Below are 72,089 nucleotides of genomic sequence, written 5' to 3'. Positions count from 1 at the left end.
CACTGGAGCTTTAAACTCTCAGACTCATCCACACTGAGCCTTCAGTCCACGGAGGGTTCTGCTCACCGGGGTCATGATTTCCTGGGTTTGTCTGCCGGTGTCTCCCCTCTCTGATTTCAGGGGCAGCAGGTTGCCCGTGACCTCCTCTACCAAGTCTAAAAGGAGCTGTTGATTCTCAGTTTCTTCGGCTTACCTCTAGTTGTCAGGGTGGAGAGGGCTCTTCTAGGTTGCTTTCATGCCTCCAGAAACCAGGAGTCCCAATTCATTATGTACATCATTGATGGAAAATGTCTGACTTCCAACCAAAGAATTAGATACTTTGCTGGCAATAGCGGTTCAAATAGGAATGTAGGGTAACTTCTGGTCTTTCAGTTGCATTAGTTTAATGACTGTTTGAAGAGTATAGTGAGGGGCATTTGTGATATGTTTTCCCCTAGTGAGAATATTCCAAATATATCATAAAAGTGGACATTCAATTGGAAGAGAAAATAAAACAAATTTAATTTCTGTACTGATTCATGTTGGCACACTCATTTCTGTTATTTCATAAAGCTGATGTCTGAGTCTTTCTCTTTGATGTTCGGGTATATGGAAAAAGTGCTCTTGATGCTTTAAGTCCAACATGGGGAATATCCCCATGGGTGCTTGTCTTTTTTTCCACTGGAAAAAGAATGTGCTATCTTTTGGGGCAAATCTGACTTTTCCTTTAAGTCTCTGTGGCTGGTATTGAATCCTTGAGAGTGGGCAGTGTGAGGCCCAGTGTGGCCTTTCCGATCAGGCAGCTTGAGAACGTTGTCCTTTCTACCCCATCGATGCAGGGCGTATGGCTAATGATTACTTAGGGCATAAATCCCACAGCTGATTTTCTGTCACTTGGCAATGATCAGGGCCCATGTCCAGCCAAATCTGGCAGTGACATTTTTGGCAAGCTCTTGTAACAACAGATGGTCTCAGAAAAGAGAGGGAGCAAGCCAGAACTGGGGGTGGAGACATCCCATATTTCAGGGGAAATTTATTTTGGTTGTACTTCAACTATGTGCCCACATTCTTTCCAAGTGACGTGCTGCTGTTGGAGATTTCCACATGGTGATACATCACACGTCACTGCGAGGATGGAGTAGTGTTTTCGACTTGCTTGTTCCAGCGGTACTGCTGTGAATTCTATTTCCACAACATTGTCACAAGTACCCGGAAATAATTTCAACCACAGGTGGTAGATTTTCCTTACTATTCATCAGGAAAAGGTTCTTAGGTCACTAAAAGAGGGAATTTGAAAGCTGCCCTTTATGAAACATAGAGAAGAGGACACACAGGAACAAAAGCAAGGTGAGGAGTCACATGGGTATGGGGGTGTGAAGTCCCCTCCAGCAGCAGATCCCTGGTGGGTATTTCCTCCTTCTGGTCACTGTTTTCGTTGTTACTTCTGCTCTTTTCCTGTCTCCTTCATCCTCTTTACAGTCACAGGGGACGGGGTGATAGGGAGGGCACAACACCGTCCGTCTGCTAGACGAAGAGCTAGGCGGGCTCTAGCAAGGCTTCCAGTCGGCCAAGTCTTCCTCATGGCTGTCACCAGGCCCTGGCGATCTATATTGCCCTACACGTGAGATGTGTTCCCAGAATGCAATGCACACAAGTAGCTCACCGGTCAAAACCACGAGGCAGCCAAAAGCAGCTTTTGATCCTGCTCGTTTTGCTTTTCCTGGACACTTGCTTTGCTGCCTGTCAGTCACACGGACCCCTGAGAGGGGTCTATTGTTAACTGTCTAAGTCTACCAACTCCAACCAAGGCCACTCTGATCCCCAAAACATAATGCCTGGTGCTCATCCAACTCACCTGCAATCTAAATCCGCGTCATTCTCTGGGCCCTGCTCATGTCGAGACTGTATTAACTTGGGTCTATGGTTATATTCATAGGCATCGAGCTGTGAGTGACTGATGGGCAGCTCTTTGTGAAGCACCCACACGTAAAGCAAGTGCTTATGAGCATACATTACTCTTGAGTAATAAATGATGAGATCGGAATATGAAGAAAGAGTACATCTATAGGAGATCTGATCAAATGTCTCCCTCTTTTGTTATATGGATTTGTTAAGCAGCTGTATTAAAGTGACCTGAAAGTATAATAACAGGTGATAATGCTGATCAGAAAATACCGCCGTCAGTGATAGGTGGGTCCCAACGCATCCAACTCAACGGTTCCACTTGTTGCCATCCCTCAGTAAGTGACGACAAAGAGGAAGATACAGATTGTTTTCACTCCCATTTCATGGACAGGAACATGGTCAGAGGGCCCCATACATTGCACAGAAGGCCAGGAAATAGACTCCCTGGCTAAGGAAACGCATTCTTAGATAAAACTGCCATGCTTTACCTATCAAAGAAAAGGAAGGCAGTTAGTGTTAGATAGATGCGGGTGCTGCCACACTATGTTTGTAACTGGATGGGGAGTTTGGTCCGGAAGCCAGTACCGTTAGGTGGAGTTGATGTTGATTAAAGCCTATGACCCAGAGTTTTGATTCCTATATTGATTGCAACCGGCTATGGCTATTTCTTGGGTTGGCCAAGAACTACTTCCCTTGGGCATCATGAAACACACAAAAAAAGCAAAGAAAGAGAATGTGTTCTCATCCGTTTTGAAGAGGATATAGACGTGAGTAGAACGGCTAGTTCACAAGAGGACAGAATGCAAATCCCATAAACTCTGGGCACACCGGGATAATGAGCGGAAATGTAAAAGGTGGGGATTACTGAGCACTCCATGAAAAGTGACTTTAAGCTCAGAGCAGCTGTACAAGTATAGAATGACTTTGCAGTTCATGTTTGAAAGATACAAAAGTTCCCTCAAGCAGAATCCAGTTAATACTAGTGTCGAGGCACAGCTGCCCCAAGAGCCGAATCCATTTCTAAGAGGCAAGTAATGAGTCTCCCGAATGCAGCATCAAGTTGAGCACATTTGTATCATTGTCACTGAGATAAATGCCCCATTGGAAAGGGGCTTCAACAACATGGAACCCCTATGTAAGGACAATTATTTCATGTTTGCAGTGATGACAGTGACTATGGATATTTTCCTTGAAGAAGACAAGGCTTCTGAGAGACAGTGAATGATAACAATCTATACGAATTTAAGAGCTGTCAGCAGAGAATGTCCCCTAGAGCCAAACTGGAACAGGGATGGATTTTTAACTCGACATAGAAAAGACATTTCCAATAATAAAAGTTTAAGAATGGTATACCTTCAGAGGGAGCAGGGTTTCTAATCTGTATTCTTTCACAGCCTCTAAGGTTTCTTCCAATTCAGAGATCCTATAAAATCATTAGATATCTGTGAGCAGAGTGATGCGCGCAGCTTCGCATACGCATGGATACACAGGCATATGTACAGAGGGGCATGCGGGCAGTCCATCAAAACTAAGATTAAGTGGCACTCATATTGGTCTCCTGGTAGAGCGCCCCACCTACCACCGGGCTTTTACCTTTGCCATTACATTACTTTCTGTCAGGGCTTAGTTAAAACATGTTAATGGCGATTAGAATACGGACTAGCACAGCATAGAGTATTCAAAGCCTAGGTATAGAGAACTTTTCTACTTACGGGGTTTGGGGCATGTTAACTGTTTAACAGTCCTTAGCTGACTTAATTTTATACAGCATTGGGAGTAGCTGGTAGGCAGCTATGAAAACTAAAGTAATTACTGTGAATTATTAGGAAACCAGAGGGCATCTTCACTCCAGTTCCAAGGCTGTAGATATGATCACACGTTGCTTGTTTCATCACGGGGGTGTAGTGGGATAAGCATGTTCTTGAAGTCACATGGCCTAAATTTAAGTTATTGTCCTTGGATATTTTTAGTCTGTGGATTTTGTCAAGTACTTAGTCTGTCTTATTCTTGGTGTCCTCATAATTAAATGACAATAATAACTGCCTTACAGTATTATCCTGAATGTCAAATGAGATAATTATGTAAAATTCTTTGTAAATTCTATACCAGTAAAATAATATTAATATATTTCCCAGACACTGAAATATTTTGAAAGACTAATTTTTCTCTTATTCTGAATTTCTTATTTATCCTCGTGGATTATCTGTACCTGCTTTTCAGTTTTAGCCTGGCTTTGCCCTGCCACCTGCCATACACCTGGGCCATTTTTCCATCCCCTCACCCATTCCTATCAATTACTAATTTCTCAAATTTAAATTGATTTTTAACATTAAGCTAAGAAGGAATGGGGTAGAAGTGTCTTTAGCATAGAAGCAGAAAGTCAGATGTAAGTGCTCTTTATTTAGTTAAAGGGGGAGGGGGGCACTGAACAAACTGAAATAGCGAAAAGTTAGCTAGAGCCCCAAACCTTGGAGGGGCCTGGAGGAGTCCAAAGATTGTAGCCTTGTTAGTATCTCCAATAGCTGGCGGCTGCCACCCAGTGAGGGAGTCCACGGTCACTCTCACGCCCCACTCACAATTCCTCGTCATCTGCCCTCGCTGCAGTCTCAGTGTCTCAGGGCTTGTCTGCGCGGTCTCTCTTCTCCCGGGAACAGAAGCAGATGGACAAGGAGAGAGCTGAGGGGAAGAGGGTGTCAGCGGTGACCATCAAGGTGACCAGGTGACGAGGAGCAGTCAGACTCCAGCACACAGAGGTGGATGGAGGACTAACTCTGATATCCGTAAGGAGTGGAAACTACCCCTGGCAGGTGGAGAAGGAAAACCCAGGAGAAAGATGTTCAGTCCTCCCGAGGTGCAGGCCTAGCCGGTGAGGAGGAAAGCTCCGGGTCGCCTCCTTGGTGGCTGGTCATGGCCTTGCCAGGCTGCCGCACAGAGGAGGTACCTGAGGGAACCATGAACATTCCAGGCATTCTCTCCTCAAAATGAGAATTAAGATCAATAGGGTTTTGCACTTTTGCCCATAGAAATGCACAGCAGGGTGGGGGCAGGGCAGGGGAGAGCAACGGGAGGAAATGGGACAACTGTAAATTTAAAAAAAAAAGAATTTTGCCTTTTAATTGCTGGCCCAGCAGCTCAGCTATTTACAAAGGGACTCTTCTTCCACAGATAATCTACAAACATGCTTAGAAAGGTCCCTGGAAACCTGATGTCGACTCTGGGGCCTTCAAGCTTATTGTGAAGATAAAATGGTGGTCAAAAGTGACCAGCCCTGCCAGGCAGCATGTTCTTCACACTGGGATGGAGGTCATGGTCCTTTCAATGCAAATGGAAAATTTCGAAATGTGGATGTATAAGTTGAGATTGGCAAAGAAAATTAATATGTGAAACATTCTCTAAGCAGCAGATCTTCTCTGTGTTGTTAACCCCAGAAGTCATAGTTGAAACATGAACAACATTTATATTCATTGAAGCAGGACGGAAATTCTGGGGTTATATTATACATCTCATTTGTATGGGCAGCCTTTTATTATACTCGTCAGAACAGAACTTCAGAAACATCTTAAGTCTCCCTCCCTTGACTTCTCTAGTCAAAGTTAATTATGCATACCTCTGTGTTTCTATATGTTATCATGTGCCTATGTTAATTATAGCACTTATCACATTGAATTTAATCATATAAAATTTAAGCCCGTAGCTTCTCCATCTCAGGTAGTATGGCATACTGAGGATAAAGGAATCCCATTTCTTGAACAGAACCCACATTCAAATACTCTTTTTATCCTTCATTCACTCATTACTCAATAAATTGTGCCAAGCATTGTTCTGGGCATTAAGTGTGATTCATGGGAGGTATTTTAGAAATGAATATTAAAATTCATCTGCACAATATGTCTTTTCTGGGGGACACAAATCAGCCCATAACACTCACATACATAACCAAAATATTTATCGGAAAGCCTACCAAGTTCCAAGCACCCACATACATGCTAGCTAAATAAATGCTCTTTTCTACATTCTACTGAAACCCTCACACTCTCACTTAAATTCGTATAATTTATTCCTGATTCAGGAAAAGAAATAAGTGATTAGTGGCATCTGGAAATAGTCAACCTATTTGAAAGCTGTTGTCCCACTTAGCCATGTCTTTCTCGAATTAAACTTTCAAATACTTTTCCCTATAAATCCTACTTACTGGTTCGCCAGTGATCTTTGTTACCACCCTCCCTATCCTGATATTGACTGTGCAATTGATCCTTTTGGAAATATGCTGTAGTCTACTTTGGATCCCAAAAGACTGAATGATTAGTATCATTTTTCCTGAACTCCGGTTCTCTTTCTTTTGTAACAACATAGTCTCTCCACATAGTTCTCGTGGAGACATTTAATGCTTTATAATAACTTCGGGGTTTTCATTTAATACTTTTTTCATGAAGAATGATAAAAAATATGACCAGAAAGTTCATCTGTGAGCTTGACGAATTTTTTTTTTTACCTTAAAATGAGAAGTCACATCGAAAACTGTCGAGGTTAAATTCGCATGTTTCACCTCACCCCCCACGGTAACAGGAAGTGGGTTTTATTAAGCTCAGGGAGTCAGTGTTCTCTCTCGGCTTGGGGCTCTCTGCTACCTATGGGTTTTATTTCACATCAGGAGCAGCTGAATTTCACACCTATGTTTGCCGCCCTTCCGGGGCCTTCCTCCTGAGCTTATTAGCACTGTCCGGCAGCTACCTTGAAGATCTGCTGCCAGGAAAAATAAATGTTTTCTGCGAGGAGTGAAAAGGTTTTCTATTCCCATGTGTCAGGGCTTCAGTTCAGGCCTGTTGCCAAAAACTAATAGCATTTCAACAATGGTTCATTCAGGTGGGAGCTTGGAAAATGTTTCTCTTCCGAGATGATTCACCAGATATTATTATTCAAAAGTGAGAAGAAAATTGGTTGATTTTGCATCTAAAAACTACATTTCCAGCACTCTGAAAATGGAGCTACAGACCTGAGTTCCTCTGTAAGTTTCACACATAACTTGCTACTTGACAGTAAATTTTCCCATGACCTTTCAACATTTCCATTTTCTAATATGTAAAAGGAAGAGAATTTTTACCATTTTTTTTTTTTTTACCTACTCATGAGGAGGCTGAAGATATACTGCATGCAGAATCACTCTAAAATGTGAAGGCATTGAGCATATCTCAAATATTATCATTCCAACTTAAATATTAAAAGATTAAAGTCTATAAATTGAGAAAGCTGACAAAAGAGAGTCATTACTGATTAATGGTTTACTCACCTGCTTTTTCATTCTGTGACTGCATTTTAGAAAATTAGCTACTTATGTTCCTTTTGCGTGTGGACTGTTATTACTGCCTCATATTCTTTTTCTGCTAAATCTTACAGTGTGCTGGGTAGAGACAGTAGCTTGCCAACACGTTGAGTTCAGGGTCGCAGAAGGTCACGCGCTTGAGCTCTTTGGCTGAGGGGTTAATACACTCAGTACAACACTCACTTCTGGCTTGAGATTTACGTCTAGAAATGAAAATGCAACCTTGTGTATAGCATCCAAGCGCATATGGGACCAGTTATGATCACAATAAGGAAAAGTAAAAATGCTGTATCTCTGAATCAAGTTGGTGAAGCTCACCTGATTTGAGTAAACATTTAACATAATTTTGACAGATAAGCATAGATCAAATAAAACAGTCAACAAAATATGAATCCTGGGATTATGCATACTTTTTATTTATTATCATTTTAGCTTTTCCGTATTTCCTAATTTTGTTACAATGAACATCATTTACTTGTATACTTTAAATACACGAATAAAGAAATACATAAGTAAATAAACCACCATCCCATCTCGAAGGCCAAAAATCAACACTATCTCCTCCATGAAGCCCTTACCAATCCCTCAGTCAACAGTGATAGCGGTCTCATATGAATGACTGCTGTTTGATACATATCTTATTTCTCTTACGAACTCAGCAATTACTTTCATGAATTCAATTCACTAAACACCCAGGGCCTATACCATGTTTATATTTGCATACCATATATGCCTAGCACAGAGTCTTGTAATAAGTAAATATTTATTGAACTTGCACTGAGGTCATGATAAAACATGATAAATCAATTGCACCAACTATAACCATGTGGTTTACTTAATTACAGATTGAGAAGCCTAATAAATGAGGTTTGAGGGTTTTTTTCAAGTATTCGAAAATACACTCTGAAAGAGATATTAAAACGAGTGAACAGGCGGTGGAATTTCTGAGTACAGGGCTGATATTCTCTATGCATGAATTCAGCTTCAGATAAACACACTTAATTGTCTGACAGAAAAATGTCACCATAAACTATGAGAATTCAGGGATTTGAATTATTGAGAAATCAACGTGATGAGCATCCTTGAGAAGGTTAAGGCACTCACAAAGCTATTTAAAATTGTTATTAACAATGGTATTCTGGAGGGAGAAATGTCTCGCGGTGATAAGTTGTCTTATCTGGGGTCTCTTAGGGCAAATGTAAATTCATAAGGAAAATACACTTCTTATTTTTGCCCCTAAACTCTGTCGAGTTTGTTTTGGCATTTAAATAAATGCTAAGATACATGGCTCCTGAACAGAAGGTCTTTGTCATTCCTTGGTAACCTTGCGGCTTCCTCGACCAGTCCCGAGACACAAAGAGGGTCGTTCTCCAGAAGAAAACTCGCTTTCTGGTCATGCTTCCTCATGCAGATGGCCCGCAGCTGGGGCGCTCTGTTCTCCCGCATGGAACACAGACCCCGTCCTTGAAGTCGTAGAGGCCACAAAGGGCACGCTGTTCAGCTCCGTTAGCTGGTTTGGTTTGTTGGGTATGTAATGTACAAGGGGAAACACCATCAAGATCCTCCTTCGATAAAGAATTTGTTGTCCCAGCTACTGAGCGTATTGCCAAGCTTCACCTGTCTGTCCTTTCATGCACTGTCTCAGCTACAGAAAACCACAGCGGCCAACTCCATCCCTCTCAGAGGCAGGACTGCATGAACTGAGAGATCAAAGCGGGATGTTAAAGGCCAGACCTCTTCCACCTCACTTAGGACTACGGGAATGGGTCATTTTCACTTCAGGGCTCCCAGTGAGGCTCGCTGAAGTTTGTGGTTGGGCCTGCGAGTGCCTCAGTTCTTCCCTGGGCCCAGTCCTGCTTCTTTGTCTCTATTCTACAGGTTTTGGTCCCAAGGAGCCTCCTTGCTGTACATGCTGCATCTCCAACCCCATGTCAGAGTTGGCTTTGGAGAACGCAACCTGTAACAGTGAGGAACAGACAAACTTCTCTTAATTAAGTAATAACACAGCAGGAGTTCAGAAGAAATAATAATTATGGAACTCGAGAGAACATTCTAGGCAGTATGAATAGTTTATAGGAATGCACTGTGCAAGACAGAGTGTAGTATAATGAAGTTAAAAGAAAGGTAAGCTTTGTGAGAGTGTCAGAATGTTGAGAAATGGGTGACTCTGAAGTCACAAGGACTACAGCTGACTGTCGGTGGCCACTGGCAATAGGAGGGTGTGACTGTATCATCAGAAAACGGGAAGACAGTGCAAGGTAGGTTTCATGTAGTCCTCAATGAGAAGTGAGTTTTTAAACTAGGAGATGGGAATTGTGTGTTTGGAATCTGAAGAAATCAGCATAGAAGTGGATTTGAGAGAGAGGGGACTATGGGAAGGCAGAGGGTGACAGGAGGCTCTACAGCTATCCCACCATGATGACAGCCAGGTGCAAATGAAAACTTACAAAGGGGTGTGTGTGTGTGTGTGTCAAGAGGCAGACAGAGAGAGAGAGAGAGAAAGAAAGGGACTTATAAATAATTTAAGAGAAGGATAACAGGAAGAATTATTAGAGGTTGCCATATGTGAATGAAATTGAGTAGCAGTCTTCCCAAAACTTTTTCTAGATGCCAAAGGTCATTTAATAAGTGCCATCTATTCAACATCTAACTATACTCAGGATTTTAGATATATTACATTATTTTTTAACCCTCACGCTCCTGTGAGATAGGCATTTCTCTTTCTGGTTTGCAGATAAGGAAACTGAATTTAGAAAGGTTATAGATGCTGTCCAATGTCATCAAACTAACAAATGTTAAAACCAAACTATTAACACAAGCCTGTCATCAGTCTCTTTGATCGCTGCACAACCACGTATCTAAAAGGTGAAAGTTTTCAATACTTTAAAGAAGTTCATTATTTACTTACTTATTTATTACTATGGGGCAGAAACTTCAAATCTTTCATCCAGGACCACTTCCTGCTGCCAACATATTTTTGGACCGGTCTAACCCCCGGCTGTTGTGTCATGTGGACATGGGAATCCAAGAGGAATAAACGATCCAACAGTAAGCCCGCCAGGCGAACACGAGCTCCCCCTTCTACTGGCGCGGCCTATTAGCACAGCCGGGTGTGTTTGCTCATATGCCCATCTTCGTGGTTTCTTAGCAGGTGTGGGAGTTCACCCTCTGCTTCCACATTTGATTCTTCAGAGACTCGTTGTCCTCCTCACACAGAAGTTCTAGTGCCACTAGAGGAAGTCCAGCCTGTTCCCAAATGCTTTGTGTCATTTTTTCTGCTGTGCCATTCCCAGTGGAAAAGCAACTTTGCGGCAGGTACGTCATGAGAATTGACAAAAACCACGCCTCCTGGAAACTGCAGTTGACTGTGGGTTAGCAACAGCGGCATTAGGGTTTGTCATGAAGATTTACTGCAGGAACATATGGAGCGGCGTATTCACATGACATCCTTCTTTGCATTACACGTCCTTTATGATGTCTAGAAGGAGGTACTGAAGTGTCTCTTGGAATATTACCTCATTCAGGAAAACATTGCATCTTAGAGAACGGAGTAAGTTATCAGTGATGATAAACCCACTCAACTTGTCGGCCAGTTACCTGTCAGCAGCCCTATTCAGGACAAGCTTTGCTGTCTGTACTATGCTTATAATCTGACCATTTACTTACGGTCATAGGGGGACTTCTTCACAAGTTTCTTAAACTCTATTGATTGTGTTGATTGTGCATTTAAGTAGTCAACAGATTTCATTATTGCAAAAAGGGTAAGAGACTCCTTAACATGGGTTAATAAAAAGGCTGTTGATCATCTCCCATGGAAATGCAGCTGCCTCATCAGGATACGATGTGTATCTTGGCACATTCACATCCTTTTCCTTCTCTTAACCAGCCCCCGCCTCCATCCAAACCATTTCAAGGCCACGGACAGGACTGGTATTTCCAGGCAGCATCCCATACAAATGATTTGTTGTCGGACTGCAGGAAAGTACAACTGCTGGAGGAAGGACACCATGAATAGTTACGGGACTCTGTCCACTCCTGCATTATGGCCAGGCCACCTTCACGCAAAGTGCTACCAACTGTTGAGAATGAAAAGATCATGTGAGTTGATAGAGCTTAGCACTCTGTAGAGTGTCATCACGATGGCAGGTCAGTTGAATGGAATAATTGTTTCAAGTAGAAACTCAAGCAGGTTAGCAACAACTGCGTTTCATAAAACACACACCCAGTATATCCTCACACACACGCCTGAGAAAAACGAGACTCCCCAAGGAAGCATTAGGCTTGGGCTTGGGTTTTTTGAGATCATGGGATGCATTTTTATTTTGAGGAAGTCACTATCAGGGGTCTTGAAGAAGCATTTGGATAACTAATGTACGCTCCTTAGCAACTCCAAGAAAGCTTTAAATTTGTCCTTTGATGGTCCCATGATAGGAACGTAGTTGGTTCCTTATCTTCTCCTTCAGCCTCCAGCTTTAATTTGAGTCCTTTGGGAGGTGATCCTTGATCATCCAATCTAAAATAACTCCTTTTCTTTAATACATTACTTTCTTTTTTATTGTCTGTTAGCATACCATTGTTTGACATTTTCTTGTATGTTTATGTAATTATGTTCTTTCTTTACCAGCTAGAATGCAAGCTTTATGAAAGTGGAACCCACTTTGCTTTTACTCACCAATGTATCCTCACTACCTGGTACATGATAGGATCTTCCCATCAATGAGTGGAAAAAATGTTTTTAAATTACTCCAAGCCAGGGTGGTATTTTAAGTGACACACACAAAGAACATATAATGTGCCTGACTCTTTATCTTTATGACAACCCTGTGAAGGGAGCATTAATATCCACCTTTTATACATGAGAAGCCTGAGGTTCAGACATCTTTTCTTTTTACTCCAGTGTCCACGTGGTACATTTCCACACAGTCTCTTGCATGATTGCACCCTGTTATTTTAGTTTCTGGTTGTTTGCTATCTATAGATGTTACCAACTACACTTTAAGCTCCACAGTGACAAGGAGAATGGCCTCTGTTGGTTTTGTCTTCACATTAGTACCCACCACAGTGGAGGGCATACGAAGGCTGACAAATAGAACGGAAACAGTGGCTACATGGGAAGATGGACCATGCATCCCCATAACTGGGAGCAGAATGAGATCCTTGGCAGAGGTCATGTAGTCTTCCCTCAAGTCCTCCAGGAAGTGGATCCCTAGCCAGGCACTCAAGACCAACTGACATGTCTGATACTACTGAAAGCTAATAATGGGCATCATGCAACCCCCTATGTTTTGGGATTCTTGGCAGGAAGAAAAGCATGGATCCTCACCCCTATGTTTTTATATACTTTACAAGTTGCTCAGTTCCATAACTGTTCTCATTCTCGACTTCCACCGATCTCAACATCTTCGGAAAATAGCAAGGTGGCGCCACTTCTCATAAAGATGGTTGGTTATTGCTGGTGCAGAGTATCTCCTGGTAGCAAAATGTGGGTTATGTTTCTTGGTTTTTTAAATAAAATCTGCAAATAATAACAGAATCCTGGTCTTTGGTCAGTAGCATGAAGAATATTAGTAATTTTAAGCCTGTGCTGATTATTCTAGCTCCCGTCCAGGGAAGGAGAAAGAGAGTTCGTTCTACATCTAGGAGACCGCGGAGCACAAGGCGCGGGCAAGGCTGCGATGTTAATAGCAAACAGTTGCCATTGATTCTGCGCTAAATATGCACCAAGCACTTTACCACAATTTCCTCTTGTAATACTCGCAAGTGTGAGTATCTCTCTGTTTACAGATTAGGAAACTGAGGTCCAAAGAAGCTGAGTAACTTGCCCAAGATAATACAGTGAGCCGCTGACTCAGAATTTTGGCAGAAGATGTGACTTTCCAACACCTAACAGTCGAGGTCAGGGCTGGTTCTCCTGAATGCATCTCCTCTGTCCCTAGTCAACTCAGAATATGTGGATCCCACCATGCAATAAATCTCTTCCCGTTGGGTTTGCTCTGAGTGTGCTTTTTAAAAAGAGTACCTGGCTTAAAGTGCCTTAAAATCATAGCTTTTAAACCATATTAAATAAAGCTTAAAATATGTAGCCAGGTTATATACATTTAAAAAATATTGTATAATTTGTCACAAATGGCATTTGGAGTAGCCAAAATTCTTAGCAACTGAATTTTTTCCTAAATAATTTTAAATTAACATAGAAGTTCAGATGAGATCTTTTGCCATCTACTCGTACTTCTGTTAAAAACTACTTTATAGTTCTTGTCTGTGACATTTCCTTTTATTAATTAACAAACACAATGAATTAAACATGCACTGCATGTACTTCTGGCAAGACTCAAAATTGAGGTAATTGAATACAGTTGTTATTTCCAGTTCTATAGTTCTAGAACTAGGTGACATTCAAATAATATTAGGGATAACTAAAATAAGCATTAGAGTTTGAATAATACTGTCCTTTATGATTTCTAACAATAATTTAGACTCATTATTTCAGGTAATTATATTGTTCTATGTAGTCATGACATATTCCATTTACATTGTAAGTGGTATAACATATGTATAAACTACTAAAAATACACTTTATCTCCATGAGGTAGTTATGATATATGTATGCATTTCCTAAGTTAGGGTTCCTACTCAGGATAAATTCCCTTCTTTCTTGCTTTCCAAAAATACAGCTATAGATAGCTAATAATAATAATAATAATAATAAAACTAAAAAAAGTTATTGAATTACCTAGTTTAGTAAAATACTTGATCAAACACCACCTTTTTGATAAATAATTACTTCCTTATTCATAATTCATTATTCATTTTTAATATTTCCAGTTTAATTGGTTTTGCTTTCTAACAAAGGAATTTTGCCTATTCCAAGAAGTAATTATAAAAGTATTTCATTGTATTTTTTCCAAAGAATTTTGAATATGTTACAAGAATATGAAAGACTTGATTCAAAGAAGAGTAATAGATTCTCTTGACACAAAAACACGGTACTTGTATATAGATTGTTTATTTGAATTTCAAAACCCATAAACATAGGTTGGGTAACATATTTGCACACCAACCAAAATATAACCTGCAATCATATTATCATACTTTAATTACTTTATTTAGAACTCACCTTTTAAATATTAGCTGTAAAATATCCCACTAAAATTTTTTGTATGTAGTAAAATGTATGTATTTTTATTCATTAGACCATATTAAATAGAAGTCCTACTTGATAACATGAATTAAGCAGAATTCATTATTAAAATATGGAAAAAATAGGAAAATCTGGCAAAGGAGTCAGCTGTCGAGCCGTGAGTCATTTTGAATCGCTACCAGTTTTCCTTTGTTTACATGACAATGGTACTCCTTCCGCAATAATACAGGACAATTTTCCCATTTTCAGAATTCTTATTTGAGACTTCAGCTCCAAAATTACCATGCACCCTGTAGCTCATTAAATCTACATCTTCCAGTTTACAAAGAAAGTGTGCTGTTAAGATCTGTATTTTCAAATCAAATTCTTTTAGCAATGTTTTCTGGTGTATGTTCTCAAGTGCTCAGGATGTGCTTAATATTTATATCTTGGGGCAGATTATTTTATTTACACACAAGCACAGCACATTCACTGAGCAAGCAAAGCAATAGGGTGAATGTGCCATTCCCCATTTGGATGTGATCAATTATTAAATCTTATCAATTTGTCCTGTATTCTACTTATCTAGGAATATAGAAAACCCAGATTTCAAAGATATGCTTTTAATACATTTATTTTCCACCCAGAAAATTGTATTATTTGGTGCTAAACAGAAGAGACTTTTATTTTAGGAAAACCTAATTTCTAGCTTAGAAATAACTAGGAAAGTGTCTCACAATTTATAAAGGGACATTAACCGGAGTGTTAATATAGATAAATCAATCAATTGATCAATCTACTCTCCGTAATATGAAGTGAATGATCTCAGATTAACTTAGAAGGATTTGGTATTCTCTTAGAAATTTCTGCACAGCTTTCAATTAATACCACCTTACTGTGTATGTTCTGACCTGTTCCCCGGTGTGGCTCCCCGGGAATTTCACGCAAGCAGGTTTCCCCTCTCTCTCTCATTGATCCTAGCCCTTCAACCGAATGAACTCATTTCTTCACGTCAGGGTGTCTCAGTCAGGGCTCTAAACACAGTAGGGAATGAAGTCTCGTTAGCTAAGGTAAACCGTATGTTAACTTCTGACACTGTGAAGATTCTGAATTTCTGCAGAGTTCAAGCATTTTCAAGCAATCCTTTCCACTCAATGTTTGCAGAAATCTGACATTTAGGTTTTCCACGATGTAGGAAGGATGGTTTGAATCTGATCTTGACCTGGATTATAAGGTAACAATACTTGTGTACCATCGTTTCGGAAAGATGCATTATAAATGATGCTAACTCAACAAAGAGTGGAGCTCACACAGGGAGGGGCAGTGCAGGGATATGGAGCAGCTCATGGTGCAATGGTGGGAACACAATTCCAAAACCCAATTAGTTCAGTATAATATGGTGTCTTAGCCGAGCTTTCTCTAAAAATTATAACCCTTGCGGAGGCCCTGCATATAAGTGGTTTGTGTAGAAATATGGTCCCAGGTAGCAGGGGCACGGAATGGGGTGAGTGATCATGCTGGGATTATTTGAGAAGCCTTATGAAATGCATTTCCTAACTGTCAGCCCCACGGGCCAAAACGGGGGAACCTTTATCGATCAGTTCCAGCCACTCATCGGTCAACCCTGACTCCACGCATTTCAGGAAAACCCAGGCTGCACGTGCATAAGGGCTGGCAGGTTGTCAGAGCACCCCCTGCTGAACCCCAGAGAAGCCTGGGGCGGTCACTGAGAGGTAAGAAGCACAGGCCTCAGGCAGACTCCTGCCCAGGTGCCTCTGCATCAAGCCAGCCAGAGATTACTTGGGCTCTCTTATCTCTGCTGAGCCCCAGCTGAAGTTCAAGATGGAGCAGAGAGCATACTGAAATGTCCGACGTTCTGCAGGTGCCGAGATCACGGGTGATGTGAAAGCAAGGAGGAGAGACCTTTCTAATCCAACTTGGGCTTTAGGGAAGACATCAGAGACAGTACTCTGCCCAGGAAAAGAAAAATAAAATTGTAAGAAGATGATACTAGATTCTCAAAATGGACATGGGCCTTAAGGATCACGATTAAGGACCGCGGGCTTCAGTTACTCGGAGCTACAAATTCAGAAGAGCCACCAGCTCTCAAAGGAGTCACTGAGCTGGCGTCATTTCACAAGCCCAGATTCACGCCAACCACGGTCCACGGAGGTGAAAGTGTTGCCTCTCCATGTGTCACAGTGTTCCCGGAGAGGGGCGCTCTTCTCCTCCAAACGCCCTGTAAAAGGGTGGTGCCCTCCTCTTTTTTTAAAAAAAATAATTTGTTTGTTTGTTTGTTTGTTTATTTAATTATTTATTTGTTTTTAGAAGGGAAAGGAGAAAGAGAGGGAGAGAAACATCACTGTGTGGTTGCCTCTCACTCACTTGCGCCCCCAACTGGGGACCTGACGTGCAACCTAGTCATGTGCCCTGACTGGGAATCGAACCAGCGACACTTGGTTCACAGGCCGACGCTCAAGGTGCCCTCCTCTTTGAAGCCCCAGGGTGAAGGGCCCGAGAGCATCGCTTGGTTGCACGCGTACTGAGGCCCTGGATCTGAACAGAGGGCTGGGAGAGAAGTCGTGGTGGACACTTCTGGAAGTCCAGTCCAGTACCCCTTCACTCTTGAGTTCCCACCTGCACTGTAAGTAAGATAATGAGTGCGGAAGGCTGTAGTAAACCCGGGACTGCAGGGAGGGCAGAGGGGTGGCGGGGGCCGGGGGTGTCAGGGGAGTGTGTGTGCTGTGGTCCAAGTGGCAGAGCCACAGTGGGCAGGAGAGAGGTGGGGCGTGCGCCCGGAGACGTGTGGCTAGCTGGCAGGGGAGGGGACAGTCACAGAATGCTGGGGGTTGCTCCCGGAGGCCTCTCCTCGGGGGGTCCCGTGGGAAACAACCTCTGCCTGCACCAAGCCCACGCACACGCTAGCAGCGCAGGGCCCCGACCTGCCTTCTTCAGCCCGGAGGACCGGTGCGTCAGTGTGGCGCGTGTGCATGCGTGCACACGAGGAAGGGTGCATCACTAGCATGTGTTCACACGTGCACGTGGGGAAGGGTGCATCACTGTAGCATGTGTTCACGCGTGCTCACAGGGAAGTGTGCATCAGTGTGGCATGAGCGCACGCGTGCCCGCGAGGAGAGAGCACACAGGCGAACTCCCCTTCAGCCCCCGGGAAGTAGCCTGTACTCCGGGCCAGAATCAATTTTGAAATGAAGGTTTTAAACAAACAGTGCTGACCTTTAAGAACTTCAATTAGACTGTGGAAATAAACAAAGGTCAATGAAAGCTACAGACCCGGACTCAGGCGGCGCATTAAGGGGACCCATCCCAGACGCGGACAGGACGCACTGCGCACAGTTAGCGGCGGGTGCTGAAATTCAAACTGTAGTGTATCCGAGGCGCGCCTTCGTGCGTACCGGGACCTTGTGGGGTGTTCAGCCCTTCCTAATCCCTTCGCGTTTGGAATTTCGTCTAAAGGTAAGAACTACTTTCGAATTCGCTTTGCGGACAAGGCAAGTGAGGCCCAGAGAGGTGAAGGAACTTCTCTAGGAACTCGGGGGCGAGATTCAGAACCCAGCTGCAGGCCCGACTCCTCCGTGAACTCTCTGCTCTGCTACGACGTGGCTCTCGGGCAGGGGTGGGGTGGGCACTGCAGGGGCACAAAACCCGGTCACATCCACATGCATTGCCTCCAGTGGGCCATGGCTGTAGGATTAACAGCGGGGTGTGGGGGGAAGGGAGACCGGGGCACGGAGGGGGGTCAAATCGCAGGCAGGGGCCATGGGGAAATTCGGAAGGGTTTTCAGGCAGGGGTGTAGTGTGGTCAGACCTGTGATTCCTGCCAAGGCGAAGTCTCTCGTAGAGCTATTATCTCGGCTTTGGCCAGACGTTGAGTGTTTCCATTTCCCCTACCAACCTAAAATTCCTCTTGGTAACAAGGAAAACCAAGCAAGACACAGCAGAAGCCTGCGGTTCATGGCCCCGACCACTCCTGGAAAATCACCATACGGGACTAACCCAGCCCACATTTGAGAAGGAAGAGCCAGAACATTCGATTCGCTCCCCTTCATTCAAAACGTCACAATTCATTTCTGGGACCACTTTCCACGTGCGTACACGGGTAACGAGGTCTAGTTCTTCAGAAAGCTCCCTAATGGATCAGCTTTTGAAATTTGACTACGGCATTGACTTTTTCCAAGAAACGGTTGGTCATGAACTAATTGTCATGTTTATGCCTAGAATTTCATGTGACAAATTTCAAGCTCATACTTCTGAACTGCTATGAACATTTTTTTCCTATGACTCTTTTGACATTATAAAATGAAATATAATCTTACAACGTTCTGAAATTCCCTTGCCCTGGGGACTTTTCTCATACATTAGGCAGTTTCATATCTTGAGTGAATGGAATTTCAAACCCAGTTCTTAGAAGAAAATTAGCAAATATTCTGAAATTGATTCTAATGTCACCCAACATGTGTAGCATGTAAACTCTCAGAGGTGCCATACAAGGCAAAGATGACCAAATTTAAATCATTGGAAAAAAGCCAAAATGCAATCATCTCTGAATCTTAATCAGAATTCTTATTTTCAAGAAGACATATTTAATCATAAGAAATACACCTTAAATGAGACATATTTAATTATAAAAAGTAAAGCAGACATTTTATGTTTAGTATTCAAATAAAATTCAATATAATTTTAAGTTGCTAAATATATGCCACCACATTTTTCTAGTGTTTTAATGTATAGAGTTAAAAAAATGGCAGACAGAAATGAAAAAAACCTCTCTTAAATACACAGAGATATTTGTAATTTTCTAGGCACCGCAAAAAATGCATGGCATTCTGGCCATCGCATTGAAGTCACAAAGTAATATCTTTTAGATGACATGTTAAATCAAAGTTTTCCAGAGATTAAAGATTACATGGCAAATCTGGCAAAGAGAAGCGGTAATAAATCTAGGATCCTGAAAAATGTCTTCAAGACTCTTCTTATCCCATCCCTAAAGCGAAGGGCTGAATGTAACATTTACTTACAAAAAATATTTTCTGTCTTGAAAAAGCTGCCAAGGGGTTATTGGATATTTAGTGTTGTAATACACATTGATAATTTGCAATGCGTGGAATGCTACAGCTTCCTAGTCACATTAAAGCTCAACTGGGTTCCTTTTCACAGCACACGAAGTGGACACGGGCTGGCTTTGCTCTGCAGGATCTGGAGATGGCGTGGGAGAGGAAGGGAACGAGGAAGACCGACGGAGAGAGAGGGGATCTGTGGAACTGCTGGAGGAATCTTCACAGGGAAATTGTTTTCTTCTTTTACCTTGGAAGACAAGGTGAAAGTCAGGACACACATGATTTATGTGCAGGTGACATAAAAGAACGCTCGAAACAGTAAAATATTTAGAACTCACGGTTAATTTTTTCATCTAGTACTACTAGTTTAGCTACATGCTATTTCCAATAAAAAAAAAATGTAATAATACTAGTCCCCAACCTAGAGAAATGAATTCTGATATCATAAGGAAGTCTGTGCTGAACATTAGCGGCTGCTTCATAATGATTGTTTATGCTAAAAGAGATTTGTTTCTGAGTCAGTAAAAACAGTCAATGATTTATTGTGAACTATTTGTCTCGGTCTTCCCATTTTTAGCAAAAGGTAGACAGTACAAAATTTTACGTTATTTGTAAAGTATTGCCGAGGTGATAGGAAAATTAGGACTGTCTTCCGAGATCAGAGCAATGCAAAGGGCCAAGGCAGCTTTGGAGCCAGGACATCTGGGGGCATGTGGGGATCCCTGGAGTCCCTGCATTCCCGTCTTTAATAGACACCACAGTGGTCAGAAGACAAACCCAGGACTCAGTCGTGGAGCGAGACCAATACAGAAACCTCTGCTCAAAGTCAGGACTCCTGGAAGCGGTGCCTTCAGTGGGAAAACAAATAAAACACCTGCCTCGGGGGAACGGAGGAAACTCCTGCCTGATTTTGGCTCTAGGTAGAAGAAAAGTAACAACATTTCCTCCCAGAGAATGCCTTCCAACAACGTTTTTATTTAGGCCTGGCACCAGAATTGTTATAGTCTCAAAATCTGAAAACTCCAAACCCAAAATTCAGAAGACCACAATCCTCCCATGCCCCACCTCCTCCCTACCTAGCTACTACCTACCTACCTACCTACCTACTACCTACCTACCTACTACCTACCTACTACCTACCTACCTACTACCTACCTACTACCTACCTACTACCTACCTACTACCTACCTACCTACCTACTACCTACCTACTACCTACCTACCTACTACCTACCTACTACCTACCTACCTACCTACTACCTACCTACCTACCTACTACCTACCTACTACCTATCTACCTACCTACTACCTACCTACCTATTACCTACCTACCTCTCTCTCCCTACTTCCCTTCCTTTCTCTCCTGTATATTGAGAGAAACCTGGTGGTATGACCCAAATCCTCTTTCTTGAGGGGCTGAGCTTTCGGCAATTACATAGTTCTCAGGCCAAGGCTGCTCCACATGTCCACCTTGAAGATTTACTGAACATACCAGTCCTTTCATTCATATGTTCACTGATACAGATTTTTCATGGATTTTCACATCTGTGTGGTCTTCAGAATGGAATCAGTGCCTGGGCAGAAGAGAGGAGAAGGTCAGGCTGGTAGGTGTCGCTCACTAGGGATCCTGGGAGATGAGAAAGAAGCTCTTGAAAATGAGCCTTAATGTAGAGTGTTTAAAAGTGAAGATATGAGGAAAGAATAAATATACTTTTCAAGTTCCTAGAAAAGAGTAAATAGTGATAATGAGTGTCTTATTTGTTTTATAATATCTTTAACACGAACTAAAGTGAAACAATGTAATGGAAGGTAAAAAAAAAAACCCGAAGTTTTTTAAGTTTTCAGAGCAAATGCCAACATCAAAACAATATAAAGTATATATAAATGGGGGTGCTTTGGCCCAGACAGGCTGGCAAGTATAACATTTAAGTGAAAAAGGCACTAAAATGCTTCCTCCTCTATTAAAACCCTGAAGAATTTTAATTTAAACTTAATTAGAGTTTTAAGTAAAACATTACACATTAATTATCCAGTCCCCAAGGACATGCAAAACGATGTCCTTGTGCAGGAGGCTGGTGCGGCATTCACTAGTTGCCAACTGTTAAACCGAGGGGTTTTTAAAGGGACTTGTATGCAGAGGTTTTAAAAGGTAAGAGGTATTAAGATAATACATATGTGCAAATAATTAGTACAACTTATTATAACTCTCTGTGAAACTCTACCTTTATAATGAAAGAGAAGCGCATTGCAAATGGGAGAGTGTGCATTTCAATCTGTTAAAGATGAGAAAAATGTTATTCTTTTCAATAAATTATCACTTGTTTTTCTGTTTTAAGGGAAATAGCTTCAATTAAGAAAATATTCAAGTTTAGAGATTCATGTGCTTTCAACCCATAAATCTTTTAAAATTCACTCTTTAATGCCGATTTGTTTATTCAGGTAACTAAATGATGAATCTATAAATTAAATCCATAAGAGATAAATAATGGCATCTAAATGAATATATAGGTTAAAAGCAGGCATTTCTCACATGCAAAATGTCATTTACATTTATTATCTTCAAATTTTACATGTACACAATGCAAGTAATTGAACTCAAAACACAGAAAATCATTGCTACTAAGGGTTTAATGCTGATTATGAACTTAGATGGTGTCCACCTTCAACAAATAAGAAACTTTAATCAAGGGCCATTTGCAAAAGCTCCGGACCACCAATTACCCGTCTGAATAGAAATTTAAGTACAGCTTTCATTGGGAGAACTTCATGTTGCTTGAAACTCTTGCTCCTATGAAAGTAAGAATGTTGTAATCTACCTCCAAATCCCAATAGTGTTTTGCATGTTACCCTATAGACATAGCTTTGAAATGTGAATTTTTACATGTAAATGGAAAACTACACTTAAGCATGTTAAGGATAATAAAATACATTTTGTTTTTAAACTTTTCATTACCATTCCCCATCATCATTCTGCTTCCCTTTCCATAACCAGCCATTCTAAAATGTTTCATACATAACTTTTCATTTGTATGCATTCTTATAAGATGTATATTGTGGTTTTATGTATTTTAAACTTATAAAAATATTTTGCTTGAGGGTTATTTCTGCTTCTTACTTTGTTTTAACACAATATTTTCAAGATGTAGAAATGTTTCTGTTACATTTAGACTGAGGCAGCCAGCTCCCAAGATGACCCCAGTGACTCACACTTCTTGGTAATAATGGTCACACGTGATTGTATCCCAACAGAATGCAGTAGATAGAATGGTGTGTGACTTCTGAGACCAGGTCAAAAAAGGCAATATGGCTTTGGCCAGGCACTTCCTCTCTTGGACCTTGGAGCCCAGGAATTGTGGGGCGGAGATGCCACATGTATACATTCCAGTGACCATCGCCAGCCAGGGTCTTAGCCAGGAGCCACCTTCACATCTCAGAACGTGAACCGGTCTTCCAATAATTCTAGTCCCCATTTTTTAAGTAGCTCCAGCTGTGGCCATTACATTCCTGATCTGAGGGTGTCCGGTAGGTACATGCCAAGAAGAGATCAGCTGTCGGAAATGCCTATGGAGGATGAAGGCAGAGAGAGCAGATGGAAGCAGGGAGTCTTCAGACTGTGATGAGTATGTCACTCCTTAAAAGAGAAAAGGAAGGAGAATTGAGGAAGAAGAACTTCAGACTACACTGCATTTCTGGAAAAAACAAAACCCTAGCTAAGCTGATGGAAAGCCCCTAAGCAAAGGCTGGCTATACAGGCGTCCCACACCGGGCAAAAATGAGCTGGCTCTGATCCCTTACCTTGCCCAGTCACTGGCTGTGAGGAACCCGGGGAGAGGGTGACCTTGGCCGTGAACACCACACGTCGATTCAATAGCGTGGCACAGGAAGACTATGTTCCACACTGAAGGGTCTCCTTTCGGCTACAACAATCTCCCTTCAGTGCACAGGTTTACTCCTCCATGCATCTTTGGGAGGCCTCCTCTGCATACTGCCCATGGACTTCACCTGCGGAGGACTTTCTTTCCTAAAATGTTGTTGTACTAGTTCTGATGGTGCTACACACCACTGATTTTCTCTGGTCACTCCCTAAGTCTCCTTGGATGATTCATCTTTCTCTGCATAACCTTTTAAATAAGCGTTCTCCCCACAAATTGGCCATAGGTCTGCCTCTTAAAAGATGGAGATTAGTAAGACAAACTATAGCTCCCATCAAAGCAGTTGTTGTCAGGATCACAATTGCTATCCATTCTGTCCCTCCTTGACTAGCCATTGCATCTATTCAGCTCTCACCTCTGCAGGTCTTGATGATTGTGTGTGTGTGTGTGTGTGTGTGTGTGTGTGTGTGTGTGTGTGTGTCTACAGAAAATGAGAGACAGGAATCATGGGGCTGGGGAGTGAAAGAGAGAGAGATTTTGACAAGGAATTGACTAACAGGGTTACAAAGACTGAGAAATCTGAGATTTGCATTTGGCAAGCTGGAGACCCAGGAGAAGCAATATGTAATTCTGGTCCAAGTTCAAATATGTAATTCTGGACCAGTCTGAAGTCCAGGAGGCTCAAGCCCCAAGAGAAGCTGATGTTCCAGTCTGAGTCAAAAGGCTGGAAAAGACCAATGTCGCAGTTCAAATAGTCAGGGAGGAGAAGTTCTTTCCTAATCCAGGCAGGGCAGCCTTTTTGTTAGATCCAGCCCTCCCGCTGATCATCAGGGAGGGCAATCTGCCTCACTGAGTCCGCTGATTCAGCTGTCAATCTCACCCAGAAACACCTTCACAGACACGCCCACAATGATGTTTCTGCAAATATCAAAGTACCTGTGCCCCAGTCACGTTGACACAGAAAATTAACCACTACCGTGACTAACCTGGGGGCGCAACCCAAACTTTCTTTCCTGATGGGGCTGAGCTCTTGGTAATCGGATCATTCTCTGGCCAAGGTGGCTGAACATGTCCACTCAGTTATAACTGGAAAAGATAGTATCTCAGGGTACCAAAATGATGCCCTGATTTGTACACATATTACTCCAAGTCAGGCTCACCTGTGAGAGAGACTCTGGGTCCCTCGGAGTGGATGAAGAAACTACTCAGACACTCTCCATCTGAGGAAGGAAGGGAGGGGGTTTTCTCTAGTGGAAAATCGTCCTTGTTTCTTTATTGGCCAGGGTTTTTATCCACTTTCCACATGCGGAAGTACTTAAGGAAAATATGCAGCCCTTCCCCAGATGGTAGGGAGTGAAAGGAAAATGCAGATCAATACAGGATTGAAACATCCAGGCATTATACACAAGGTCAAAAGCACTTCCTCTTACTTAATCGTTCTGTTCTTCACATTTTACTGACAAGGATTTGAGGCTTTACAGAGAAAAACAGAGCAGGTTCCCTTTTCCTTAAAAGTCACTTTGGATTTCTATTGTATCTTTAAAACCCCCGGGAGGGTGGGACTCAGAGCAGGCCTGGGAGACAACCTGCCGGCTAAGGGCCCAGCGTGGGGCAGCTCCCCACAGAGGTCAGAGCCTCTTAAACCAAGCCTGTCTCTTCCCACATCTCCCCATGCCTGTCTGTCCCCTACAACCTGCAACTGTAATCATGTTGTCCACACGGTGTTAAATTTATTTTAAAAATGAGGTATTGAGTATGTGTGGGTCTTCTTTGTTGCCTAATATTGAACATCAAGTGAAATAAATTCTTCAGTGATAAGATTCTTTGCTAGTTGACCCTAACACTTCGTCAACGTTTTCACTGTTTACTTCAATAAATCTAATGTCCTCTGCTAGCTCTAAGGCATCTTGCTTTATAGCAATTGTTTCCTGAAACTTTGGAAAAGAGTAACAAAGTGCGAAACAAGTGTCTTCCGTACTTTGTCCTTTATATGCTGTGATCTGTTTTGTGAAAGCCTGATTGACAAGTTGGAGAGACTTTCTTTTAACATTAAAACTATTCCATAAGTCTTTTAATAGAGTCATGCCAGATACTACACATACTACTTGAGAGACAAAAATGACCAGTTAGCTGGGGTCTTTCTAATCAATAACACTGCAGACAAAAACCTCGAACAAAAACCAGCTACTGGGACAGGGTGTGCCTACCCAGTAACAACAGAGAAATGCTTGGGAGTATTATCTGGTTATCAAAAGAGGCTTGTTTACAAGGTTTTCCTCCTTCATATCGTCTGTTATGAATGATCGTGAAGATAACTCTATAATCATTAAACACTTGCTTGGTAAAGCATGCTTCGATGGTCCCGTAAGGGCCATGTGGTATGGAATGAAATGATAAATCAACAAATGCTTAGCTTAACAGTATTTCATAATTTCCACCCAAAAGCAGTGTAATCTTATCTCTGGATGCTTCTCATGGGGAGCACTGTTGTCTCCTAGTTATCGGAAGTAAACCTCCATGATACATTCACCTCTGAAGAGGCCCAATTTCATTGACGTTAAAATGTGCTTTGCAGAATAATCATGGTCATCGATGATTTTCTGTAAGTTACCGGGGAGACTCACCAGTGTCAGGGTCAGCAGCTGCTGCTTCACCTATGACCTTCAGATGACACTGTCAGGTGTAGCTTCTGAAGCTTCCTGGACCCTCTCAAACTTAGGTCTTTGCGTGAATATTTCCTTCTTCCATTTCTTTTTTCTTCAGGTCTTTTTATACGCTCAGTGCTTTCTGCTGTAACAATGTGATCTTTTTTTTTTAATTTTAATTTTTTTAAGTATATTTTATTGATTATGTTGTTACTGTGGTTCCCATTTTTTCCCATTTGATCCCCTCTGCCAAGTACCCTCTTCCCTCCAGTAACCCCATCCCCGTTAGTTCGTGTCCATGGGTCGTGCATTTAAGTTCTTTGGCTTCACCCTTTCCTATATTATTCTTAACCTCCCCCCTGTCTGTTTTGTACCAACCGATTATGCTTCTTAGTCCCTGCACCATTTCCCCATTTCTCCCCCTTCCCCTCCCAGCTGATAACCCTCCAAATGATCCCTATACCTATGACTCTGTTCCTATTCTGGTTTGCTTAGTTGGGTTTTGTTTTAATTTTTTTTAGATTCAGTTGTTGATAGTTGTGAGTTGGTTGTCATTTCAGTGTTCATAGTGTTGATCTTCTTTTTCTTAAGTAAGTGCCTTTGACATTTCATATAATAATGGCTTGGTGATGATGAACTCCTTTAGCTTTACTTTGTCCGGGAAGCACTTTATCTGCCCTTCCATTCCAAATGATAGCTTTGCTGGATAGAGTAATCTTGGTTTTATGTTGCTTTTCATCACATTGAATACTGCTTGCCTGTCCCTTCTTGCCTGCAAAGTGTCTTTTGAGAAATCAGCTGATAGTCTTATAGGCACCCCTTTGTAGGCAACTCTTCACTTCTCTCTTGCTGTTTTTAAGATTCTCTCTTTATCTTTCACCTTTGTCATTTTAATCATGATGTGTTTTGGTGTAGTCCCCTCTGGGTCCAGCTCACCTGGGACTCTCTGTGCTTCCTGGACTTGTATGTTTATTTCCTTTGCCAAATTTGGGAAATTTTCCTCCATTAGTTTTTCACATAAGTTTTCAATTTCTTGCTCTTCCTCTTCTCTTTCTGACACCCCCATGATTTGGATGTTGGCATGTTTAAAGTTGTCCCAGAGGTTCCTAAGCCTCTCCTCATTTTTTTCAATTCTTCTTTCCGCATTCTGCACTGGTTGACTGTATTTTCTTCCTTATGTTCCAAATCATTGATTTGAACCCATTTTCTTCCCTTCACCATTGGTTTTGTGTGGATTTTCCTTCGTTTCACTTAGCATAGCCTTCACTTCTTCCCTTATGCGTCTGCCATACTTAAACATATCTGTCAAGCCTGTGAGCATCTTTATCAACAGTGTTTCAAACTCTGCATCTCTTAGGTTGGCTATCTCCTCATCTGTTAATTTGGTTATCTCCTCGTCACTTAGTTCTCCCACTGGAACCTTGATCTCTTCCCCCTTTTGGGCCATACTTCTCTGTCTCCTCATCTCAACAGGCTCCTGTGTTTGTTTGCCTCTGTGTCTTAGGTAGAGCTGTCGCTCCTGTTATGTTGTAAGGGGCAGAGCCTTAGGGATTCATCAGTACAGGGTTACCTGTTTCACCATGTTGTGGCTCTGTATGTGGGGGAGGGGTCTGAGAGGGAACAATGCTGCTTGTTTAGCACTTGCCCCTTTTCCAGGCACCTCTCCCATTCCATATGGGACTGGCACCCCTCTACCTGTTGCTCTGGTCTTTGTGCCCAGAGTGGGTATTCTCTGGGTGTTCTAGGACCACGGGGGCCCTTTAAACAAGCAGACTCTGCTGAGAGACCAGCAGTTTCTGCCCCCATCCCAACCCCCACTGGTTTGCACAGTCAGAAGCAATGAAGCTTGATTTTCCCTGGTGCTGGGACAGTGAGCTGTGAGGTCCGGTGAGGAGCTGGGAACACTCCCCAGGTGTCCCTCCTGACTTTTTAAAACATGTGACTGTGCTTTCTGCTGGCCTGCCGCTGCCGCCGCTGCTGCTACCAGCACACTGTGTCCTCTCCACCCCTCCTGCCTGTCTGGGTGAGTATTTCTTCTTTATATCTTTGTTTGCTGGACTTCCATGCACTTTGATTTTCTGGAAATTTTGGTTATTTCTCATTTTGAGGTAGTTGTGTTCCTTCTTAGTTGTGGAGGAAGACACAGTGACACAATGTGGTTCTTGATGGCATTTCACAATGACTGACGTTTTGATACAAGGTACATGGTTATTTCTCTAGTGTTTCAATACAAACAACTCTTTTATTTTCTCTTCTTTTTCCTCCCTTTCTTACATGTAAAAAATTGTTGTATGTCTGGTAAATTAAGACAAGTGCATAGATGCTTTGCTACACTTGTCTTTTATGAATTTTCCTCTCTCAACTCAATTTAATACTTACAAGTTTTCTTCCAATGGATCAGTTTTCCTAAACTCGAGGCTCGCCTCATTTCTTAAAAGACATTTTCACTTAATAATGTGTCGACCACAATAGATAACGCACAATACTTTTAAACAAAGATCTTATTAGGAGAAGAGCTAGGCTATGACTGAAACACACTCAAAATGCTTTCATCCAAACTCTGAGAACATTTTAGATGTTTTTAAAATTTTTTTAATTAAATTTATTGGAGTGACATTGGTTAACAAAATTATATAGGTTTTAAGAGTACAAGTCTACAATACATCATCTGTATATTGTAGATGTTTTTGCTTGACTGTTTTCAGTAATGTATGTGGGGGCAATTTGGTATTTACAGTGATTATGTGGCTAAGAGTGCAGATAATGAGAGATACACTTATATTTGCAATATGATGGGTTTCATCGAGGATTCATTCATGAGAAGAGAACATGTCTCAGTCTGAACCTACAAGCCGGGATGAGTGGGACACGGCTGCCAAGTAGGTCTGAGTCTGAGAGTGCCGGCAGAACAGCGCTTTGAAAGCCGGAAAGGAAATGCTATTTACATTGAAAAATATGAAATTGGTAGAAGGCAAAAAACGAATGACCTAAAAAATATGAAAACTAAATCAGTGTTCTGTTATAACAGCAGACGGAAGAGAGATTATATAACAAATTATGCCAAAATTTTGGAGAAAATATTTGATTTTCACATGGAAAGTTTGGACAGCCCTAAATGACCCTAGATTTTTATGACTGGTTTAATTAGCACTCCAAATAACCTTGACGCTTTTGATATATCTTAGAAAATAATAAGATAAATTTTATAGTTATATTTCATTGCTAAAGAACATCTTTATGTAACATGTCAAGTAGTAGCTTCAGGAAAGTACCAAAGACGGAGCAAAAAAATAGTTGTCTTTGGCTACCTATTGATATTTACTTTGAACTTTCGAGTCTATGTACCTAATAAGAATGCATCACCACCTTGTGGAAATTCCTTCAAACTACAGACACATGGTCCCAAGATCCAGATGGATTCAAGGAACAGAGGTGGGGTCGGTCAGTTTCATTTTCATTTAAGTGAGATTGACTGTTACGTCTAGCTCACAACCTAATAACCCAGCCTCTCTCTTCAACACCAGTCTGATCTTCCCAACTGCTTTGTTCACTTTGTCACCTGGTGCTTTGCTGCTACTGACAACACCAAAGCTTCCAAACCAAGTTCTGTTTAAATCAGTGGGCGCTCACCTCGTGTTCAGTCATCCAGGTGACTTATTTTCCCATGAAAATATACTCCACCTAAACATGAGTCCCCAAGTTCTGTTAGATCTAATTCCTAAATGTCTTTCTCACTTACCCTCTTCTGATCTCTACTGACAACATCCTAGATTGTGCCTTCAAAATGTCATACCCGGGTCCTTACAACCAGATCTCCTCCTCCCCCACTGTGGAGCTGATATTGCATCTCTCCCCTTGTTAACCAGTTTACTTGGCATACAATTTTCTTGTCATTATGGCCTCCGGTGCTTTTATCATGGTCTACACATTTCTTGTGTTTTCTCTCACCAGTGTGCTGAACATCTGATGTTCTAAATGTACTTACTGTGCCCCAAATATGCTCAGATGCTCTCCCACATCTGCTCCTGTCCTCACGCTCCCTCTCTCTGGCACCCTCACACCACACCTGGATGTCAAAATCCTTGTGAGTAATTGAAGATTTTGCAGGAGACTTGAAAACCTTTGACAGAGAAACAGCTCTCCCCCATGTGAAAAGATATTCTAATCCGGACCTTAAAGGGCTAGACAAAGAGTAATAATGACGTGCTAGGTAGCTATATCCATATTGGTGATGAGTGGCATTGAGAGAAGTTGACATGTGAAGAAAGAGTCTCCTAACATATTTTAATTTTGATGCACTTGGTTTGCTATGTGGCTTTTGTTCCTTCTGTGTGAAATGCTGAACAATTACTTAACTTACAGAGCATTTAGATCTTTAGTTTTATTTGATAGCCCAAATCTCCATACTGACTAACTTTGTATTTTAACCAAATGAACATTATGTTCTTCTAAAGAATAATTCATATAACTTTAGTTTGCAATCAATGATTTCTTTGTGCTGGGTGGTAGGTCTGGGTAATGATTAAAATTTGGCTTATGTTAAAATCAGATCAGGCCACAGCTGCAACAGGGTTTTTCAAGAGATCTGATGGGGGTGGGAAGAAACAAGTAGATCACCTTTTAAATAAGATATACTCGACACAGATCCCATGAGCAGTTACCTGAAGGAAGACTGAACAGAGGAGGTAGTCTCTGGCCAAGCTTTTAAGCAGCACCAGGGCTGTTAGTCTCCACTTGCAGGAAGCAATGGGGTCTGTTCTACAGCGGATGGACCTGGTTCCCAAAGGTAGTCTACCTGGCAACGTAGGTCTTGGGCAAGTCAGGTTCCTGTCCTCAGTGTGGGAGGCTCCGTTCTCCTTTACCTAAAAATTACTGCGATACATGATCCAGCTTGATTTGGGGTTTGGGTTAGAAGATTAATTTTGGTGGAAAGAGTCTCCTAAAGTCATTTACTATTTAGGTGACTCTGAAAATAATCTCATAGTTTTTTTTTAATGATTCAAAAGTCATCTTAGGGTCTTGTTACATCATAGGTTTATCAATATATAGATTGTTACTTATACTTATAGGGACACATGTTAAGGAAGACCTCTGATCGATCTGCTGTTGGATCCCAGAATTATGATGTCATAACACATTTTGAACTACACGTTCTAGGTACGAAGACCTTGATAGACCATCATGTCCTCCCTTAACTGCATCACACAATTGAAAAGGAAAAAGATTAAGTATTTGTTTAGCTTTCAAATGATAAACTTGTTGGTCAGTACATGACTTAAGAATAACTGGGGGAAAATGTGCACAGTACTTGTGAACAAATGCAAAAACGCGACAGGCCAGTGTTGAGTATCACGTGGGCCTATCCCCTTGGCTCCGCAGAAATCACTGGCAACGGGAGGCTCCTTCATTAGCGTCTTTGCTCACCAAGGAAGGCAAGGTTGCTCTGATGCTGTTCATTTCCTCTGAACAGTTACAACTCCCCTGAATAACTCCGACACACACTTGCCATCGGTTCAGGGATCACCCTACCTCGCTGTCAAGGAAACAGACCTCAGCATCACTTAGGATGCGGTGAGAGAAATCTGTAAAGGACAGAAGTATATTGTGTGTTGTGGGAGCAAGAGTTCCCGCCTCTGTGGGAGAACGTGATGGGTTTCCAATGGTAAGGAATCAAACTCAAACTCACTGCAAAGCATGAAATCTGAGCATGACATAAGATGTTATAAACACTGGTTGCAGATGGCAGAATAATAACAGTGGAAAATTGGCCTTATATTTATAGATAGATTCCTTACATAATACACTCGTATACCCAACCTAAGGTATGCTGTGTCCACATCTGAAAATTAATAATCTGGCTCAATTTAGTCATTTTTTAAAACTTAGTGAACCAAGTCTATAAGCAGTTGACTAAATTGAACTAACTTATTTCAAGTTGTAAATTCATTTGCTTGGGGGATGTGTTTTTGTTAAAGTCCGTGTATGGAAATGATGAAGGGTTCAGCTTCTAAGGTAGATAACCTTGTAACCAAAGTGCAGCTACCTTCCAAAGGGAGAAAATAAAATGGCACATTCAGAGGAGTTTAAATGAAAATCAGTTACATTAAATCAAATGTAATGAAGAGGTTACTTGTGGAGGTAGACAAGTTGAAAGACACAAGAAGGCATGGTGAAGAACCCAGGGACTAACAAAAGTTGGAAAGCCATTACTGCCTGCTAAGAACTCAAGAAATAATGTCACCAGAACTTGGTGACACAGAGAGAGCACCCAACAGGAAGGGCAGTGGCTGGAGAGGAGGGCAGCAGACTGCCAGGCAGCAAGGCAGGGAGAGAACAGGGAGTGACAGGAAAGTGGGAAAATAATGCCACGTCTCTCTTCTTTCACCCTGAAAACTCCTGCTGATCTTCCTTTAGTTGGAGCCAATCAGAAGCCAGGGAATAAGGGAGCCTCGATGAAGCAGTTTAAATCATTCAGCCTCCCACAGCAGGGCAGAGTGGAAAATTGATCTAGGGAGGCAAATGGAAACTGATATCCATCATATCCACTTATTAGTTATATTATCTGTGACATATTACTCAACCTGTGTTTCTGTCTCATCACTAAAATACAGTTAATAAAGGTCTCTTCCTTATAAAGATCATGTGGAAATAATGTATGAAAATAGCTTTGGAAATCATAACAACTCAATAAACCTTACCGGTTATTATTTTCCTAAGTCAGTATTTTTATGAAAAATGTCAAAGTATTCATGCCATCAATCGTGGAAGGGATAACTTGAGAAGTTGAAAATTTAGAAGCTATTTAAAACATACAGGCCTAAATATATACAACAATGTTAATATTAAATAGAACATGAGTTTGACACTTTTCCATTCTTCAAAAAAGAAAATACTTTTCCAGCTATAAAAAGGAATTCTTCCTTAGTTGTGCAATGAGCTAACAGTCTCCAGTTTTACTCTCCCGACAGCAGAGATGTTGGCTTCTTCCGTATTCAGAGCTAGCTGGGTCTGGGGTCTGCAGACTGACGCATGGCTTCCCAAAACGTCCCTGTCCTTATCTCAGAACCCATGACCATACTACCTTACCTTGCAAAAGAAACTTCGTTGATGGACTCCAGGATTTTGAAATAAAGAGGTTATGTTGGTTACCTAGGTGGACCCAATGTGACCGCCAGGCCCCTCAGGAGAGGGAGGAGGTGCGGGGGTCGTGGTAAAGATGTGGTTGCCCCAGTGTAGGGGGAGAGGTCCTGGGTCAAAGGTGCCTGCAGCCCCTAACAGCTGCAAAGGGATAAGAAATGGACTCTCTCCTAGAGCTTCCAGAAGGAACGCAGCCCTCCCTGCAGACGCCCGACCTGAGAGCTTTTGCCCCTCAGAGCTGTGAGGCGACAAATCTGTGTTATTTTAAGCCACGAATTTCGTGGTTAATTGGCGAGAGCAGCAATAAGCATCCAGTACAGGATCTGCCCTAACGTTCCCATCTCAATCCCCGGATCCACCTCCCCAACCTCAGAGCCTGGGGCTGTGTCACAGGGAGGCTGAGAGGGGCTGGAATATGTACCCCTGTACCCCCACAGCTTCGACTGTTGATGTTTTCCTGCAGTTGCCACTCCTAACAGCACCCTCGCTCCCACAGCTCCCACGATCCTCGGCCTAGGGGTGGGCGTGCTTCACCATCCCCGTGGGTTCCGTTAGCTCTTCTCACGCCTCCCTGAAATACTCCTGTCATGAGTAATTCTCCAGTCAAACCCTCTGAGTTTGCCCCCTTTTTGCCGCCAGTCAACTGTCTGATTGGACACAGAATATCTTCTTCGTAACTATATTTTTCTTGAGGTGCCCTCAAGGAATGCCAAGCAGAAGAAAGTTTAAGACACTACAAGAGTCTATTAAAATGTTCATTTTTCTTTCCTCCTTCAAATTGAGTTATAACAACTGTTCCCCCACTTTAGAAAAAATATTTCATCCTCCCCCATTTGAACAAACCAAAAAAGAAATAAAAACACATTTATGGTGGTTATTCATATTTACATACAAAAATACAATTCATAAAAATTTGTTCAAAAAGCCAAAAATGTGTTTAGGCTCTTTTTAAACTAAGTAGCAAAGGCAGAAAGAAGAACAGAGAGACCTATGCTTTTCATGAACACACACAATTCACTGCTCTATTGAAGATCAATTAGATATAACAGATCATTACAAGAACAAGTAAATGGTAAAAAGAATTTAATTTTAGAAAGGGTGAGGCGGGAGAGCGTGTATGTACGACCCATGGGCATGGACTTGGAGAGGGGATTGTTGGGTAGGGGGGGTGCTGGGCGGAGGGGAGCAAAGGGGAAAAAATTGGAACTATTGTAACAATATGATCAATACTTAAAAAAATAAAGAAAGAAATAAAGAATTTAATTTTAAAAACAGACATGCCCATAAGAAGCAAATGGTTTCATTTATATAGTCTATCAAAACAATGACCCGGCTGCACTCAGAAACTGTATTGATGCAATGCCAATACCTGGATTGATCAAAAGTGTGTAGTCAGGCTCCTGGAGATTTGCTGTAATACAGACCAGACATGTCCAAAATGGCCTGCAAAACGCATCTGTCACTTTCTCTCTCTCTGATACCATACATACAGATGCCCACGGGAGAGCTCATCAAAGTTGCCAGTAGAACTGTTCCTCTGTATGCCCATGAATCACAAGCATCCATACTTCATTGAGTTAGATAAATTGAGGTAAAATAATAAAATAATAAGAAATAAAGTAAGAAAACCCTCCACCAGTCCCCTCCAACTGGTGAAGTAACACGAAATTCTTTGATCTCACAAATATCAGACGCTGCACATTAATGCACGCTGTGCAAGCAGGTGATGAAAGACTCTGAGGAAGAAAGTCAAAGCTCCACACCAAGTGGGCTTGAGATTCCACGCATTAATTAAACCTGGTTTCGGTTGCCATGATGCTCCCGACCCTACCTCAACTCTTACTACCTCCTCATTCACGGGTGAATGTCGCAAAGGACAGGCAGGAACAGCAGAAGACTCCATACATCTCGTCCCTGGAAATACCACAGAGTCCTGCGTGCAGGGCCACAATAACACCAGTCCTACTTTGTCACCGAAACAAAGGTACAAGAGCAGGCTTCATTTCCTAAACAATGACTATTTTTTTAAAAGCCTCAAATCAAAAGATTGTGGAAACATAAAACTGATTAAATCTGCACATGAAGATTGTAATTCTAGCACGTGGCATGGAGCTATAAAATACGTGCATATGAAGAGCAGAAAACGTCTATGCTCACGCCATCCGCGCTAATCACTGGTTGAACTACCCTGAGCTGTCTTCATAATACTGATATTTGTCAGTGCAACATAATGTGCTTGAAGTCACAAGTATGTGAGAACACTTGCATTTTCAAGGTCAATTTCACATTTTTACCAATATCGTAATGAATCATTTATACTTTACAAGAGAACTAGAGATGGGACTCTATTTAATATACATGATAATTGGTCTGTCTTTGGTATAAGATATTAGCTCCTCTTCACCTTGATGGGTACTATATTATAATACGCATGCAGTCAGCATTACAAAGCTATATATGAGGGTGGACCCCAGAAACCTAGAATTTATTTATAAAAAATTGTGTATTTATTCTTATATCTTTAAACGTCAGTCACCTTCAAAGCACTCTCCGCTGGATGCAATGCACCTATTAAGACATTTTCCCACGGCTCAAAACTGCTTTTGAACTCGTTGATTTTTGATGCCTTTTAGTGCTTCTGCCGTTTTTTGTTTCCCTTCTTCCACATCAGCACCACATCAGCAAAACGTTTCCCTTTGCGGACTTTTTTCATCCAGGAAACCAAAAAGAGTTGCTCAGGGAAAGATTGGGCGAATAGGGAGCGCGGGGCATGGGGGTCAAGCTGTTTTTGGTCACAAACTAGCGAACACCCAGCGCGGTGTGGGCAGGTGCGCTCCTAAGTCACCCATCACGGAATGGGCAAACGCGTTGACGGAGTCTTCAAAAAGCACTCCCTGAAGCCAGACACAGTCTCGCAACAGCGCCAGCTGATACACTGATACAGACGGGTTCCTGGGACGGTCACCTGCGCCTTCCCAACAACATGAAATGCAAAGATTTGGGGGAGAGTTTGTCCTTTGATTAGTGAAATTCAATCCAAACACCCAGAGATAACTTTCCGTTTCTGACTTTCTTTTTCTCCAAGAAAATACAAGTTACTCTAACTGATCTGGACGAGCAATCCACACCCCCTTTCAGATAACTGTAATTACTGCATAGACAAGGCTCGTAACATTTACTTAAAAGCCTGGAAATATGAGAAATGCACGTTACTCCAGCTGGAACTTCAGAATGAATTGGAAAGGGCCTTTTTCTCTAATAGGAAGATGAAAAAGTGGGCTGGTTGCGCGTGTAGAATCCCACTCCCTCCAACTTCAGAGAGAAAATTATTATACCCTAGATTTCTTTTGTGCCAAGGACCCTTGGGTTACCAGAAAAGAAAGGGATCTCCGTAAATGCTAGAGGGCACTGGAGTGTTCTTCGTATGGTTCAGTTGGAAGCGTTTATTTGCCCACCCAAAAAGTTTCCTGAAATATAGCTTATTGAGATTATTTTAAATGGATAAATATTTAGAAGAACACAACATACTCAACATATTTTTAGAAAATGTTGTTGATATTAGCAGCAGCAGCTAGTTGTTTATTTTATACACTTTTGAAACAAAGACCAATCAAGATAAATCCTGAGTTCTAACTATGATACTGATTCAGAACACAGTAGTTAATAATGCTTTCTCTTTAAAAAGTTTCTGTATTATAAACATGTTTATATGCATCTTTAGGAGTGATTCTTTCTCTTAAAAAGTATATATATATATGTTATATATATAGTTAATATATATGTTATATATATATAGTTTATATATATATAAAAAAACCTATTTCCTGTGTATGTATATATGTGTCTGTGCATGTATGTGTGTGCATGTGTGCGTAGCCCACCAATGTAGGGCATTTTCAGCAACATTGAAATATGTCTAATAAACTCTGGAATTGCCAACTGCATCATGTTCCTACACACGTAATTACAGACATAACGGACAGTTCCTAAGCGTCCTATCCCCAGTTGAATGCAGTCGGTCACCTTGTCTGCCCCCCCCCTTTGCTCTCAGCGGTGTCCCCTGGGAGCAGAGCCGCAGCCCTCACTGCAGGAGCTGGTCTCAGGCTCACAGCCGGCCTCAGCGCTGCTGGGAGCAGCTGGCCTGGCCCCCAAGCTGGGGCTTGGGGTTCTCCTGTCGAACTCACCCGAACAACCATCTCCACGGGGCAAGGTTTCTCTGTGACTGTAGCGATTGCCACCACTTCTGAGCACAAGACCAAAGCCAGGTCACTGCGCGAACCTCAGAAATACCCTACGCCTACCTCCTGGCTACTTCAAGGCCTTGCTGCTTCTTTACAAGGACAGCTTTGTTTTCTCCCAGCCTTCCCTTCTCCTGGAAAAGATGAAGACACCCAATCATAGATGATCCAACCACAGAATATCCCCACATCCTGAGGGCATTCAGTCCAGAGGGAGCCAACACCCGTTTTTTTCAGCCCACGCCTAAATCTCCCAGCCAGAGCAAAAATCCTCTAAATCCCTTCCAACATCATTTGACTAAGACCCTCCACAGGTCTCCATAGCATAGAGCCCGCCACGGTCTCCATTGCAGGGAGACTCCACAGTCTCCATGGTGTACAGACCTCCACAGTCTCCATGGCGTAGAGACTCCACCGGTCTCCATGGAGCAGAAACCATCACCCTTGCTGCAATGAACAATAAACCCAACTTGTTCAGCTGGCAGTCTTTGCATGGAAAGCATTAACCTATGTTAAACTCTTAATTACTGTTATGTGCGGTATGATTCAATTTTAATAAATATAGATGTGTATATACAGGTAAATATATGATTACACATGTTATTGCATAAAATACATACATATGGGGGTGCATGTGTGAGTGCACACAAATAGGACTGTGGCCAAGAGCATTTACCCTCAGGGAAAGAAGAGATATTGGGATATTTGAAGGAGGACTTTCTCTTTTGACTCTACTTAAAAAAGAGATTTATAACCATATGTTTTTGTATTAATTTTGAAATTACTTTTTTTTACTTACTCATTTATTCCTTTATACGTTTTCCCTTACATTTCCAGGGATTGTAACAGTTAGAAATTGTATTTGGTTGCAAATATTAGAGACATGCCTGTCTATTTGGTGAAAGAAATAAGGAGGTTTATCCTCTTAAGGTGAAGGAAGCACATGGGAAGACAGTGTGGCGAGAATTCTAAAATGGCCTCTGAGATGCTCACCTCTGGCTACAGGTGCCTTTTGCATATGGACAGGACCTGTGACGACCATGGGCTGTCACTCCTGTGATTAGGTGACAGTGTGTGGTAAAAGTGAAAGGATTTTGCAGCCTAATGAGTTAATCAAGAGGAAGACTAAATCACCCAACTCAGGTGAAGAGGGACAGGGCCCTTCCTGACAGATTCTTCTTCTGGCCCGGTAGAAGCTAACAGCCATGTTGTGAACTATGAAGATGGCCAGAAGACAAAGTCCTGAAATAGATGTTGAGAACAGTCCCTGGCCAACAGCTGGCATAAAAACGGGACCTCAGTCATACAGCTGCAAGGCAATGAATTCTGCCAGCAACTCCATGAGCTTGGAAGCAGACTCCCCCCCGTCAAGCCTCCTGATGAGAATGTGGCCCGGCTAACACTTTGATGGCAACCTTGTACGACCTTGCATAAAGGATCCAATTAAGCCATGCCCAAATGCAAGATCCAAGATCCAAGGGTGTTGTGTTAAGATGATAAATTCGTGGCAATTGTTACACAGCCAGATAACTGATACAACAGTTCAGAAATGATATAATGGCTCTAGAAAATAATCAGAGTTCCAGGCAACTCTTCCATCTGCTTGCTGTTGCTAGCTTCCCTCCTGAAGGTCATTCCAAAGACACAAGATGGCTGCTGGAGCTCTATCCACAATGCGCACATTCCCATCAAGGAGCAGAAAGGAAATAGGAACACAGGAGGTGCATACTTGCTGTCTGTTACCCTTTTAAGTAGTTTTTCCAGAAGGCCTACTCGTTAAGCTCTACTTTTATCTTATTGGCCACTCCCATGTATAAAAGAGGCTAGGCAATCAAGCATTTTCCCTGAGAAAATACTCAATAGGCAAACAAACAGAAAACAGGGTTTTGCTGGCAGGAGAAAAGGGGCGCAAGGTATGACACCGCGTGACCAAACAGTAAGAGTCTCTTCCACAGAGAGAAAAGGAAAAGGTTTCCTGACCTACGTCTTCCAATGCCCTTTTTTTTTTTTTTTCTTTTTTTGCTTTAGAAGTTTTCTGGCAGAAGAGATTTTAAAGCAGAAACACAGAAACATATTATAAGATAAGTTTCTGACCAGAGGAGAAGGAAATCTAGTCAACACTAATGCTCTGTATCTTGTTCCATCTCTTCCTGCCCCCAATTGCCACATACCCTGCCCTGTCTTTCAGAGTTCCATTTGTTCACCCATGTGGGGTGTGTCCTACCCTAGGAAAGACATGCAAACCAGAGCCAGAGGCAGAGAAATGTCCTGACCCTTTCCCTGGACAGGGAGGTTTAAACCCCCAAACCAAAACATGAAGAGAAACAAATCTTATATTCACACATGATCACGTTTGACTAATTTCTCTTCCCCCTCGCTCTGCCTCACAGAGTAGTTAAGGGCAGAACAAATACGGCTACTTGAAAATCAGATTTTGAGGTCAGCCCGCAGCAACTCGTTTGTAAAAAAAGAAAGAGCGAGCTGGGGACATGCCAGAGGCCCATCCATAAGGGACGGAAAGAGGAAGATGGCCCACCTGTCTGGAAAGCCTTGGGCTGTAGTCACATGTTGGGGGCAGTGCCCAAGGATGTGAAGAACTCAGATATGAATTGGCTGACACCAAGGCCCACAAGGTGACAGAATGGAAGGCCCAGGAAGTGGCGTGTTTGTGCTGGTCAGCTGGCCATGGGCATCGAGGAAGGTCAGCCAAAGGCAGCAGGACCCAACAACCCAGCAGGGGGACCATTAAGAAAGCCAACAGTTTCCAATAATGGACGAGGTGTGGACTCTTTCCTTAAAAAAATGTAAGAGTTTTAAAGATGGTGGAAAGTCCTATTCCTGTACAACGTAAGACTGATTGAAAATTATCCACAAAGCGTTAGAAATTATGGACTTACTTTGACTTTGGGGAAAGTAGGATATTTGAGAAGCCTTCTTAAAAGTATGTAGTGTGATCCCTAATGGTAGCACTATAAGAGGAAGGAAAAGTGCTTAAAATGAATGGCTCATGCAACTGAAAACTCAGACCGGTGCTGCCGGGCATCTGCTGCCAAACACCAGTCAGGCCAGTAGATGGGGGGGGGGGTCCTTCTCTCCCTTGAAGCCCCCCATTTTACCCCATACAATACTGTATACTTGCCCTTTCCCCCAGCACCTCGTGATCACCAGCATACGCTGCTGCCTACACTAACAGTAACAACAAGAGTGCTAAAGAATAGGCCCAGGCAGTAGGAGTTTCTTTCCTGAGGTCTATTTCCAATAGCTTTATTGACATATGACAGACATGCAGTAAACTGCACATATTGAAAGTATATGATTTGGTAAGTTTGACATATGTCTATACCCATGGAAGCATCATTACAATGAAGCAATGAACTTCCCAATGATCGATCACTTCCAGAAGGCTCCAGAAGCCCCTTTGTGCCTCTCTGCCGCCCCTCCCTGTTCCTTTGTAGTTTTCACTTGGCACATTTGTTTTGAGCTTCACCCATGTTATACCATCTATCAACAGTTCATCCCTGTGCACTGTGGACCAGTGTTCTATCGCATATCACTCACTTTTAGGTCTGTCATCTTCGCTTTCTTTTACGACACCTCCCTTTCTTCCTTTTATCTTATTGTCAACATGCTTATTATAGAAATTTACATAATAGGACAAATGGGTGAAAAAACAAACACAAAAAACAGCCAACGAATCACCTACAGGAAGTTTTGGTGTTGGAATTAAAAACAAACCAAGAAAACCAAACAAAAATCTCTGAAGTCTAAAGAGCCTTGAATGTCAAAGAAGCTAACCTTCACTGGCGTTACCTGGTGCTTCCTGGGAAGATGCTGGTGTGTGTGGTGAGGGTGTGGATGCAGTTTCAGCCTGGCGGCCTGGCCCGGAGCCCTGTCAACGGCCCCTGCTGGGGCCATCCGAATCATTGCTGCAAAGGCTGTCCCGTAGCATGTATTGCCTATACAAAGGGTGTCTCAATGAGAAGAGATTATGGAATAAGGCAAGAAGCTAAATCTAGAAATACAAAGGGTATACATTAAAAAGTAAAGGCCCAGAGAGCCGCAGGCAAATACAAACCAGTAACCTTGATACATCAGCATTGGCCCAAAGTGAATGGCAGAAGCCGTGAGAGAACATGCAACTCTGATTACCACGTGTCATCAGGGGTATTTCTACTTTTGAACCACAAATAACACCCCCTCCACTTTTTTTGTTTTTAACATTAAAAATCCTTAGGTGTTTCCCCTTGGTCATGGGATACACTTCGCAGCTGCTTGTTAGCCCGGCAAAGATCAGCCTGACCTTGGCCAACCGGCTTGTACTGTGAAGAGTGTACTTTGTGAAACCCGTGAGCGGAGAAGCACCCACGCCCGGCAGAACGTGCTGTCTTCTGCCCGGTGTTTCTCCGTGATCAGCCCCCGGCAGCCCCTCCCCGGCCGCAGCGCCCTGCTGTCGGTGTCGTGTTTCTTCTCTCCAGCAGACGCCTTTCCAGCGGGTGGCCTTCTGGCTGGGCGTGACCTTTCCTGGGGCACTGCTGCCTCCTTTCAGGCTTTCATGGGCCTGCTGGTCGGTGCACATGTGCAGACACGGTGACCCCGTGACTGCCGGGAAAGACTGCCTGCGACCAACGGAATCTGACCTTGCCGGCGTCCTGGACACCCACACCGCTCCCAAGCGCGGGGGGCGCGGAGAGGGCTCCCTTGCGTGTTCGGCTCCCACCCCCCTCACATCACAGCTCGGCTAGGAGGACGTGCGGCCAGGTCAGAAAGGCTGACGTAGCAGCCACGGTGCGCGCAGCCTGTCGCCTCGCCTGGCACGCGTGGCAGTGCTTTCACGTCTTTCTGTTTTTACCGGGGTTACAGTGAGCGTTTCCAAACATGCGACTTACCCTTTCTGGTATAAGCCAGTCTGTACCAAGGGCTAACAAAGACTCGGGGAAACTCTGCAGCTGTTTTTTTTAAAGTTTCTTCTCAGGTCTGGTCTTTTCTCCTGTTTTGAGTCCTGAATCCTGTCGTTAAGTGAACCCAGTTACAGAAAAACGTGTAGGGATCCATTTTAGGGCATTGCTGGTACTTTTAGGTTGCGTTTTCTCTGCTGAGACAGTTTACCAATAGTGAGTTTACTTTTGGTGAGTATTTTAGTATAATATGTTTAAAGATGTAATGCAGCTTTTTTAAACTAATTGCCCAATAGTCTACTTCTCTACAAAAAAAGAACCCTGAAATCAGTTTTGCAGTTTTAAAGGTCATAGTCATATAACTATCAAGTTTCTTTCTTCCAGATCTCTACTGTTTTCTCAGTCTGTGACTCCTAAGAGCCAAAATCTGGGTTTTACCCTTAAATGCATGGCCTATCGGGACGAACTGAGTCACAAGGCCCGCTCCTTGTCAGTTTGGCATAATTAAAAACATTCTTTTAAACTTTTTCAGATACAGCTTACACTCAGTATTATTCTGTATTAGTGTCAGGTGTCCAGCATAGTGGGTAGATAACCATGTACCTTACAAAGGGGTCCCACCCGGCATCACACACAGTCATTACAGTATTATTGACTATGTTTCCTGTGCTGTCATGTACATCCCCGTGACCATTCTGTAGCTGCCAACCCGCCATCTTGGCATTTGCTGCACTTTTTCTTTTCCTCACACAGCTGAATACTCTTTTCCCCTCAGTTTAATCCCTATTTTCATTCTCTCGTTCGATGGCTGATAAAGTCACAGACACTCAAGTCTTTCTCCACCACCACATCCCAAAGGGCGGTTTTCCGTCCACTTCCCTTTCCCCCCACTCTGAAAGCTGTGCTCACATTCCTTCCTCACTGCTGGCAAAATTCACCAGAACACATTTGCCCTGGCACAGCCTATCCAAAGCCATGCCAGCAGACCCGCCATGGCTGGGGTACAAAATTATGCAGAGGTGCATCATGGGACATTTGGGACAGCTAAATCAACATCTCCAGATTGGAAGGAACCCACCATCAAGACCGAGAAAATATGGTTTCAATTTTTTTTTTTTCATACACCATATGGGAACTGAAAGCCAGGGAAAGTATACCCAGTGCTTCCCATCACAACCGCCAGTGGTTTGCGCAGCTCATAAAAAGAGTGTGCAATAAATTCTAAAACCGGGCCAAGAAAACAAGATGGCACATTGTAGCACACTCTGAAGTGAAATGTAATTTGGGTCCTGTTTTTAAGTGCAAGTCAGCAGGATGCTAGTTATGTATAACAGTATAATTTCTGATTTAGCATTGCAGTGCAAGAAGCTATCACCTTTCTAGGCTGTGACATGTATCTCAGGAGTGGGGGGAGAATGCTCAAAATATGGCAAAGCATCAATTCATCTATGTTCAGGTGAGAGCACACATCATACAATAGTTCAGTGTTTTTGTAACTACACTGAACACTCTGATAACAGTGGAAAACAACACATTTGTAATACATAGGAATCTTGCTATTTCTACTATGTTTTGATAGACCCTAACTAGATATTACAGTAAGCAAATGTTTGTTACACTTGTTCTTTTACTTTACATTAATTTCTTGTAAATTATGAGGTGGCAATATCTATAGTGATTTTAATGTATTAATATTTACATGTAAATAAAGATAAGCACATTGTCAAACCACAAAAGTTAGTCATTTCTTAAACATTATCTAGAACTTTTTCAGATTTTATTTCTTGCTCATATGATGTGATTGGAGATTTCAGAATGATAAAATACACATTTTAAATGAACAACGGAAATACAATGAGACTGTGCAAACAGACGAGGATTTTCTTATAATATTAACTTGTAGTACCTAGTCAGGAACCATCGTGTTTGATGGGATTTTTAATTCATGAAGTTTCAGGATTTTTCTCTCTATAAAAGCACCTCTGAACATTATTTTTAAGCCTACTAATTATTTTCTTGGAAGGAGGATGTTATGTGTATTAGAAATAGCATTTCAAACTTCTTGTTATGGAATTATCATGCAATATTAATGATGTTATCACTAGCATATAATTATAACATAGGTGGAGTATAAAAGTTAGGATATATACTTATACTTCATATGTCTGTGACGTATGTATAATCCAAAATAGAGCCAGTAAAGTAGACCTTTATTACCATTACCTCTTTACACCCTAATTCTTTTATTTTATTTTTTTTCCACTTTTGGATCGAATTTTGTACAGTGGAGGTATTCCAGGTATACGTCAACAATAGGCAACTGAGAAGAGACAACAAGGTCATTGTTCCATCCTGTCCCCTTGCCCCGGGGAATCCTTAAATCAACAAAGGCATCAGACTTCGGCTGATCAGGCCGTGTGGGTCCCTGGCCCAGAGAGCAGATCGAGAGAAGGCGTCTCAGCTGCGGGGCTTCTCTCCGGTTCTCCAATTCAAATGTTCGCAACACGGAGTGAAGAAAAATAACCCTAGAACAAAACCAGCCAACTAGTACCCGGGTTTTCTATATTCGGGGGTATCGTTAACAATTAGGCGAGGCACTCAAACATTCTGCACCAGCAACTGTGCTCTCCCGTTTCCGGACACGGCCGCCGAGGCAAATGCCGAGAGAATATTGTCTTTCCAATTTCTGGAACGCAGGCCCGGGGGAAAGTTGAGCCTCTGGCAGCGATGGGTTTGAATCAATGAAGCCGGTACCTTGATTCTGTCTACAATTGTATTGATTTGGGGGGGAAACCCAGAAGGAGTGGGGGCCTGGCCTGAAAAGGGGGCGACCTCAGATGGAAAGTTTAAGGGTGGCACCTCTGAGTCCCGCTGCCGGGGCGCGCTTTCTTCTCCCCTCCTGGTGTCTGGGAGCTGCCCGCCCTCCCACCAGGCAGGGCCTAGCGACCTGCAGGGATCCTTCTTCCTTTAGGGACCGCGCCACGCATTCACCTTTGCTTTCGCATCTCCACCTGCACCGCCGCTGTGCAGAGGAGGCCATTGGGGCCTCTGGTCTCAGACGGGGCTGACAAGGAGATCCACACTAAGGACCCCCGGGGCCGACGCAGATCTCCTGGACGTTCATTTGTCCCTTCCATCCTGCAGGAGCTGGGGGTGGGGGTGGAGGCCGTAAGGGATGAATTGTATTCAACGCTCCCTTGTCCATCAATGAGAAGATGGAACAGAAAAATGGCCTGGAGGGCAGAACGCTGACGAGCTGGAGATCCAGCAGGGAGGAGGCGAAGGGACGAGGTGGGTGGGGGCTTTGTTTCTGGCTTCCCTTTTCCTTGGACTCAGCGAGGCTAAATTTCTAGGTGCAGGTTTTTGAACAGGGGTAGTGGGGTTCTTATAGTCTTGAAACTTGACCTCAGGGTTCGGAGCCCAAAAAGGACCCAAGGACAAGACTGCGTGGTGGGCCCTGCCGAGAGGCCCCCTGGGGGAAAGGGGCTGACCCCTCGCGGGGCAAGGTTTCCACTCTGTTGAGTTGACCTAATGACGTTCAAAAGGGGTCCTCTCCTGGGCCCGTTTCCTCAGTTGGTGCTCAGCAGGCACAGGGACGGGGTGAGTTCTTTTCTCCACGGGAAGTGACAAAGGACTGATGCGTGTTCCTACCAGCGAGGATCCAAGGCCGAGGCCGAGGTGGAGGTCATTGTAGATGCCCCCACTCGTCGCCGAGTCCCCTCCGCGGGGTCACCGCGGACGGTGACCTGCAAAGTCGGCCCTAAAATCTTACCTCCCGAACTGACTAGTTATTTACTGGGATTTGAAGATTTTTTTTTCTCCAGCCCCGAAACCAGCTTCTCGGGACTCTACGCTCAGAAGCTTCCTGTATTCCGTGGGGTGAACGCAATCATTGCCCCTCCCCTTAAAAACAGCCCCCACCCCCGACACTAAACGCTCCTATGCGCTTTGGCCAGCACTTTAATTCCTGGAGTGTAGCTGTAACTCCTGCCAGCGGCTCCGCAGCCCACCTGTGCAGCCCTGGTCGCGAGAATGAGGCCGTTTCTGGGGCGCTGAGTTGGGAGACTTAGGAAAGGTTATTTGGGGCATCCTGGTAAATTTCCGGGCTTCGGCGTCCCTCCCCCGCTTGGCTGGAAATTTTCCGCGGCTCCTCCTCCTGCGGACCTCCTTCCTCCAGGGTACCCGCGCCTCCCTTCCTCCTCTGGTTCCCAGCAAACCTTCCGCGGCGGGCGCTGGGGCTCACTCCTTCGGTGCTAAATTCAGAGTCACCCATAGGACTGGTTGCAGTGGGAGAAAGGGCGTCAACCTCTTTCAGAAAGAATGTCATCTGATCAACTACTACACTGAGTTAACTTGCTCTGGATTTGCTGAGAGCTCAGGTGGGTCCGCGGATGTTTGCTAGATTCAGGGCAGACGTGGCAGCTTTCAGCCCTACCGCCCAGGGCTTGGGCTATAAAGCCTTTTCACCTCCCCAGACTCCCAGCTAGCCCCTGGAGAACGGGATACATTTAAGGAAGGCTTTGCCAGACGTAGGGTTCAGTGCGTCCTCGGGCCAGAATGTCTTAGCACACTGCACTCACCAACTGGGCCAGGCGTACAGCTTCGGCCCCATTTAAAACCGCCTGCTCCTACTCACCTAGGGCTTCCAAAAGGGAAATCAAGAAAGAAAAAAGAAAAGAAGTTCCACCGGACACCGCCAGCCGCTTTGGTGAAATCATAATAAAGACTTCCAAAAGCACCATTTTAAGGGCTGGGTCCGACTCCGGCAAGGAGATGCGGCGCTTCGCCTGCGCACGTCTGCTCTGAGGTCTGTGGCTTCGCCGCTGCCGGGAGCCTGGAATTCTACGGCGGCTGAGAACCGAGCAGCAGACCGCACACGACCGCTGCCTCCGGGGAGAGAAGCCCAGGTACCCTGGTGACGGGCCACCTGAGCTCGCCAACGCTTCGGGAAAGCCCTGCGCGCACCAGAGAAGTCTCGCTAATTCGCCCAGATTGTTTTAACTGGTTAATAAAGCAACTGACACGCCACAAACCCACCGTCACAGCAGGAGTCCTCCGCAATAAAGTGAGAACCACAACTACAGGCTTGTTGCCGTTAGCGACTGCCTTTATTATCATTGCTTAGTGTTCTTTAAAAAAAAGTAAAAGGAGAGAAAAGGAGATAATGATTTCATACCCAATGGTGCATAAAGCAGATCTCTTCTTTTTCTCTGAAATCAGAGCGCAGATTTTCTTGATCTGTCCTCGGTAAGCCACCGACAATAAAACTGCAAGAGAGACAAATTAGCTCTAAACACCCACAGTCCGTTCTGGATGGAGTACACATGGTTAGCCGTGACTCCCTTTAAACACATCATTGTATCTGACTCTCAGACGTGATTGAAGATATGACTGCTTTACATAGTCTTATCCTATTTACATGATTCCACAGGAAAAGTAAAAATAAGAAAGCAAATGGGATATATCTTATGCCTGTTTCCTGAGGTGAATAAACTGTTTCATTTTGACCCCCAGCTCCACAAATTGCATACTAAGGATATCAGGAAATGTAAATCTTTCAGTTACATATTTTTTCATCTGAATACCTTACTTATGGAAATTAGCATCCCAGTTGTGATTCTGCTCCTTCAAACCGATTCCGATGTGGACTAAACAGAGCATCGTGTCCCTGGGACTAAGTTCCCAAACAAATCCGTAGTTCAGGGGGAGCTGAGCAAAGCCCCCTTCCCTTCCCAGTCTGGATGAGCTGGGGAGGAAAAAGCCTTCTCCCTTACTGCCCATAATTCCCCAAAGAACCGACTTAAAATTCACTTATATCTGCCAGAGGCTGCTGGGGACTAGATAAATCCGAAATGTGTAATGCTGCTTTTCAATTGCAATTAAAACCTACTTCAATTTTTTGAACAGTATCTTGGGGACACATGTGTTCAGGAGCCTGTAGCTGGCATCAAGTGTGATGTGGGATGTTTCGGTTTTAATGAAAGCAGAGAGAAGACAAGAGGACACACACACACACAGGCCTGAGGGCTCACCAGGAGTTTTGGTCTAAGAGCTGCATTTTGGAAGGTGCTCCTGGGCAGATGCCACAGACCCAAGAGGACCTTAATTCAACCTAAGCATCTTTTTCTATTCAAAGACACCGTGTAGTATATTTGGATGGCGTGAGAATAACGCAAAATATACTTAATAACTACTCATAGACTTCTCTTTTCCATCACCAGAAGAGCTCCCACCAGGGGAGTCACACCACTGCTGTTTTGAAGGATAGACTTTTGAACTGGCAGAATATTCAAAGGTCAAAAGGAGTCCATTTTTGACAAGAGAGGGTCTAATCCCCCCTTTGAACACAAGAGGTCGCTCCTGTGACCAAATACTGGGGGGAAATCTTGCTAATCACACAATTTGATATATTCCATAAAAACATTACGAAAATCTTTTACAAATATATTTAATACATGAAGTGCACATATCAGCTAAGGAAACAGGCATAATCTTGTGATCATACTTGAACTTTAAGGTGAAGTAAAACAATAATGCCTGCTACCCAGACTTTGATTTTAATGCCAGATATATTAGTAACAGACACAACTCCAGAGCACATCCATCACGAAACAACATAATTATTGGGTTCCCTCAGATTTCCCCCTTGGACAGGGGGTATCGTCTGCTTGATCTTTGCATCTATTGGCCGAGGAACTTGGTAAGAAAATACTTGTTTACAATAACAGTGGACTGAAGCAAGCGAAACACATTGTCTTCACCATTATGATGAAATTGCCCATTACTAATGGTTTTCCTCTAAGGTGCATGCCAGCTTTCTATTTGAAATTGCTATCAACATCAGCAATAATTCTTTGTAATGGCGTATTAGTTTAGGGAGTCACAAGGCCACACTGAGTGGGGGACTGGTTTGAAGGAGGTTGGATGGTGAAGGTGTTTTGTGAATTTCAAATGTAAGTCATCAGGCTCTGGCGTCTTCCGTTGTTTAATTCCACGTTATAAAGGTGACATGATGGAATGTGATTGGTTAAAATTCTCTATTTACTTTCTGGCGTTATAGTGGTCTTTTTTTTTTTTTTTTACTAGAGTTAACTTGGTTATCTATAAAGAAAACACGCCTGTATAATGGCAAGACTTCCTTCGTGTTGTGACGATCAGCATCAGTTTTGCAAAAGCAGCTGACAAAAGGTTCCATGCATATAATACCAGAGACTAGAAATTATGACCGAAGACCCAAACCCCAAATCTGGTAAATGTAGCAATCTATGCGCAGGCAACTTTCGATTTCGCACACGCACTCAGACATAACTTATAATGAAAATAAAAGGGATGCGATCCGGTTCGAGATCTTCCTGGAGAGAAAACGAAACAGAAGAAATGCATGTTCCTGAGAAAGCCTCAGCTACCTCGGGCGGAGACGCAGGCAACTCGGCTTCTCTCCGAGCAAACCAAGCCACTGAGGCCGGCTCGGGGCTCGGGGCTCTGGGCTCTCATCAGGGGTGAGATCTGGGGGAAGATACCATGGAAGGAGTTTCCTAACACACCCGGTTTACTGGGGGCATCAAGACGCCGAAACTACCCGTTCCACCGCGGCTTGCGTTTGCGGCCTTTTCAGATAAAACTGGCAGTCATGTTAGATAGGGAAACGCTACTTAGAAGCTTCAGAAGTGTGGGGGTTCTTCCTGGCCTCACTGTGACTTTGTTCAGGGCTCATTGTAAGAAGCCGGGAACATGGAAAAGTATATATATTGAAACGGGTTACCGGCGAGTAGCAGCCAACATTTTTTCCTTGTCCACGTTGTTTTCTGAGAGAAATGATCAGATAAACACACCCGGGGAAATGAAACAGCTATTTCACTCTTCTTCTCTCTTAGACGCCCCCCCCCCTTTCATGCCCTTAGACTAAGGCATGTTAAAAAATCTTTATAGACACATGGAGACTACCCTTGTCATCACCAAAACGCCACCAGCTAATTTACACGTTTGCTAAAAACAAAGGGTAGGAGACCAGCAGAGAAAGAGGCTGGGCAGGATGCAACCTCTTTGACAAACTCAGAACTAATGGAAGATCATTTCGTTTTGGACTCGGGTTAGCACGCTTCCTAACTCCGGAGTTAAAGAGCAGAACAGACGCCGCGGGTCGGAAGGAAAGAGAGGAGTCCGCGGAGCCAGCTTGGTTTTTACCTGCGCGACTCCAGCCTGATTTTCCGCTAAGGCCAGAGGGCCCCTTCCCTTCCGCCCTGCGTTTTTTGGAGATCTGGAGTCGGAGGGCATGGGGTCCCGGGGGAGCAGTAGCAAACAATCCCTCTAGGTCCGTCCGTCCTATTCCCGGTCCTTCCCCGAGGCAGCTCCCAGCGCGCCAAGAGCAGCCAGTTCGGGCATTCACCCTTCCCGGGAGCCAGGCGCGGCCGGGCTCGGAGCTGTGCGCCCAAGTGCGAGACCAAACCGAGCCAAACCGGCTGTTCCAAGAGGCCCTTTCGCTAGAACCCCGGAGGGACCTCATCACGAGGAAGACCTACCCACCAGCCACTCGCCACCGGCGGCTGAAAAGGGAGCCCCGCGCACAACACGGCCAGCCGGGCGGCGGGAGCCCCAGGAGCGCAGGGCGGAGGAGCGGCGCGGCAGGCGGCGAGGGCGCAGGCGGCGCGGCCGGGAAGGAGCGAGGGCGGGGGCAGGAGGAGGAGGAGGAGGAGCAGCAGCAGGAGAGGGAGGCCGGGAGCCCGAGCGGCCGGGCGGCGAGTGCCGGGGGCGAGCGGCGGAGCGCGATCGGGTTGCCGGGGAGCCCTAATCCCGTCCCGCGGGCGCGCCGCGCGGCCAGTGGCGCACGGCCGCTGCAGGGCTGAAATATGATAATCAGAACAGCTGCGCCGCGCGCCCCGCAGCCAATGGGCGCGGCGCTCGCCTGACGTCCCCGCGCGCTGCGTCAGACCAATGGCGATGGAGCTGAGTTGGAGCAGAGAAGTTTGAGTAAGAGATAAGGAAGAGCGGTGCCCGAGCCGCCGAGTCCTCCGCCGCCGCAGCGCCTCCGCTCCGCCAGCTCCGCCGGCTCCCATCGGACTCTCCGACCCGCGAGGGCGCAGCGCGGCCGCGCACGGCCAGCTCCGCCGGGGCAGCCCCCGGGCCACTGTCTCCCACGTAGCCACAGCTGCAGCATCCTCTCGGGGGGCTGTACACCCACCGTGCAACCAGCATTTCACTGTGGACGTTGCTCCCTCTTACAGAGATGGGAGACATGGGCGATCCACCCAAAAGTAAGAGGCTCTTTTACCTTGTGGGGCTCGGTGTGCTGGTCCGCGCGGGGGTCTCTCTGCGGCACGGGGGCCAAGGGCTCTTGGGAGCTGGAGTCACTGCCTGGAGAGACGGAGACAGAGCGCGCGAGAGAAGGCGGCTTTTTCTCGGTGCCGCCACGCCTGCATGCTTTGCTGTCGGTTCTGGTCTTCGGGAAGCTGGTCGTACCTTGTGTTTGAACCCGCCTGGGTGCCCTTCACAGCCCTGGCCTTCTGGTGCTCAGCGGTGGCTTCCTCCGCGGGAAGCCTGAGCTCTCCGAGAAGGTTATTCTCTCGCAAAGGTCCGCCTGCACATACAATACCCGGGGACGTGGAGTGGCATTAGACTTGCAAAAGGCAACGGCTGACAACTGGATTGATGTGCGCTCTTGCTAACAATATCCAGTCCTAGGTGCTATTGAAGAGCGTGCTTCACGGAAAATAGAGACATCCCCGCGTTCCCTTAACGCTTCTAGTCAAAACCTTTTCTTTGACATGACTTATCCATAATCTTTTCCAGTGGTTATGGCAAAGAGGGAGGAGGGAGGGGAAAAAATGCAAAATGAACGGGTTTGATTGCGTGCTAGGCTTACAAATGTAGACTATTCAAATCTGCATTTTACATCTATTCCACCTCCTTTTAAAAATGAGTCAGGGTTTTGATGGCACACTTCAATTACCATCCCAAAGTGCTATACTCTTAAAGAAAAAGAAAGAAAGAGGAAAAAAAAAAAAAGAAACCTCCCAGAGTACGCCCTGTAAGAGAACGACACTAAAAGTGTGTTTATCTCCGTAGGAAGTAAACGGTTCGTCAATCATGTATTTATTTTCATTACAGAAAAACGTCTGATTTCTCTGTGTGTTGGTTGCGGCAATCAAATTCACGATCAGTATATTCTGAGGGTTTCTCCGGATTTGGAATGGCATGCAGCTTGTTTGAAATGTGCAGAGTGTAATCAGTATTTGGACGAGAGCTGTACGTGCTTTGTTAGAGATGGGAAAACCTACTGTAAAAGAGATTATATCAGGTATGCCATTTATAAACTGCTTCCTTAATTGTGTGAGGTTTCCCTGTCTCCCCCACCCCTTATTTCTTATTTGGTGTGGCTTTGCCTTTTTGTGAAGTTTGCCTTAGTGCGGTCCAGCATTTAGAAGTTACCCTGAACCTGTATTGCATGAATTAAACTATGCTTTTCATCTCACTGTTTAGGGCCAAAAAACCCCACAAAATTTGATAGTGGTTTTCATAAATTGTGTGTTGATTGAAGCTTGTTTAATCGCTTTTGGAAGTTGTGGTGCTCGAATTATTTTTCTCTGTACCCTCACCCTTCCAAAGCAAACAAACAAACAAAAATTAAAGATGGATAATTTGGGGCTTCTAAACTTTAAAGAGATTGTTTTTATTGTATTATGCAGTGTTTTTCTTTGCTATGTATTTATTTTAGTTCAGTGTTTTATTAGTAACAGACAGTTCTTTGGAGATGTCAGTGTAATGGGAGAAATAAAAGTTTGACCTAAACATGTTTAAGGATACATTTTGAAAGAGCAAATTGACTTTAACTTTTAGGCTAAGGGTTTCTACCTGGAACATTTAAAAACCAAACCAAATATTCTCTGCAAAAAGACCGGAAATTTAATCTTTTTAAATATTAACCCTTTGGTGACATCTGACTGTCTTTTCTTTCTTATCTTATCTGAGCTGATGAATTAGACCGAGCAGATCAAATTGCCCATCATCTGTCTACGAACAATTGGTATATTTAGATAATTGAACAGCTTCCTTTCTCACATTAAAATCTGGTAACTGATAAAATGAGGGAATTGCCCATACTGACAAGACTAAAACACATAAGGAACTTTCTGGAGTTTTTTTTTTTTTTTCATTTATTATGAGTCTATAGGTCAGGCTTTGCTAATTTCAAATTTTTCCTGACCTGTGTATTTATATATCAGAAACTTCATTTCCTGCCTTAGGAAGCCAGTTAGAGTTCTAAAGAAAATTTTATTGTTTCCATAACAAACAGAAGAGATAGCAGCTTTGCCAGTATGTTAAAAGATACCAAAATTATATATTTAAAAAAAATTTCTCCAGTGGCTATTAATAAGAAAATAGCTTTTGTAAGTCATGGAGTTTCTGGAACTGAGAACTGAAAAGTTCCGTCAAGATTTAACTGTACACTTATAATTTTTTCCTGCTCACTTTAGTGTCCAGGATTTTTTAATTCTGATTTTAAAATCGTGGAAGTGGAGAGTAGAATCCTGATAGCTACAACTGAACAGGGCGAAGTTTATGAAGACTTCGATGGAGGTGGGGGACGAGGGGGAGGGAACGGAGAAGAGGGGAACCCGGGGAAGGGGGAGGGGTTTTTCAAATTGTTTGGTCACAAGCAAGGTAAGGCCCTCATCCTATGAAATGGAAGATCTCACTTAGAGTAGGCGGAGGGAGGCAGAACTTTTGAATCTACCTTCGAACCTCTGACAAATGAGCCCTTTTCATTGTTTACTTGATTGGTGTGTGAACTCGAGATTCTGGGGAGGGAGAGATCACTTGGCGCCTCCCGCAGTATCTTGACTCCTGCGGCGATAGTGTTTTGCTCAACCGCACACAGACCTGCATGTGCCTACTTCTCTGTACCCGTTTGTAGAAGGAGCCAGTTCCTTGTTCCTTTTCCTCTCCACTAGTCCCTTTGAAACTCTATAAAAGCAGAACAGAGCGATCACTTAGATTCCCCAATGCCTTCTCCTCTGAGGGGAGAGAGGTGTCTCCTCCCTGCCCCATGTGGGTCTGTTCCTCTCTTCCATTCTGTCTGTAGGGATGCCCCCCCATCCCCCCAGCTTCTGTCATTGCCGATCCAGGGCGAGGGAGGCCGGGCGCTGCTGCCGAGAAGGAGCCCACAAAGCTTGCCTTTTGGTCAGGAAGGGTCAGCAGCGAGGAAGACCTTAGAAGCGGGTCTTTTCATTTTTTCTGGCTGGCCATGGCTCTCAAGCAAACTGAAACAGAGGTAGATGCTCCAGCCACTTGGAAGGGATGGAGGGAGCGGAAGCAAATTTTTAAAATAATAGTGAAAGGAAGACTGCAGAGCCAACTTTCTGGGGACGTGGTTGCCCGCGGAAAAGCCTTCCGTTCCGGCGCAGTTGCCGTGGGCTTGGAGCACAGAGGGGTCTGGGAGCCCTCGGGCTTCACTTTGTGGTTCTGCCCGTGCGTCCGTGTGTGTTTGCAGACCGAGGGGCTGACAGCCTCTTTCTTGCTTGGAAAGAGGACTTTTGGTTGCAGGGTTAGAGACATTTCTAGAAAGTGTGGGGCCAGTGGCTACCGGAGTCCCCCGGGACTCCTTCCTTTCCAGGTCCGCAAGGGCCACCCGGTGACCCGAGCCGCGGCCCAGGTTTCAGAGCCCATCAGCCGTTTGTCCTTGGTGTGGACTGGTGGAAATAAGAGGTACGACCCAGACAGAGATTCAAAAGAAAGGAAAAGAATAAGAGAGGGACAGGGAGGGAGGGAGACCTAACCACATCCTTTCTTCAGCTCCCTGCTCGTCTGCCTACTGCCGATTTCGGGGGCTCGGGGCCTTGTGGCCCGGTGGCCGGCGGCTTCTGGCAGGAGAGTGTCCGCCCGAAGTGACCCCGGTCCCTGTGCCTCTCCCCGCCCGGCCCCGCGCAGGTTGTACGGGATCAAATGCGCCAAGTGCAGCATCGGCTTCAGCAAGAACGACTTCGTGATGCGTGCCCGCTCCAAGGTGTACCACATCGAGTGTTTCCGCTGCGTGGCCTGCAGCCGCCAGCTCATCCCCGGGGACGAGTTCGCGCTGCGGGAGGACGGGCTCTTCTGCCGCGCCGACCACGACGTGGTGGAGAGGGCCAGCCTGGGCGCCGGCGACCCGCTCAGCCCCCTGCACCCAGCCCGGCCGCTGCAGATGGCAGGTACTCCTCGGCCCGGAGGGAGGCCCGTGCGACCCGGCCCTGGGAACCGTGGGACCAGCGGCGGTGGCGGGCAGCTAGCCGAAGTGCAGGAGTGCCGCGTGCGCTCATGGCGCGCTCTCAGCAAGGGTCACCGCGCTCATTGTCCCCTGTCCCTCTCCCAGCAGCACACCTGCAGGCCTGTGTGTCTAAATATGGGCACACGGGAGTGTACACCGCGTGTGCACGCATGTACACACATGCCCTCGCAGCAGTACTTCAGTTCACCTTGGCCTTCAGGCCGTGGCTCACTGCAAACGGGCACCAACTCCCGCCAGGTATTCGCCCCGCTGCTGCCTAATTAAAGGGGTGGAGTTCTGGGCCTCGGAGCTTCCTCCTTTAACCCAGTGAGGGAGGTCTAGGTGGCCTAAGCCACTTAGCTGCTCAAATCCCTTTTCCCTGCCAACCGACCCACACTGCAAAATTTTTAAAATTTATTTTTATCCTTTTGTGAGAAAATGAACATGGGAAGATAGTCTTGATAACGGCGGGCCCTTGCACAGAGCTGTAATTTAAAACTGTCAACAAGCTAATCTGCAGTAATTGCCTTTTAAAGGGAGCCTGCCTCTTTAAGCCATTCATTCTAAGTGATTTGGCGAGAATTTCATCTTCGGGCCTGTGGCTCTAACATTAAACTGACCCCATAGGTGTTGACCTGACCCTGGGGGGTCCTGGAAGGTGTAGAATTGGTACCACACAGATCAGAGGGCCTTCCTCACCCCCAACCCCGCAAGGAGAGTAGAAAGGGCAGGGTTGTTCAGGAGGGGGCCGCGGGTAAGAAGGCAGACGAGGTTTCCCATCCTGCCTTCCGGTCATGAATGGATGTGCCCCGGTGCATTTTGAAAGTATCACTTCCTACTAAACCCTGGCTGAGAAAGCTACAGCTCATCCGCTCTGCTTTCTGGCAGCCCTAACAATTCCGCCCCTGGGGGATCTGTGACTTGCTTGCACAGGAGCAAAGCCCGAGGTGGCAACTCCTGTTTGGTACAACCTGTGCTCTCTTGTGGGGAGACACAGCAGAGGCTGGAAGATGGGGACTGGGTCAGGACACAGCACTTCCTGGCTGTCCTCACGGCAGCGCCGCGGCCAGCTTTCTTTTGCTTGGGGGTTAGCGCATTTCGGGAACATGCAGGTAGATTTCTAAGAAAGACCGAGGACTGGAGAGATGGCCGAAATACGAATTACTGTAGCCTCTTGACAGGCGTGGCCCCTCGGGCCTGAAGTTCAAGGCTTTCTGGAAGAATTTTCCTGGGCCATTGGCCTGCGATATTGCAGACATCCTGGCCGGTGTGGTGTCTCTGGGTGTCAGTGGGGTGCTCTGCATTACCCTCCCTGGTCCCCTCTGTGACCTTCGCCCAAGAGTCCTGAGGTGGGGGTGCTTAGCGTAACACGCACCCAGTCTGGGCACGAGGGAAGGCGAGGAGGGAGAAGGAACCACCCGCAAAGCTGCCACCGCTGCCGGAGCGGAGGGCCAGGCCCTGAGACACGCACCCCTTTGCCGTGGCTGTGTTGACAGAGCAGGGGCGGAGGCCGCGTTCCGGGGCGGATTACTCAGCTTTGACCTCTGAGGTTAGCGAGCGCGATTTTTACCGCCGCTGCCCCTGCTTTGTGGGCGCCGCACTGCGCCGGCCATTGTCCCCGCGCGGCGGGCGGGCCAGCACCAGGCCCGCGCTCACGGCGCCCCTTCCCCCGCAGCCGAGCCCATCTCTGCCCGGCAGCCGGCCCTGCGGCCCCACGTCCACAAGCAGCCCGAGAAGACCACCCGCGTGCGGACCGTGCTGAACGAGAAGCAGCTGCACACCCTGCGGACCTGCTACGCCGCCAACCCCAGGCCCGACGCGCTCATGAAGGAGCAGCTCGTGGAGATGACGGGCCTCAGCCCCCGCGTGATCCGGGTCTGGTTTCAGAACAAGCGCTGCAAGGACAAGAAGCGCAGCATCATGATGAAGCAGCTGCAGCAGCAGCAGCCCAACGACAAAACTGTGAGTGGCCCCGCGGCCGGGCAGGCGACCCGAGGGAAGCGGAGGGGGCGGGCCAGGTGTGCGCTGGCCGCTTTCCACCCTGCTTGGAGCAAGAGCCCTGACAGGCGCCCCACCCCCACCCCCAAATCTCAGGGAGAGGCAACGCAGGGCAGGCCTGGTGGTGGTGGGGATACCCTCCTGGGGTTGGAGTGGCCGCCCACACCCCCAGTTGGCATGGGTGGGTTTGTGCCCTTCAAACTCATTTCCATCCTCCCCAGCAAGCACTCCACGGGCAGGTGGCAGCAAGGCCTGCTGTGGTTTGGGCACTCAGACAGGAGGGACAACCCCTTGGCTTGCTATGAAATCCAAGGTTGCGGAGGATGGGTCATCCTGGGGGTCTCCTGCCTGCCCTCCATGCCTGGCTAGGCCTTCTGCAGCACCTTGAGGCCTGCAAGTACCCCCAAGGTGACCTGCAAAAATAGGACACCCTCTGCTCAAGGTCAAGCCCAGGCCTCCAGAGGGGTCAGGCCCCTGGCACTGTTACCCACTGTCATGCCTCGTCTACAGCAGCACCCACCCCACAGACCTTCTGGCTAAATTAACCTAAAGAGTTCCTTTTTTTTCCCCCCTTTTGCTTTTACTGCTTTGGCCCTATTTTTAAATGCCATAAAACCTGCTGTCATTAAACTTGGCAGGCCGTCCAAGCCTGGGCCAGGGCACTTTCTAAGTTGGTTAGTGCTTAAAAGCGCAAGAGCCGCCAGACCCAAAGGCTTGCGGGTGGGGGGTGGCCCTGCAGGGAGAGCTGCCTGGACAAAATCTAACCGGGACTGCCCAGGAAGCCACCCGTCTCGAGGCTGCAAGGAGGCCTCTCCCGCCTCAGCTTTCTGTGGCCTGGGACAGACGGAGGAATTGGGATAAGCCGTGAGAGTCAGGGAAAGAAGAACGTCAGAGTAGAATGTGGTTTAATGGGATCCAAGCAGACCTAATAGTCCAGCCCACAGAAGCAGAAAAACAAAACACAGTAAAACAAAACTGAGCTCCTGCTAATATCCCTATGCACAGCAGATTACTGAGTCAATAAAGGCCACAATATAGATAAGATAATACCTGGGTATATTTGCTTAGCCTGTGCAGACAATGGAGGGAGGGAGTTTGCTCATTAACATGTTGGGATGGGGGGGTGGCTATTCACAGAATATCCAGGGGATGACAGGAACTCCCATGGTGGCTGCCAGTCCAGAGAGACATGACGGTGGCTTACAGGCAAACCCAGTGGAGGTGCAAAGTTACCAGCCACCCTGGAAAGTACTGAGTGACTTCGCCTTGCAGAGTGACATAGATCAGCCTGCTTTTCAGCAACTGGTGAGTATCAGCTCCCAGTGTGAGGGGCCGAATCTCCCACCGAAAGGAGACTCTGGTTTAACTGCTACACAATGAAAGACTGGGGGCGGGGACGGGGGCTAGGGGTGGGGCGGGTGCCTCCCAGGCCCCAGGGTTGAGCCGAGATGAGCGTGGTTTGGTGAAGAGAAGGAGGCAAGCTTGCAAGAAAAACAATCCTCCTGGAGTCTCTTTTTATGGGAGTTCATCATTTGACCATATAGGTTGGATTTTCTGTCAGTCCTCCTTTGATGGATTAGCTTCAAGGTGCCTAACTAAGTAGGCATGCGTGGGAAGGCGACAGGTTTGCAAAATCATGCCTCTTAGAGTTGAGCGTTAGAAGGGACTTGAGAGATCACCTTGACGTTTTAATCAGCAATTAGTAAATTTCCTCCCTCCTTGGCTCCTAGACAATGGTGTATTTAAGGACCTAAATCAAGGCGATTGTAATAATGTTGACATGCATAATCAATGTCATTATCAGTGGGCAGCAGGCATCTGTTGGGTGCAGTTTTCAAATACATCAAGAAAGAATTCAGTTACTCAAAGATATGATTGATACTTTTTGTTACTAGATCGCTTCCTGGGACTGTTTTGATCTAACATGTAGGACTGCTTAAACATTTTTAAGTGTAGTTACATACTGCGGGGCATGTATGTAGCAAAAGGAACATGCTTCCTACCAATCAGAGAGATAATACGTGAAAACCTGTCTTGCATAAATGTTTGACGCATCCAGAAAAAGAGAAAATGCACTCACCTTTCACCTACAAAAGGCTTAAGGGTCAAGATAAATAAGATGAAATATAGGAGGTTAGCTTTTTACCCTCACATTTACCTGGAGGGCATGCTCTCCTCTGTGGCAACACGTGGGTCATTGGCCAGAGTCTATTGTTACAAGGCTTGGCCCAGGTTTACGTTTGTAAGGGGGACAGTCTAGGAAAATTTGAGGAGTCACAATGGCAACGTTTCATATGGTAGATAGGAAGATAGACTCTGGAATTAGGAAAAAGAGCCTATTTTAGTCAGGTTCATCTATGCGTTATTTGAGTGAGGCCTGGATCCTAGAGGGCAGGTAGGGGAGGGTGCAGGGCAGCTTCTGAAACTTGAGTGGCAGATGCCAGCAGAGCAAGTGGGAACCGAGGTAGGAGGCGGGGGCGGGGGCAGGGGGCTGCGTGGAGGAGGAGCTTTACAGCAGCAACGCAATACCTTCTCGGCTCAGAAGAAGCCAGATATTTATAATGCGATGACTGTTATAATATATGGGTCTCCTCTCGGAAGGAAGAGCCTGACTGAAAGAGAAAGAGAAAGACAGAAAAAGGCCACCAGACAGCAGGACCAACCAGGAAGACAGCCCACGCTGTGATCCCACTGAGGAGTTCCTCACTGTTCTGTGGGGGCCCCCTCCGAATCACACACACATCGCACAGTCTGAGCGTGTGTTACGGATTTTCCAACTCGGGAAGAGAGGCTTTGATGCCGGGAGGCTGAGGACTCACCTGATCCCAGGGCAACACGTAGCCGGCAGAATGATTTTATTCCGAGCATGCATGGTAGAGTCGCTGTGCCATTTCACAGCGAGAACCGCGTTTGTTCTTAAATTATTTAATGCAGCCATAATGTTGGGAATTCAGTTTCAGTTAAAACACATCTCCTGGAAGATGGGAAAGCGAGAGGATTTCTTCTCAAATTCTTTTCCTTGTCGTAGGCTTTCTTTAAGCCTATTAAAATTGAGTTATATACCGGGATGTCTACCTGCGTATCTGTCTACACACACTGATGCTTTTACGCACACACGTATGACTTTATAATCCTTTGATGAGCATGACCAAAGCCTACTTTTTCATTTCTCAACCTTCTGTGCAGGTCAATTTTTCGGAAGGAGGACCGGGCTCAAACTCCACCGGCAGTGAGGTGGCCTCCATGTCCTCTCAGCTTCCGGACACACCCAACAGCATGGTGGCAAGCCCCATCGAGGCATGAGGGACACGCGCCGGGATGTGTTCTCTCCCCTCTCGGAGACAGTGGGAACCTACCCTGCTGAACTCGGAAACAAAAGTATTTAACAACCCAGTCCACGACAGCTGAGTTGAGAAATGAATGCTCCCTGAAATGCACGAAGCCTGTTTTAATGACAAGGTAAAATGGTAGCAACACTGTGAAGACAATCATGGGATTTTACTAGAATTGAAACCAACAACAAACCAAACCCAAGCCCAACATATGCTATCCAATGACCTTAGGAGTACTGAAGGAGGGGAAAAAAAAAAAAGACGTTTTTGAAACGTAGAGGACTTATATTCAAGGATCTCAAAAAAAAAAGCATTTTCATTTCACTGCACACCTAGAGGAAAGCAGAAATAGAGATTTTTCTAGACCGTCCTATTCTGAATGGTGCTGTTTCTGTATTGGTCATTGGCTTGCCAACGAGGAGCTCCCGCGAAGGAGCAGGAAGAGAAACTGGCCTCCGGGGCTGAAAGAGCCCTTTCAGGAAGGTGGAGCTGCCTTGGTTTTCGATGTTTTCAGTTGACTTTAACAAGGGGTTAATTGAAATCCTGGGTTTCTTAGCATGTCCTGTAGCTGGTTTCTTTTTTCCATCTGCCCCTCCCCCCTCCTTTTTTTTTTTTTTTTTTTTGAGATCCATCCTCTATCAAGAAGTCTGAAGCGACTTTAAAGGTTTTTGAATTCAGATTTAAAAACCAACTTATAAAGCATTGCAACAAGGTTACCTCTATTTTGCCACAAGCGTCTCGGGATTGTGTTTGCCTTGTGTCTGTCCAAGAACGTTTCCCCCAAAGATGTGTATAGTTATTGATTAAAATGACTGTTTTCTCTCTCTCTGGAAATAAAGAGGAAAAAAAGGAAACTTTTTTTGTTTGCTCTTGCATCGCAAAAATTATAAATAATTTATTATTTATTGTCAGAAGACTTGCCACTTTTCATGTCATTTGACTTTTTTTTTTGTTTGCTGAAGTAAAAAAAGAAAAAGAAGATAAAGGTTGTACCGTGGTTTTTGAATTCTATGTCTCATTCTATGTGTTTTGTCATTTTTTTCCTTAAATATGTGAAATCGGAGCGCCATATGTAGGATTATATCCCCAGGACTATTTCACTGATAAATGTTTGGCATAGATAAATAAATAAACGTAATGATCCAGGGTCCCTCTTTTATATGTTTACAAGCAAGCCGTTAAGATGTCTGAAAGTCTGTGCTGCAAGTGAGCGGGGCGACCTGACAGTCTGTGATGTTTCGCTGCAGAGAGTTCAGGTCGAGCCTGCAAGTTTGCGCTGCAATGATGGGGCCCTGCTCTCAGCGGCAATAATGGGACTGATTTTTGCAAATAAGATGCTGTCCTGCTGCAGCCCACCTTCCCTTCCTCCAGTCCTTTTCCTCGCCCTACCCCCACCCCGCCCTGAATGGGAAGAGGGTCCTGCTTCAAATGGGTTTTGATTCTGAGTCACTATTTTATTTTCTTAGAGTAAGTGCTTTCTTTATACCAAAGATTCCTGCTTAGGATTGTTGAAATGACCCATATTTCAAGTATAAGCTCGTGCTAAAAGAGAGGCTTTCTGCCCAGCCAGTGAGGTATGACCATTATTTACCGGTGGCGGCTGTCAGCCTACTGAGAACTGCTGCTTTATTTGCACTGGAAGAACAGGCCCAGAGAAAAAGAGTTTTCTCAGCAATTCCCAGACCAGTCAGCCTGTGTGTCTTCTTGCTTACCCCGCCCCAGTACCCCCGGCCCCCACCCCTGTCTTCTCGCCCCGTGGCGATTCCAAAAAACCCAGGAGGGGTGCCTGGCTGCGGTGGAGCGCGCGGTGGGGGCTCCGCTGGGGAACCCCTCTTAGGGACGGGGGCCCAGTGGCGGGCTCTGCAGGCCACGTGGACGCGTCCTCTCGGTCCCCCTGGCGTTGTGCGCCAGCCCGCACCCCAGCCCCCGTGAACGGCCTGCCCCAAGCCTGGCTTCTCCGCGCTTCGTTTGCGGGCGTGGAGTTAGGATCTGGGGCTCCACCTTGTCGTCCGCCCCTCGCCCCCCACCGATAATATTTTGACTCTTTAGAAACTGGATTCATTTGTAGGGCGAGTGTAATGCCGTTTTAAATACCTGACAACTTGTAGTAGATACGAAAGCGGACGTCCCCATATCCCGCGTCTGGGGCAGAGGCCCCTCGGACCCCTGCCAGGGAGCTGGGCGGAACCCAGCCCCGGGGCGCTGTCCTCTTTCCGGGACCTGCGCAAGTCAGGGGGACGGGGCTCAATTAGGCTTTTGTTCCGCATGGGTCTACCGAACGGGTTAATTACAGGCTCTCACGTGGGGGCAGAGAGAAAACAAACTTTGCATTGAGAATGTTGCAATGCATTAGACCTGCTCGCTGATTACTTTGTTGTGTCTAATTCTCCACAAAGGGGTAATCATTTGGCCCGCGGTGATAATGGCCTTGTGGTCTGCTGAGAAAAAGAGGAGCTATGTCTTATCTCACGCAGACCTTTCCCGGGGAAAGACCCCCTGCTCCTTTCCCCCCTTGGCCTTTTCTTGCACTGGACTGGACTCCTTCAGCCTCGCGTTTCCAGTCTCTGGTTGTCTGCTCTTGGCGTTTTCGGGTTTCCTCACCGTCACACCTGGGATGGCTACCTAGTCAGCATATTCCGAATGACAGGGCCAGCGTGAACCCCGGGCTCACCAGTGCCTGCACAGTTGCCGATCCGCGGTGCCCTGGTTATCACACCCCCTTCCCCAGCCAGAGCCTGTGGTGGACTCATTGGGCAGCCTAGGACCTGGAGATGGAAAAAAGAGGGGAAAAAGAAACACAACAAAACTTCATTTAGGGCTTGAATGCAATGGAGGGATTTAAGTGAGGCACATCTTTGTGATGCTTTGTCATCCTGACGTTTATTTCCAAGATTAGGACTGGGGGTGGGGGAGGGGGTGATGTTTTCCATACATAGATGTCAGTCTATTCTGAAGTCCACAGCTTGAATTTAAGTACAGTAATTTGGGAGGGGAGTGATGAATGATTTGGTTTCCCTTGCTAGATTCAAGATATTTGTTGCCTGATGGCTGAGAGTGGACTGATGGGTCGACAGCGTTCTAGTTCTTGTATTATTCATATGAAAGGTGTGTTTCTTTCTGGACTCCGCAGCATGTGCTCTGATGTGTAGCTGAAATGTCTTCCTGTTTGCACACTATCTCCTTCGCGTGCATATCCCTCTTTCCCTGCACACCTCTGGGACAGAGTTCTGAGCTGGGTCTTCTAATGAAATTCCTCCTGTTTGCTATTATCATTGACCCCCCCCCTTATTACTCTGAATTCTTCCTTCTGGACATTATGACTCATTTCCTCCAGCTTCTGCAAGCTAAAAGTTAGTGCAGCTGAGAACATCCCGGACGCTCCCCTTAAATTGGAATCCATATCAATATCTACACTCTTACAGAGGACAAGCTTTCCTCCCTGTGGTTTCAGAGCAGTGACCTTCGATTTCTGTCCACTGTCTTTCCTTTTCATCCCATGGACCTGGCCATTAAAAAAAAAAAAAAAAAAAAGCCATTTAAAGAAGTCCTTTCTAAGTTAGAATCACATATTTGATGATATTTTGTCTTCATTGAAATAACATTTCTGCTTATTGGCGAGTCTCTCTGGGTGTGTGGAGCCACGTACCGACTCACAACTTTGTAGGATTCAGTCCTAGAAGATGACCAGGTGCTGCTGTGCCCTGTTCACCCTGATTGTTAAGCTGATCAGAATGACCTCTTTCCTGGTCTCGCTTATCCTTTTGACTTTCAGCCAAAAAGATGATGTGCTTTTAAGGTACCTAGAAGCACTTCGCATTTTCCTAGCACCTTGATTTTTAAGCTGTAAAAGATCCCTCACAGTGAAATATCTTGTAAGTCCCATGTGGATTTACTTAGCCTTTTCTTTTTTTCTTGAAGAAAAGAAGGAAAAAAAAGTTAAAACTCGGTCCAAACCACCAGAAGAAGTAAGTTTGGATGGAACCCAGCTAGTTAGGGTTTCTAATCTCACCCCTTCTGTAAGTAAACTAAGCAGAAAGTACTTGTTTTCTTATCTATAGAGTTCAACTTTGGTAAAGGAGAATTCTCATCCAGATTATGTTGAGTTCTATTCATTAAGGACGATTTACTTCTCTCTGCTAATCACTGGTTGAAGATTACGTCACAACAAGGCAAGTCAAATTTTCTCTGGGGGCTTGGGGAGAAAGGAGGAAGGGAATATTTTTGTGCCTTCATTTAAAAAATGTTCCTTTCAAAAATGACCCAAAGTCTTGAATTCTCGTTAACTATTTAAAATAAAAACAATTCACTTGTACAGTGTGAGTCGGTGTTTTTAAACTAAAACGCAAGTAGTTAGTTAATTCAGGGGCTGGCCGCCAATTCTGTTTACTGATCTATTCTGATTGTTGTTTTCTTGATAACAGAGCAAGCCACTGAATGGCTGTTTGAGGCCAGGCGCCACAAACATAAACTTCACAGCTTACAATGTCCCAAGTCGTGATGGAGGATCTCTCCACACCTCCCTGGGACTCTGAAGTGTAGACAGAGAAGTTGGTTCACAGGGAGCCGGGTGGGGGAGGGGCGGGAGGGCAGGCCACTGAGTGTTTGCTGGAGCATTGTTCCTATCACATCCTTTAATTTTTATGGCGCTTAAGCTGTTGCCTCCGAGAATCCAGTTTCTGTGCCTTGAAGAAGCTAGTCTCTTCCCTGGAGCTGTACGTAACACTACTGGATTCTTTTTCTTTTTTGAAAATTTATTTAGCAAATCTTTCTGCTTGCTGATCCCTCTGCAGAAGTGCTAAGCAGTGATACCCAAAGCGTTCGCAGAAGAAAACCACTTTCCCCCTAAAAGGGGCCCCCTAGATTTGGGGGAAAAGATGTAGGGTGGGAAGAAAAGGGACATTGACCTGCCCTCTACGACAGCCCCGAGAGGTCCCGGTGAGCCCTCTCTTCTCCTGGGACCCTCTTGCCATCCCATTGATCAAAAGTGCCTGTTCATTTCAGGTTGATGGTGTTCGAAGGTTTGGTTAAGTTGGCAACTTCTTTTTGCGGTCGGCCTAGCGGTCCCCTCTGCTTCATTTCCTGCGTCCAGCGGGCCCGCAGCGCCTGAATGTACTCCGGTTTGGGGGGCGGGTGCTAGGAATGGGGGCCCCGACCTGGCCTAAGCAGCTCCACAACCCCCACGAGCGAGTCCGCCCTTGATTCCTTAAAGGAGGGACGGCCGTGGCAGGGGAGAGGAAGAAGGGGTGTCGCTGGGCCCTTCTCTCCCAGGAGCTGATCGGGCTGGCCGATCTGGAGGGCTAATCCAAACAAGGCGCTTGACTTGTGAGGTCGCGAGTCTAGACAGAGCTGGTGGCTCGGCGGCTCCTTATCTTTCCCCGGAATCAGCCGAAGAGGCGCTCCCGGCCCAGGCGCGGGCAGACCGCACAACAAACACAGCACCTGAGGCTTTACAGCGCGCTTTATTGTTTCCTGGGGAATGCTGCAGAACGGCCATCTGCGCGCCCGGCCCTCCGCGCCGCGGCCACGGCCACGGGGGTGGGGGCGGAGGGGGTCCCAGCGCCGGCGGGGGCTCCGGCCGCGGCGGGAGAGGGGCGGAGGGGGGGCGCGCGGCGACCCTGCTCTCTCCCGGTCCTGCCGGCCAGGGCCTGGGGGGTCCCCGCCGAAGGCCTGCGCTGTCCCGCTCTTTAGCCCAGCCCGGAGGTGCAGGAGGTGGAGGGACTATGGGGACAGCTTAGGGCGACGTGTCCTGGACTAATGCCGCCTCTCCTCTTGCTGCCTGGAAATGACAGGTCTCCACGACAGCCACTAATGGTCTGCGGGGTCAGTGGGCTCTCACTCAAGGGCGATCGATAAAAACATTTAGTGCAGTAATAAGCTTCTCCCCCCTCCCCCGCCGTGTACCGAGAAAGATGCGTCACCGTCTTGGACAGGGTGTCCCCAAGCTGCAGGGCGCCCTTTCTCTCTCCACGAGCCCAGAGGGCCGGGCCGCACGAGTCAGCGTTTCCCTGGCCCCTTCTCTGTGCTGAGCGTGGGCGCACCCCGGTCTCTGCAGGGGCTCCCACCGCAGGGCCCGGCGCTGTCGCCCCTCTGGGAGCGGAGCAAGGGGACCTTTGGGACAGAACTTGCCATGCTCTCTTTGCAATGACAAATAGCCAAGCTTGGAGATTCATCAACAAGGATTGTGTGGCTCGCATTTCAAATTAATTGAGTGAAATTAAGTTAATTATCATTTTGGTGCTTCCCTATGGAAATTTTTTGTTATGTCAGAAAAGAGGGAGCATTCCTAGTTCTTGCTTTTCACTGTTCTGGTTTGCAGACAGCATTACATGTGTGCATGTGTGTGGGGGTCATTGGCACGGAGTGGATAATACTGCCTCTTGGAAACCAACCAAAAATGTAGGTGAGGGCAATTGCTTATATGCTTGACGCCCTGGTAATACAAACACCAGAGTCTCCCAGCTTCGAGGCACATCATGCTTTTCCCTGCCAGGGCTCAGCCTCAGGACCGGGTGCTGTCAGAGGACAAAAGACCAAACCAGAGCAAACCCAAGTCTCAGGAAATTGAAGGGTTTCTGAAGGGAGACGGAGAAAAGAGGAAAACACAACATTTCTTTCTCCAGAAAATAGCCCTTCACTGTAACTCCAGCGCTGACTTTTTTCTTTTTTCTCATGGGTAAGAGTGGCTGTTTATTCTGACCTGTCACAAATACAAAGTGTTGTTTGAAACTTGTTAAACCAGCAGGTATATGGAGATAATGCTAGACAGGCCTCTGAATATGATAAAGTAAGATATGGTGGGAATTAACTTTGAAGGACTGTGAAGATTTACTTTTTCCCAATAGCAATTAAATTAATATTTCTCCAACATATTATATCTACTTTCTCACAGTTCTGCAATATCAAACAATCGTTCAATGTACAGTAAAGAAATGATTGGCAAATTGTTTGTTCATGCTCTAGTCTGCAATTATTATGATAATTTAAATCACTTACATGCTCAATTAGTTTTAAATAAAAGTTTTCTTTTCCCTCATTAAAAAATTGCCTACACCTAGGTAAAAGCGTCTCTTAATTTTTCATTAACTACTTATTAGAACAACTATTAATTTTTAAATTATATGGAGAAGGTTTACTTTAAAAATAGGTTTAGCAGAGGAAAAGGTGCATCTGATTTGTAAGGGAGGACTAGGAAGAAATAGGGAAAAAAGATTTCTGAAAAGAGCGTACATACTTTGAAACAGTATATATTAGGTAATAAAGGGAAAAATAGTGAAAATGTCATTTTAAACTCAGAGAAGATAACTGATAATTATTTAACACTTTATATCAGTAACCTAAGAATTTTTGTTATGGGAGATTCATTCTCGAGAAGAAACGCTTGAAATAAAAATAGCTCGGCAACCTAAATAAAATTTAAGATTTAATTCATAAAACAGAATGAGTGACTTTATTTGTAAAACACAGTAATGCACTTTCACTAACAATGAATGCTACTGTCTGGGGAGATTAAATGTGGTAAATATGGAATGTCAGTTTCTGGAGATGAAAATGCTTAGAAAGTTCTGAGATCATCCATTTATTTTCTTCAGTAACATACAGAAATATTTTAAAGATTACTACTTATAAGTGTTTTGTATCAAAGTGCATTTCATATATTAAGGCTATGATGTAGCCTTGAAGTCTTTACAACTTCAAAGACACTACTCACGCTACCATTTCGCGCGTGGCCAGATTCCCACCTATTCAACAGAAGGCGAACCCTTGGGAGAAGGATTGTATATCACCAATCAAAAACTCACCTTTTAGTTCTGTTATCCCATCAATGGATTCATAAGTCTCATTATAATGTTAACAGAAAATGTCCTCATGGGTCATGAGCAAAAACGGGCTTGGCGGTATTTCACCCAGCGATGTCTTTAGGCAAGTATTCTAGGGCCAGAAATGACCTAAGAAGTAACTTCAATCACATGTAGGCCCAGATAGTGGATTATCAGTCTCACAGGCGAAAATGAGCGTCTGAAGTAGTAGGATTAGAATCGATTTTACAAGCAAATACATTATAGACCCCCCCGCCCACAAAAGGCCTGAAATTATTTCCCCCTACCTTTTAGAATGTTAGGGATAACACTTAGTTCATTAACTGATAGTTCAGAAATATTCCTACCGGGCAAAAGGATAGCTAGGACCAAAGCTGGTATCTACTCTCTACTTGCCACATAGGAACTTGTTTCTACTGAATTATTTACTGGAATTTGAGTGAGGCTTTGTTTCTTTGTTTCCATTGTGTAGTGCTGATGGACTCCATGAAATCACCCGTGTAGATTGATGTGTGCGTTTGTAATGTGAATCGTGGCAGCCTTTGGCCGTGGCTTCGAGGTTTCTCTAGAGCAAAGCTCTGGGATGGAATAGAGTCTGTAGCCCTGCAGGACTGAAGGGCGGGCCAAGGGTGCAAGTGAGGACTGGTGCTCCTCACGAATGCTAGCCTGCTTGGTAAAGTAAAGGTCTTCTAGAATCACATCCAAACTAAGGCAACTTTCAATCTTTTTTCTTGGGGATATCAGGAAGGGAGACAGTTTCTCCTACAGCAAGAGCTGCGGGGTGGTTGTTTCTGCCCCAACATAACACTTCTGCCTCCGGAAAGCACTTTGCGGTCATTAGTTATGTATGAGAGCCAGCAAGGCCCATTTGCTAATGACCTCGGTACCTGTTTCTCAGCACAATTCTCAATTCCCTTGTCTCTCCTTCATGTGTGTAAGAGCAGAATATCAAAGAAGCCAAACTTTGTCCTTGCAGATTTCAGTGGGGGCTCCAGGGGGCCAGAGGCAGGAAACTATGCTGTGGGCATTTTCATTAGTGTCCCCTCTTTTTGCTTCCAGGACTGAGGGGCGATGCTGAATGGTACGGGGGTGGGTGAAATGATCTAGCACCTCTGTGCTTCGTGGTCTTAAAGCGAGGACTCTCAGACTTCCTCGTTTCAGGACCCCTTTCCGCTCTTTGAAAATATTGAAGATCTCAGAAAGCTTTTGTGTGTTACCTCTATCACTATTTACTGCTTGGGAAATTACAAATGAGGATTCTGAAATATTTGTTAGTCTTTTTATTTATTTATTTTTAATATGCCTTATTGATTATGCTGTTCCAGTTTTCCCAATTTCTTTTCCCTTTGTTCCCCTCCACCCAGTGGACCCCTCCCTCCAGTTGTCACCCCCCCTTAGTCCATGCCCATTGGTTGTGCATGTAGTTCTTCTCAACATCTTCCTGTCTACTCTATTCCCTCCTACTATGCTTCTTAATTCCTGCACCATCTCCTTCCATTTCCCCCTCCCCACTGACCTCCCCCCAAAATGTTCCCCATACCTATAATTCTTTTTCCGCTCTCATTGCCTACTTAGTTTGCCTTTGTTTCAGTTCCCTAGCTTCTGTTGTTGGTTGTTGTGATACCGTTTTCATTTTAATGTTCATAGTTTTGATCCTCTTTCTCCTACTCAAGTCCCTTTAACATTTCATATAACAGTGGTTTGGATCTGATGAACTCCTTCAGTTTTACTTTGTCCTGGAAGCACTTTCTCTGCCCCTCTATTCTGAATGACGGCTTTTCTGGATAGAGTAATTGTGGTTGTAGGTTTTTGCAATTCATTACTTTGAATATTTCTTGCCAGTCCCTTCTTTCCTGCAGAGTTTCTTTTGAGAAATCAGCTGATAGTCTTATTGGGACCCCTCTGTATGTAATTCTCCTCTTCTCTCTTGCTGCTTTTAAGATTCTCTCTTTATTCTTAATTTTTGACATTTTGATTATAATGTGTCTTGGTGTGGTTCTCCCTGGGTCCAGTTTTTTTTTAACTCGGTGCTTTCTGGACCTATAAGTCTATTTCCTTCCCCAAGTTAGGGAAGTTCTGCTTCATTATTTTTTCACATAATTTTTCCATTTCTAGTTATTCTTCTTCACCTTCTGGCAACCCATTGATTCAGATGTTGGCCCGCTTATAGCTGTCTGATAAGTTTCTGAGCCTCTCCTTGTTTTCCTCACTTTTCGTTTCCTCTTTCTGCACTGGTTGACTGTTTGTTCCTTCCCTATGTTCCGATTTGTTGATCTGATCCCTGGTTTTCTTGCCCTCACCACTAGTTTCGTATGTGTTCTTGTTCATTTCAGCAGGACTAGCCTTCATTCCTTCTCCGTCTTGTTTAAGATCTGCTGTTAGGTCTGTAAGCATTTGTGTAACCAAAGCTCTGAACTGAGCCTCAGAAAGATTTCCTGTCTGCTGCTTCCTTAGATTAGATATTTGCTGTCTGGTCAGCTGTGTCACTGGATCTCTATCATGATCTCTGCCATCCTGACAGTTTTGTGTTTACCTTTGCTTCCTGGGCAGGGCTGTCACACCTCCTACACTATAGGGGGTGGAGCCCCGTGTACTCGTCACAATCGGGCGACCCTACTCACCACACTGTGGCACTTTGTGTGGGGGCGGGGGTCCAAGATGGATTCCTGCCGTTCACTCTCTGCTGAGAGACCAGGAGCCTCCTCCTCCATCCCCACCCACTCCGGGCCTCACAGTCCAAGGCAATGGGGGTCTGCCTTCCCCGGCGTTGGAATCACAAGCTGACAGGTCTGGTCTGCAGCCGCGGGAGCTCTGCAGGTGCTTCTCACCTCCCCCTAAATACTGGTGTCTGTGCTCACCGCCATCCTGCCGCCATTGCTGCTGCCGCTGCCGCCGGCACAGCTTGACCTCTCTGCCCCGGCTCTGCCCCTCCTGCCTGTCTGGATGAGTATTTGTTCTTTATATCTTTGTTGGCCTTCCATGCATCTCAATTTTCTGGAACTTCTGGTTATTTCTGGTTTTGCAGTAGTTGTAGTCCTTCTTAGTTGTGGAGGGAGACGGAGCATGTCAGTCTAGGCCTCCATCTTGGTGGGAAGTCCTTGTTAGTCATTTATAATAACATACTACATGTTAACATTGCTGACTTTAATGAAGAATAACAGATTACAAAACAAAAGAATGTAGTGGGAAGAGTGGCATAGTTTCTTTTTTTTCAACTATATTATATATCTAGCTTCATAGAAGACATCCTAATTATCATATCTGCTTCCTTATGCAATCTGTGCAATATTACATGTCATGAAGATTCTAGAAAACTCCATGTCCACTTGCGAGGGAATGAAAGTACAAAGATAAATACTGTCTTAGCATTATTAAGATAAGAGTTTTGACCTCATAGATGTCCCCTGAAAAAGTGTCAGGGACAGCCCCTCCAGAACACATGCCTTTAAAAACAGGCTTTCACAAAAGGGTTATACAGAAACTGTTACTTCAGGGAATTCAGTTGCTTATATTAATG

General features: G+C 44.9%; 1 protein-coding gene across 1 annotated transcript; it reads left to right on the top strand.

The window, feature by feature from the left end:
* Window positions 1-51,187: 51,187 nt before the first annotated feature.
* Window positions 51,188-61,374, top strand: ISL1 (ISL LIM homeobox 1). The gene is made up of 6 exons (XM_090278862.1): window positions 51,188-51,436; window positions 52,290-52,479; window positions 55,110-55,369; window positions 57,101-57,387; window positions 58,561-58,728; window positions 60,610-61,374. Exons 1-6 carry the CDS (start codon window positions 51,409-51,411, stop codon window positions 60,724-60,726), a joined length of 1,050 nt encoding a protein of 349 aa, XP_090134988.1. The 5' UTR covers window positions 51,188-51,408; the 3' UTR covers window positions 60,727-61,374.
* The last annotated feature ends 10,715 nt before the right edge of the window (window positions 61,375-72,089 follow it).

The sequence above is a fragment of the Furipterus horrens genome, unplaced genomic scaffold (genome assembly GCF_987537825.1).
Source record: "Furipterus horrens unplaced genomic scaffold, mFurHor1.1.pri manual_scaffold_5, whole genome shotgun sequence".
In the NCBI taxonomy this organism is placed as follows: domain Eukaryota; kingdom Metazoa; phylum Chordata; class Mammalia; order Chiroptera; family Furipteridae; genus Furipterus; species Furipterus horrens.
Note: the sequence above shows the minus strand (reverse complement) of the source record. Positions and strands in the feature narration are given on the sequence as shown.

Bases quoted from the DNA above. Each gene is read 5' to 3' on its own strand.
- ISL1 (XM_090278862.1), top strand. From the start codon at position 51,409: ATGGGAGACATGGGCGATCCACCCAAAA. The intron at 52,480-55,109 runs GTATGCCATTTA...GGCCCCGCGCAG, and splicing joins TGTAAAAGAGATTATATCAG to GTTGTACGGGATCAAATGCG. The intron at 55,370-57,100 runs GTACTCCTCGGC...CTTCCCCCGCAG, and splicing joins CCGGCCGCTGCAGATGGCAG to CCGAGCCCATCTCTGCCCGG.